Source organism: Scyliorhinus torazame, chromosome 1 (assembly GCF_047496885.1).
Source record: "Scyliorhinus torazame isolate Kashiwa2021f chromosome 1, sScyTor2.1, whole genome shotgun sequence".
NCBI classification, from domain to species: domain Eukaryota; kingdom Metazoa; phylum Chordata; class Chondrichthyes; order Carcharhiniformes; family Scyliorhinidae; genus Scyliorhinus; species Scyliorhinus torazame.
The window spans coordinates 170,836,567-170,908,655 of NC_092707.1; the positions used below are offsets into that span (position 1 = coordinate 170,836,567).

The following is a 72,089-nucleotide window of genomic DNA, read 5'->3' on the forward strand; positions in this document are numbered from 1 at the left end:
GAGCAATTTCAGCAGCAGCATTTGGGCGATTTCTTTTTATTATTGTTGTAAGTGCACCAGCGTAATATCAACAGCAGCATCTGATTAATTCACTCCCGCCATTTTGACCACACTATCTGACGGCATTATCACCTCCACCCTACCTTCCTCGGGGCTCGAGCCTTCATTCGTCACCATTGATGAAGAAACACCCATCTCTGTCCTTTTGTTCAACAGTTTTTGCTGGGCTCAGCGTGTCTTTAAAATTGAGTGTCACCGGAACCAATCTTCGGCGAATTGAAAACAAAACAGAGAAAGAAGAGCGAGAATCTAGGATATCAACGGGAACAAGTCCAGCGAATTTTTTTTTAAATCCCAAAAGAAAACAGAGAAAGAAGAGCAATAGTTGAAGATGTCAATGGAACTAATCTATGGCGATTTTTTTTAAAAGGGGGAAAGAAGAGCAAGAATTGAGGACATTGACAGGAGCCACCAACTTGCGGCCACCTCCTACATATCGTCAACCGGAATGGTTGAGGAGAAGCTAAATGCCCATTGAAATAATATAGTCTGTCAGTGGTTACCAGAGGCACAGTGGCACAGCAGTTAGCAATGTTGCCTCACAGCGCCAAGGCCCCAGATTTGACTCCGACCTTGGATGACTGTCTATGTGGAGTTTGCACGTTCTCCCCGTGTCTGCGTGTGTTTCCTCCGGGTGCTCCGGTTTCCTATCACAGTCCAAAGATGTGCAGGTTAGGTGGATTGGCCATGTAAATTGCTCCTTAGTGTCCAAAGATGTGTCGGCTAGGTTATGGCGTATCGGGATAGGGTGAGGGAGCGGGCCTGGGTGGAGTGCTCTTTTGGAGGGTCCATACAGACTTGATGCGCTGAATGGCCTCCTTCTGCATTATCGGGATTCTTTGATTCCATGAAGCCTGGATTTTTAACTGAGTGTGAGCATAATACTTGCACAATTAATTTCAAATGACTCAGTGCCAACATTAAGATAATTCTAGGCCTCATTGTTGCAGCCACACACATGGATAATATGAGCTAAGTGAATGATCCACACCTACAGGACTGCATCCCAAAAAGGAATCAGCACTTTATGAGGCAAAGGGCAAAAGGTGGCAGGGACAAGAATTGCTCGCTGCCTCCATGAGCCACAGATACACTGTCACTAAACTATCACATTAGGAAACATCTGGTCCTTAACAAAGTAAATCATCAAGCAAGAAGCCTTCTAACTTACCAAGATTAGCTAAAGATTAATGGTGATCTTTACAGCACCAAGTCTCAATTTACTGACAAATGCACAATATTTGAAAAGAACTGTGATCATAAGTCGATTACCAACCAATGCGATTCACTGCTACAAAACACAAATATTGTCAAAATTATGTTCACAAATATATTTTTGAATTAAAATGATCGATACAATCTAAAGTTCAGTAAATGGGTGGTGAATGTTATATGCTGTGATTCAAAAATTTGGGAGATTTCTTGGCTCAGTGGTAACATTCTTGCCTCAGAAGTTTGTCAGTTCAAGTCCCACGAGTGAACTGAGCCTCTCGTCAAAGCTGATACTTCAATCACAGAATCCCTGCAGTACAGAAAGAGGCCATTTGGCTCATCGAGGCTGTACTGACCCTCTGAAAGAGCACTCTACCTAGGTCCAAGCCCCCACCCTATCCCTGAAACCCTACCGAACCTTTTTGGACTCTCAGCGGCAATTTACCATGGCCAATCCACCTTACCCTCACATCTTTGGACTGTGGGAGGAAAGCGGAGCACCCAGAGGAAACACACACAGACACGGGGGAGAAAGTGCAAACTCCACACAGACAGTCACCCAAGGCCGGAATTGAAATGGGTCCCCGGAGCTGTTAGACAACAGTAATCACCATGTTAGCACTGTGCCGCCCATAATATTTATCTAATATTAATATTTATCCTTCTAACAACATCACTAAAGCAGATTATCTTGTTGTTATCTCATTGTTATTTTTGGGAGTTTGCAGTGTACAAATGAACTGCAATGTAACAGTGGCTACATTTAAAAAGCATTTTGTTGGCTGTAAAGCAACATGCTAATTTCTGAGGCCATGAATGGTGCTATATTGATGCAATGCATTCTTCTTTCAACAGTTTACAATGTCATCAGTATCAGTAGAATTTCTGATTTTTATCCATTTCCTGTCCAGTTCGATATTCTTGAACTTTCTCACAACAATTAAAAATTGCTTCAGGATTTCGCTGGCAGATGTTCCTTATGCTCAGGTTAAAATATGGCTCCCAACATGTTACTACTATTTCTAGACCCCATAAAAATGAAAGTGCCATGATGTTTTTTTTTCAGGGAGTTGTGAGAGAACTAAATCCTATGCAGTTCTGTAGGGTAGAATTAAGAGCCCGGCAGAAACCTCTCCAAGATCAATGCATGGACAGCTTTGATCTCAGAACGCGCTCCTTTTGATTCCAGCTCTCAAAGTGTCTGCCTTGTCTCCTGAGAGTTCTGGAATCAAGCCTTTTCTTTAATCTCCCCATCATTAGTGCTGCTTACACAGGAAGTTGACACTTCCCAAAGACCTCTGGGACTTTTGCTCTCGGGCTGAATTCTAAGGTTTGCACATCCACTGAAATTTCTTAACCATTTTCTCCTTTCTTTTGCTGTTATATAAAAACACCCCGCACCCTGTGTCCTAGACCAATTCCATTTTAACCTAAACATCTTTTATATTTAAATAGTATTTGCTAACCCATGCTTTGTTTTGTTCTCTTGCACTTAACAATTTGTAATATATTAATGGAATCAAATATATTGCTTCTGAGGAAAGAAATAGGAATGAAATGAAAGGCATTTAGATTCTGTACATCAGTAGGAATCTCATATGGCTTTTATTGATGTATTTATTTATTCATGTTTTCTCTTTGTTTTTCAGTCCTACTGCTGTGCGTGGAGTGTAGGAATAAAGCGAATGACAAATTCTGTGGCATTTTTTAAGCGCTGGTTGAAATAAACAGGTTAACAACTTCATTTCAAATAACTGTCTAGGAATTTTACAAAAATGCATTAACAGCTTCGCTAAAATTAGCGCTAAGGCATATTAGTCACCAGGGAGGCTTGTGGACTCCCTGGTCATGCAGGGATATCTGCAAGTTATAACGTGATATTGTGAATAAAAATACATCCAAACTCTTTTTTTAAAGCTATCTTTCAAAATTTGCCACGAATTAAAATTGGAAAAGTGACAGATACAAAAAAGCCAATCAGTTATAAAGACCTTGCATCAAAATTGGAAGATAGTCAAACTGTTAGTAATTGCCAACACTTATCGAGGCACTAAGTGTTATCAATGATCAAGAACCCTCAAAAATCAATCAGCGGTGCTCTGTGGGAATAAAGGATACTCCACAGTACGGAAGTTGTAACAAAGGTTATTGAAAACCAAGGAAAAGCCTTGGGGGACAAAAAGGAACAGTTTCTGTGGGGAAAACTAAGTTGCCTCATCACATTGGAAAGAACTGCACACCGGTTGGTCAACAGATCGGTGAGGATAATACATCTGAGCTCTCGTGGGCCAAGCACTGCAGTTATATTATCTGTACTATCACTCTCAGTCAGGTATGTACAGAATTATAAGTCGCAAGGCCTCCTGTTACATTGATTGACTCCATACCTCACCCCCTCCGACATTGATGGCCCAACCAACTGTCATGCTACTGCACTGTGGAACTCTTCGGTGAAGTCTCTTCACCTCACTAACCTCTCTTGCCACCTTCAAAAGCATCTTTAAAATGGACCTTTTTACCATGCTTTCAGTGACTTACCCCAACCTATTACCTGCTTGGTGTCTGGCTCTTCACCTGTAAAGCATCTTGGGACATTCCAATACTTGGAAAGGGTAACATAAATGTGAGTAGTTGTATCCACTGCAGTAAAATGGCTGCAGAACCTAATATAATTAAATATTATTGGTTGCCTGAAGGTAGTTCAGTAGCTATCACCTGATGATGAAAAGGAATGGTCATTTTTGGAGATGGCCCCAGCTATGTTTCAGTATCTATATCGGGTATGTCTTCTGTCTTTCACTGTGCATGGGTTACATGATATTTTCGTGTGAAATATCAAACTAAGTTAAGATTGAAATTGCCCTGAATCAAGTCTGTCATTACATAAGATTCAAACTGTAAATTTGAATAGAACAATAATTTTTGAATGAAACAACCATGCGTTAGGAATTACGTACATATAAATTAGGAGCAGGAGTAGGCCACTCAGCCCCTCGAGCCTGCTGTGCCATTCAGTAAGATCATGGCCGACCTGAATATAGCCCCAAACCAACATTCCTGCCTGTCCCCGATAACATAGAACATACAGTGCAAAAGGAGGCCATTCGGTGCATCGAGTCTGCACCGTCCCACTTAAGCCCTCACTTCCACCCTATCCCCGTAACCCAATAACCCCTCCTAACCTTTTTGGACACTAAAGGCAATTTAGCATGGCCAATCCACCTAACCTGCACGTCTTTGGAATCTGGGAGGAAACCGGAGCACCCGGAGGAAACCCACGCAGACAATGGGAGAACGTGCAAACTCTGCACAGACAGTGACTCAGCGGGGAATCGAACCTGGGACCCTGGCGCTGTGAAGCCACAGTGCTATCTACTTGTGCTACCGTGCTGCCCATTAACCTTTCACCCCTTTGCAGAAAATGGGAGAGATTTAAAAATCACTGTAACTCCTGCCAACACAAGAGGGGCGATTCTCCAATATGGAGCCCAAGAGTTCGCGCCGTCGTGAACGCCGTTGCGTTTCACAATGGCGCGAACCGGGCCAGGGAACGACCGGGGGGCCAGCACGGCGCTGGAGCGGTTTACGCCACTCCAGCCTCCTTTTGCGGCGCCATGCCAACCCGCACATGCGCAGTTGGGCCGTGCGAACCCGCGCATGCGCAGGGGACTTCTTTAGCGCGCCGGCCCCGACTCAACATGGAGTCGGTGTTTAGGGGCCGGCCGCGCCAGAAAGTAGGCCCGGGTGGGGAGATGACCGCCCGCCGATCGGTGGGCCCCAATCGTGGGCCGACCCCATCGGAGGCCCGCCCCCGGTGAAGGAGCCCCGCTTCCCTCCCCCCCCACAGGCCGCCCCCCCCGACCGTTCGCGCAGAGTTCCCGCTGGCAGTGACCAAGGGTGAACAGCGCTGGCGGGACTCTGTTGAATCGGCGCGGCTGCTCGGCGCATCCAGGCTGGAGAATCGGCGGCCCTGCTGATTCCAGCGGCCCACGGCTAGTGCCGCGCCAAACGCGCCGGCGCAAATGGCGGCGATTCTCCGCACCTCGGAGAATCGCGCGCCGGCGTCAGGGCGTCGTGGCACGGTTGCGGCAATTCTCCAGCCCGGCGCGGGGCTCGGAGAATCACCCCCAAGGTGGCTGCTGCCAACGCTTCCACGTACTTATCGGCCCATGTGCAGAAGTCAATGATGTCATTTGCAGGAGACACCAGTCCATCCTCATAAATGGCAATACATTTTTTTTGGCAGGCTGCAAACTTCTCATAATGAATCTTATTTCATTGCCCATGTTTCCCCAGAATGATTTACACCACAAAAAAATAACGCACCCAGGTGGACCATTCCTCTGAGCTAATTAACTGCCTGATGTGAAACTTCAAGCAATTGCACACTTCCTCAGCCCTGGGGTGAGTGGGAACTCAGGACACTGTTCTCTGTCTCTCCTGCTTTGTCTCTCTCCCCAGCCTTGCTTTTGATATTTGATCTTTTAATAAATTTCCAAAAAGACACCAACAAGATGTGTCATTTTAATTGGGGGTTGAGGATGAGCGGAAGGAGTGGTTCCATTTGCCACTTTCACTTTCCAGCCCTGTCTGTGAAGTTTGGGGTAAACTGTAGATGGAGCACATTGTTAAACATGTTAACTTGATGCTGCTAGGCCTGTAATAATTGCAATTCCAGGGTAGTGATGACTGTGTATATGCCCTGCTGCACATTCCCTACTATAAAGATGGTGGCCATGCATACAACTGTGCATGAGCAGTGTTGGCAGCACATGGATGCATTTAAAACTTGCAATTCAATGAGCCTCAACAGACTCATGTTCAGGCAGAGTATTGTAGTTTACTTGACTCTGATTAGATATCACTGTGAGGCACTAAGATGTGTTAAACTCTTTGCATTAATTTGATCAGTAAATCGCAAAGATGCATTGCAGCATGCGGACAACTGTGTTTGACTAATTTTAAATTCTTGTCATGATATTCAGATAAACATATAATGGTGCAAACACACATACACACTGATGGACAGACCAACGGACCAATCAACACACACAACATCACAGCCAATCACCAGTGAGAGCACACGCACTATAAAACGGGGAACACCACAGTTCCCGCTCATTCCAGCAGGAGACAGCTCAGGGCACAGAGCTCACAGCATGCCACTCAGACATACACCATGTGCTGAGTGCCTCTCTAAGATGGTGTTCGGGCTAGGTCCACAGGTTAACGGGTAAATTACGAACCACAGTCATAAGTTTACAGATGTTGTTATCAAGAGTAATAAAACAGAATTGTACCATCTACAACCGTGTTGGTTCGTTTGTGTAGCGGAACACCCAATACGATCATTCTCTGTCTTAAAGAGTCATTAAATTTGTTCACAGGCTATTATGCATTCTTATTGTGTAAGTGAGCACTCTCAATGTAGAAACATAGGGCACGATTCTCTGGAAAGATTTCGACCTGGTGTAGTGAACGGGAATTGATGCGAGCTTTCCAGTGCTCGGCCCAGCATGGCCGGCAATGCTATTCAATGTTAATTGGTCCACTTAATGAGGCCTCATGGGCTTCTTGCCGTAAATGAAGGCTCGCCAGCTGATTCGTTGGCACTGCACTTGCCAGCAACCCCCCCCTAATAAGGGGCACTTAAGCTGCACTTGCTCAGCTAACCCTAGCCAAGGCTCGGGACGCTAACCTTGGGGAGGGTGCTAGACGCTTTGGAGGCCAGGAGGGATGCCCTATTCCCCTGAGGGTCCAGGAGGATCAATTTCAGGGCAGCCTGGGATGAGGTAGCCGTCCCACCACTGTGAGCCATGCGTGTGGCTAACGATGCCCCCTATGTGTGTCTCCTCAGGAAAAGCTCTCCCACAATCACCAGGAGAATGTCTGACTGGCGGTGGTGTGCCAGACATCAGGATCCTCACCACCTTCAAGGAGCATGCCCTGGATGTGACCAGTGTGACCGAGAACAGAGCATTCACCAACGCGGAGGCTGGCAGACGCCGCAGAGATGAGGAACCACCGAGGTGGACCTGTCAAACGCGAGTTGTTATTGCCTTAATGACTGACCCATTCTCTCATAGTTCCTCCAGCCGACAGCGCCGGCCCATCCCAGGTGGCACCCTCTCCAGTCTCCCATGAGAACACCTCGGAGGAGAGCTCTGAGGATGCCACCATACTAGCTGCCCCACAGCTGTCATCCCCACCCTCCAATAATGCAGATACACGCTCGGTGGGAAATGTTAGTGGTCAGGCTTCTGGGGCACAATCTGGTGAGCACCACACTTCTGCTGATGTACATCAGGTGGAGGCAGGAATCCCCAGATGAGGCAGCAGTCGGAAGTGTTGTGGATCCTAGGACCCAGCTGGGTCCCAGCCTGACGCTGTGCCTCTGGAAGGGGACATCCAGCAACTATTGGAGGTGTTAGGGTGCGGCTGGGACATTCAGATGGAGCGGTCAGTGACACTCCAGCAGATACATAGCCACTTGGAGGAGTCCCAAAAGCTACGGGCGTAGGAGATGTTGCCAGTGATCCGTGGCACAGAGGCCAACACTGCTAGGATGGCGACCAAAGTGGAGAGCCTGGTGCACGACGTCGGTGTCATTAGTGAAGATGTCCAAGACGTGTGCAGTCAGTGACAGCCGTAGCTGAGGGTCTCGGCAGATGTCCATCTCTCTGGGGGTTGTCACCCGGCACCAGGCTGACTTTAATGAGTTTCTGCGGGCCATGCCCCGCTCTCAGGTGGGCTTGGCCGAGGCGCTGCGGAGCTTGTCCCAGTCACAGTTGGGCATTGCCGAGGTGCTGCGGAGCATGTACGATCACTGAGGACCATCACCACACGATGGTGCAGACCTAGGGGAATTGCCAGACCTGGCCGAGCCAGATAACTCAGGGGCAGCCGGGGCTCAAACTAACTGCCCTCTGTCCCAAGGTGAACCCCATGGCCCTGTGGACAACGACCGGGAGAAGGGGGCGGGGGTGCCAACTCGGACCGGTCCCTCAGAATGACCACCAGCTCCCCTGAGTTCCACCCCTCTGATGAGGCCGTGTCTCACAGCCAGCATCCGGAACAAGATGACACGTTTGTGCGTGCCGCTGACAAGTGAGCCGGGGGCCTTTGGCCCCAGAAACCCCAGAGCCCACATTCTTCCGCAATGCGGGCTGACCTCCGAACCCTTGGCCCATCTCTCCAGGCATCTCCCCCGCCCCGTGGCACTCACCCACTTTTCGGCCGTGGACATGTCCCTGGAGCTGTGTCGCACCCCTGGGTGTTCAGATGTTGGTTGCTGCATGTGTGGTATTGCCTCCCGCAGAGTTCAAGCACAGTATCCGGCATCAAGGTGTGATTAGGATAATAGGCAATGAGCTGCACATGCTACATAGCCCGCCTACGCATGGGAATCCACTTGGGTGAAGTGCTCACCTAACCACGATTACCAATTCCCGATTAGTAATAGCCTTCAACCACATGGCCAGAGGCCTCGGCAGTCGGTGAGGGTTATGGCTGGTCAGTGGGGCAGACGGGCAGGTACGGGTACACATGATTCAGGATATGGCAAGGTGGTGCCGCGTGCGGTTGCCCCCCCCCCCCCAGTGTCCCCCCAACCCTACGATGGCAGCCCGCCCCAGCAGAGGATCCCCCACCCCAGCCGAGAGTCCCCCACCCCCCACTGAGCACTAGGGTGGCAAATACTGCACCCCCAGGCTCTGTGCCTATGAGCAAAGATGACAACTCACCTCCGCGGCTCCCCGCAGAAGCCCTTCCGCCAGGTTCACGTTTTTCATGAGGAGTACTAATCGGCGCCAACGTGGCCACTTTCTGGGGAGGCTGCTGAATGACAGGAGGCCATTGGATAAGGCATGGCACTCGTTAATTGTATGGAAATAACGCTTAAGTGGTGATAATTGTTTCTTGCCACACTATGGCAAATCCCAATTTCGCCTACAGGAGCAGACCGGTTACATCACAAACCGTTTGGTGCTTGGCGCCGTTCTCATTTTTGGCCTCTCCCACCTTGGTTTGCTTGAGTGAGAACGCAGCGAGGCCGGTGAATAGCGCCCTTAGTGAGCTTCCATACCATGGCTATGTTCATTGCTGGATGGGCCTGGAGTGGGGGAAGATGGTGTCAACCGGGATGGCACTCTCTATGACATATGGGCACCACGGGGGCTGGGGTGCAACATCAACCCTGGGAAATATGTTTTGGTTTAATTAGTTAAGCTTCCTGTCACATTTTTGTTCAGTTAAAATGCCCCACCAGAGGCTCTCACCCCCTCTTATTTAGAGATTTTTGTTTAATTTATTGATTTTTGTTTTCCTAAAAACGCATAATATGCTTCCGTCACGAATTGTCCAGAAACATTTCTTGTCAGATAGGGCTATCTTTGTGTGGTTGGATATAAACAAGCACTAGGAAGATATAAATGAAAGTTGGACCTTCAATGTGGTTCTTTTGAACATATTTCCATGAAAGCTAGTATAGATCATTTGAAATTCCAATGGTTGCAAGACAGAGCTGATAATTCATGTGATGCACTATTCTGAATCAAAAAAATAAGATGGTATGCTTGGTGTCTTTTGATCTTTAAAAGATAGACCTTTGCAGACATACACTTAAAAAGGTCCATTGATGTTTGTTGACAAGCCAGTTAACCAGTTAATTGTTTATTGTTTCATATGAGCATATTTTAAGTTGATTAGAGTGACAAGGTGTAATCACATGATTGTAATGGTGAACAGGACTGTTGAGCGTCAGATGAAATTAATACTGCAAATGTTCTCAACTCTTCTTCAAAGAATGGTTTTCGCTTATCTTCTACATCTCTGTTTACTGATTTCCAAAATGACCTCACCGAACCACAAATGTCTCAAATGGTATAACTTATAACAAGTTTCCAGTTGGTAATTCATTCAAACAGGTGAGGAAGATGGGATGGCATCCCTCTTTTCCCAATCCTCGTTTAACCGCAACAGTTTTTTTAAAAAAGGGTTTGTGCTTGCTAATTCAACAAGTTTTTAACTATGACTGTTGCGCTCTTTTTTTTAGCATGTCTTCACACACACACATTTTTCCTTTTGAGGAATGGTAGAAGGATTCCTGAGCTGATTAGCAGTCCATTGAACCAGGTTGTGAATGCTCCTTCCGTGGCCAACTAGTCCTGGCGCTGGACTTAAACCCAAAGCTTCTAGTCCGAAGATTGGGACGCTAATACTGTGCCACAAGAACTCGCCCATTGTGCTGAAACTATTAATGACACAAGCAAACAGGTTTCCTTGTGTTTTAAAAAAAGATACAATAGTATTTATTGTACATAACTTGGCCTAAAATATTCCATTTCACATACACACACGCACACTCAAAGTTTACATACGTACAAATAGATTACAGCATGGGAGGATAGATGAAGCACTTTAAAATCCACTAAAGTAAATGGCTTTTAAAAGTTGTTGACTTGGTTAGCTTCTGGCTGAACTGAGTGGTCCTTCTGAATTTGGCTTTGATGTTGTTAAAAGATGTAGATGGACAATTCATATCTTCTTTTGAGAGCTGGCTGCAAGATTGAGCTCCTTTTAACAATGGAGTACTTGCAAAGTCAAAAACAGCAGACAGGGTTCAAAACTTGCAAGTTGCATGGAGAAAGAGAGAGAGGGAGAGTGATAGGCAGAGGGAGACCCACACAGGGATATTGCTTCTTCAGAATCACATTTCCTTGTGCTGGGCTGCAGAGAAAACAAGTGCTTAAACACAAGGGGTTAGTTGGCTTGTCATATGACCCTCTATCTCAAACTTCCCAGATAGTCCAAATATTTGATTTGATTTATTGTCACATGTACCGAAGTACAGTGAAAAGTATTTTTCTGTGGCCAAGGGAACGTACACAGTACATACATAGTAGACAAAAGAATAATCAACAGTGAACATTGACAAATGGTACATCGACAAACAGTGATTGGTTACAGTGCAGAACAAGAAGTCAAACAAAGCAAATACATGAGCAAGAGCAGCCTAGGGCATCGTGAATAGTGTTCTTACAGGGAACAGATCAGTCCGAGGGGGAGTCGTTGAGGAGTCTAGTAGCTGTGCGGAAGAAGCTGTTCCTATGTCTGGATGTGCGGGTCTTCAGACTTCTGTACCTTCTGTCTGATGGGAGGGTCTGGAAGAAGGCAATGCCTGGGTGGGAGGGGTCTCTGATAATGCTGTCTGCCTTCCTGAGGCAGCAGGAGGTGTATACAGAATCAATGTGGGGGTGACAGGTTTGTGTGATGTGTTGGGCTGAGTTCACCACACTCTGTAGTTTCTTGCGATCTTTGACCGAGCAGTTGCCATACCAAGCTATGATGCAGCCGGATAGGATGCTGTCTATCGCACACCTGTAGAAGTTTGTGAGAGTCGATACAGACATGCCAAATTTCTTTAGCTTCCATAGGAAGTAGAGACGTTGTTGGGCTTTACTGACCGTTGCATCAACATGAGTGGACCAGGGCAGACTGATGGTGACCCCCAGGAACCTAAAGCCATCGACCATCTCATCTTCGGAGCCATTGATGCAGACGGGATTGTGTGTCATGCTATGCTTCCTGAAGTCTTTGATCAGTTTCTTGGTCTTTCCAGCATTTAGAGAGAGGTTGTTTTTGGTACACCATGCAACCAAGTGATATCTCCCTCCTATAGTCTGATGTAGTCCTGTAGTATGTTTGTGGTATGGTGGATTCCAGATGCCAGGCTCACATGATTAGATTACGGGCATGATTCAACCAAAATAAAACAGTCTAGTCTTGCCGGACTAGCTATCTAATAGCAATCTGTCTTGTTCCCATGCCCCGGTGGGGAATGCCCCTTGACACCGTACTTTTGCATAATTTCCTGTGCTGAAAAGCTTTGATGAGCGGAGCTCCTCAGTGCAGCAAGAGATCGGGATACCACTTTTAAATGACAACCAGATCTCTTGACACCCCAACCTCCCAATGGACTCTCGACGCAGCCCCCCAAACCCCCCAATGCTCCAACTCACCTGTTGGGGAGTCCTCAGGCCCCCCTGCACCCCACCTCGGCATGGGCACAATGCCAGCTTGGCACCTTGGCACTGGCACCCTGGCAGTACTGCTGCCAGTCTAGCAGTTGCACCTGGGTACCCTGACAGTGCCAGACTGGCACCCAGGTGATACTGTCAGGCTGCCAGGCTAGCAGTGCGAAGATGCCAGGTGGCATCAGCAGTGCCAGGGCGCCACCCTGCCCAGGACCGACCACCCAGCGGCCTCCAATCGCCAGGAAGAACCCCACAGGTACCGTTCCGCCTGGTCCCAATTTGGGGGGACCAGTGGTGAACGGTACCCAGCTGTGGTCTCCTCGGTGGGGCCGATAGGTGCCGGGTGATTGATTGATTTGGTGTCGGCACGGCTAAGTAGGTTCTTAAACTCACATAGCCATACAAGACTGGGTCCCATGGGCAGGATCCCGATCGCGATGTCCCGCGAGATCTGGTTAGATTTCACGAGGCGTAACGGCTGTCAGGAATCCTGGGGAAGGCCTCTCCCAACACAACCGGCTGCGGCCCACCCCAATTCCGTGGTCAGTACATCGCGTTCTACATCTGGGCAAACCCCTTTCATAACCAGAGCCCCATTGTCTAAGTGATTGTGTCTAATGGCTTGTCTCCATCCAGTTGAGTATCCAGGTGAATGTCTTAATGCTTTGCAAAGGAGAGGGCTCCCATTTATGCTCCTTCAAGCTAATTATTCCTGGTGAAGCCTCGCAGGCAGGTATTCTCCATTGCAATGGCTTTTGATTGTAGTAGGTACAGTGATGCAAAGATGCCAGCTTTGACTGACTCAACGAATTGGAATGTGGCCCCGAACATTCCGGCCATTTATGCCGATGGGATCTTCCAGTCTTGCCAATGGTGCACTCCCACCATGGGTTTCCCAGAGGCGAGGGGTGCAATTAATGGGAAGCCCCATTGACATTGCCAGACCAGAAGATCCCACTGCCGGCCAATGCCGAGCTGCCTCTATTGCCACAAAACACATGCTGGGTTGCACCGAGAATCCCACCCATGGTTTTTTAAACATCCATTAGTGGCTGTTAGCCAGTGAATTCATCAAGTCTTTTATATTTTTTATAAAGCATGGCTTCATAGCAGTAGCCAGCGATTATAACACACTTCAAGAAAATTATTGGATAATGAAGAGGGTGTGAAGCCTCAGAAATGATGCAATAGTATCTACCAGAGAACAAGGATTTCAAAGCTACTTTTAACTGATGTTCATTAATTATTGCTTATCTGTGAGCTCTGATCACCCATCTAAGAGAAGCATGTTACAGTAGTGGGCATCTACAGCTCAGAGATGATATTGGCATGCATATGTAAATGTAAATAATTTTTATTGTCACAAGTAGGCTTACATTAACACTGCAATGAAGTTACTGTGAAAAGCCCGGATCTTTCCTATCCTGGTTAATTAATTGGGAGCAGCATTGATGCCAGCTGTAAAAAGAATGAATTTGGATTTCTTGCTGTTCTTATAGGCATGACAGCAGAACCTAAGGTACTTGATGCATGGTCAACAGTCCTAGGTCAGAGGCGTGCCACCCAGAATGTTGGATAGGGGCTCAGAAGAGCAGGTCGTACACTGCAAGTATTGATCCATGCGCGCATCATTATCATTTTAAAGTTAGGGTCCAGTGCAGATTGCTTTAATTGTATTTCATGCTGCATGATCTTGTAATATGGGAGGATCAATCCTTATGCCCATTTGGGCAGGATGAAGTGAAAGAGCAGTAAGAGGAGGATGGATAGGGACAGTATTGAACACCCACCCTCTTGGGTGTTTGAATGTTGCCTTCTGCCTCTGTGGTGTTGAAGCCTCAGGTGTTCAGGCAGAGTGTCCAGGCCTTACGGTCTGGTTGGCATACGAGGCAGTAACTCTCACCTGCGAATGCCACATGCACCCAAGGAATCTTCTTGGGGGCTGTAAAGTTCTCAGATTACTACAGTTCCAATTCCCTATTAGCAATGGCCTTCAGCTGTGCACCCGGATGCCATCAGGGGCATGGTGGTTGGGAGGACAGGTCGGCAGTACCCGGAGCTGCCCCCGTTATAGATACAGATAATCGAGGGGATGGTGTAGCATACCCATAGGCGCTGGAGCACCAACCCTCCAGCCCAGGACATCCCCCTCCCCACCCCCCCCACTGATTGCGGTCCACCGCCCTGACCAAGGTCGTTTCCCCCCAACCCCCGAGCATTGGGCCAGCAACTCAAGTGCCCCCGGGCTGATTGCCCACCTTCAAAGATAGCTACTCACCTCCTTGGATCCCCACAGAAGCTATTCCGCCAGCTCACATTTTTAAAAATATCTACTAATCGGCACCCACCTGACCACTTGATAGGGAGGCGGTTAGATCATAGAAGGCCGTTAGATAGGGGGTCTTTTCCGTTAATGGTATGAAGATTGGTTTGGTGATTATTTGTTCCTGCCATGCCATGGCGGGATCCTGATTTCGCCAACGGGAGTGGACTGGTTGGATTGCAAACCGATCGGCGTCCGGCACGGTTCCTGATTTTGTCATCTCCCGTGATCTAACGGCCATGTTGCGCTCAAGCAAAAGCCCGACAAGGCCGGTAGATTGCGGCCATAGGTTGAGAGCTGAGATGAGGACAAACTGGTTCTTCAGAGGCTGGTGAATTTCTGGAATGCGCTGCCCTATAGTGCGGTGGGGTCTAAATCATTGAATGGTTTCAAGAAAGAGATCGATAGATCTTTGATTAAAAAAACAGGTTAAAGGGATATGGGGAACAGGCAGGGAAGTGGATTTGAGAGCAGGAAAAGATCAGTCATGATCTGATTGAATGGGGGAGCAGGCCCGAAGGGCTAAATTGCCTATTTCTGCTCCTGATTCCTATGTTTCTATGAACAGGACCCTGGGAAGCTCGGAGGGCCAGAGAGACCTTGGTGTGCATGTATATTGATTCTTTAAGGTAGCAGGACAGGTGGATAAAGTGGTTAAGAAGGCATACTTCCTTTATTAGGCAAGGCATTGAATTTAAGAGCAAGGATGTTATGCTGGAACTGTATAAAATGTTGGTCTGGCCACAGCTGTGATATTTTCTGCAGTTCTGGAATCTACATTAAAGGAGGGATGCGATAGCGCTGGAAAGGTAGCAGATGAGGTTTTCCAGGATGTTGCCTGGGCTGGAGAATTTTAGTTGTGAAGAGTGATTGGATAGACTGGGCAGCTACAAAATGGAGGAATCTCTCATCTGTGATTTTGCAGCCAAAGCACGGATCGTGTGACAGCAGTGTACGTACCGGGCACGTGACCTACTCTCTATCGCCACTTCTGGTGGGAAGACCTGCCATTTTTAAAAATAAATTTGGTCCTGGGACAGCGCAGTGATGTCAAGAGGTGGCAGCCTGCTCCGCTGGGCACCGGGCCTGTGCACTGTCAGATCTGTCTGAGGGGGCATGCATGCGGATATTTTCTTTTTTTTTTAAACAGCACATGGAGTCCCATGAGCTTTATTTGTGAAGGCTATATACCATTATAGTGGCATTATTGCAGAAGTTTCAAATATTCACACAGATTTCACATACTGATCCTTCAATTCCACTTGCCTTGCCCCAGAGGAGAACCACGCATCATTTATTTTCTGTGATTTTCGCTGGTGCATTCTTCGTGGATCTCAGTTTGAAGGACAAACAAATTGCTGCAATCCCTCTATATGTAGCTGTCATCTACTTCCTCCTCCCTGTGATGGTGTAGGCATTGAAGTACTTATGGAAGCCAGTGAACTGGTGCTGACTGCCAGCATCGTGACCCGCCATTCTCACCCCTCAGCACGGTAGCATTGTGGCTGGCACAATTGCTTCACAGCTCCAGGGTCCCAGGTTCGATTCCGGCTTGGGTCACTGTCTGTGCGGAGTCTGCACATCCTCCCGTGTGTGCGTGGGTTTCCTCCGGGTGCTCCGGTTTCCTCCCACAGTCCAAAGATGTGCAGGTTTGGTGGATTGGCCATGCTAAATTGTCCTTAGTGTCCAAAATTGCCCTTAGTGTTGGGTGGGGTTACTGGGTTATGGGGATAGGGTGGCGGTGTTGACCTTGGGTAGGGTGCTCTTTCCAAGAGCCGGTGCAGACTCGATGGGCCGAATGGCCTCCTTCTGCACTGTAAATTCTATGATCTATGAACTTCATTCAGCCGCTCTCCGTGTCCCTTGCAGGCCCCGGGCTCCAAACAGTCCCACAGCCACAGGTACCGCCCTCGTCACCTCCTGTTGGTCTGCGAAATCCAGATGTGACATTGATACACCATCAATAACACACGACGAGTGATGAACGTAACTGAGGCTTTAATACACAAAACAGCAACTGGGTCCGGAGGTGGAGACTTGCCACTTTTATACAGAAGCCCGGGGGGAGAAGCCACAGGCGGAGCCAGCCTGGCAAGCCCAGGCATGTACAATACATGTAATGCAATAACGTGGTTTACCACAGACGTTAGGAAAGCTGACCATTGAATAACCTGGGTGCCAATCAGATGAAGGCAAAATGCTGCGGGTGCTGGCAGTCGCGGACAGCATTCTCAGCCCAAAGGCCAGTCCTGGCCTTTTGGCGCTTCTCCCGCGACCGGGAGGGACACAACCGATTGTTCCTCAACCCTCCCGATACCTGCCCGCGACCCACCCACAGGCCACGACGCTGAGTTTGAAAACCCTGAAATAGAGACTTGAAGAAAGGAGCTAACAACATACGTTCCACATTCTCCTCGAGGCCCCGATTGTTTAGCTTGTTTTCTCCTGCTTTTTGCATTCCAGAATGTGCCCCTAAGATTCTGAGGGAATTTGGGTGTTACGGTGCTTTTGTCAAAGTAAATCACCAATCATAACTGTAAATCGTATTTGGGAAAATGTTGCCGCCCACCACCCCCCCTAAATGTTCATATAATCTCCAGGTTTATTTTGTTTTAAGTTTTTGTTCAGTAAGAAGTCTTTGCCATTTTATATCAGGTCAACTTCAAAACAAAATTTGCGTGAAATCTACAGTACAGATCTACAGCATTTAGAAACTAATGACTAGCTGAAATGTTTCATTATAGTTCATTTCCCAGAATGTTTTTCTTTAATAACGATATTTTGCCTCGTGTGGAATCAAAATCCATTTGTATACATATATATTTATATATTGCATTTACTCTTGAAATCCTGTTGTATTTTTGCAGAAGAATTGTGGCATTGGTCACTGAAAATCTACTGATCGGATTGTAATAACACTTAAATTAGATAATACTAATTTGATCTGTTGAAGATTAACTCTGTCTTTTGATAATTGACAGTACATTGGCCATACTCCAGTCCTGTGGCATACATCCAGCCTCAGAACCCGAAAATGTACTTTATGGACCTTTGATACTTCTTCCCTCTTCAACTCCCTGAGGATCTGCAATGTTCCCCACCAGATGCTGGCACCTTTATCCTTCCTTACATTGCTCATCTTCTTTTTATTATTTTGCTTTTCCCCCCATATTTGTCATTTCACTTTTAACCAGTTTGACAATGGTGTCCTTCCCCAGTATGGCACGGTGGCACAATGGTTTGCACTACTGTCTCACAGCACCAGGGGCCCGGGTTCAATTCCGACCTCGGGTGACTATCTGTGTGGAGTTTGCACTTCCTCCCCGTGTCTGCGTGGGTTTCCTCCGGGTGCTCCGGTTTCCTCCCACAGTCCAAAGATGTGCAGGCTAGATAGATTGGCCATGAAAAATTTGTCCCTTAGCATCCAAAAGGTTAGGAGGGGCGATGGGATAGGGTGGGCTGTGGGCTGTGGAATGCTATTTCCAAGGGTAAGTGCAGATTTGATCGGCCAATTGGCCTCCTTCTGTACTGTAGGGATCCCCCCCCTACCCCGGCATGTTTTCGGCACAGAGGCGGCTGCCTGGAAAATCCCACCCAAAGCTCTTGTTAAGTGTCTCCTATCTTAACCTCTCCTTTCAGCAAGATTTGTTTTGCAATTCTCCTTTCACTGAAATATTTGGAGAATACATTACTCCAATAGGTTATGGCCGAGTTGTGATGTTCTAACAGCCCAGAGTGAAGAAGCTCAGGACTTCTGTTATCCTTCGTTCATTTACTCACTCGGGTGCAGATCACCATGACTCACTACTGGCGAGGGGTGTTTGACAGGAACATTCCAACATATGTGTCTCCGTTGTTAGTCTAATTAAACCCTAAGAACCAACTACAAACACTGTTGATCATTTATTCCTTCTATAATGAGTACCAGCATGACCATGCTGGAGTACTTGGATGGTCGGCTTTAGGAGCCTGCTCCTCATGATAGAGTATAAGGAATGGGAGTAAGAACAGCTTGCCGGTGACAGAAGAGGAACAGGAAGCAGACAAGTGGACCATCTAACATCATTCTTTGATTTCAGGCCATTAAAAATCAGACCTCACCAGGTTGCATTGAGAAGATGGATCTGAATACTGAACGTGAGCACTTAGATCTTTGATATCATTAGTGTCTGTAAATGACTGGTGAGTTCTGGTAGTGACTATGTTTAGAGCCCATTCTTCATTTATGTGCAGTTGTGTGCGACTATTTTTACAAAACTGCAGTCGACTATGCAAATGTGGTCCAGGGACCAGCTGCTGCAGTACTTCCAGTGACTGGGACTCCAAACCCAGTACAAGTATTTCACATGAATACCCAGATTACTGCTATTGATTCCATAAGATCATAAGAAATGGGAGCAGAGTTAGGCCTATTCAGCCCATTGAACCTTACCCACTATTTTATAAGATCATGGTTGATCTGATCTTGGCCTGAAATCCACTTTCTTGCCTGTTCTCCTACAATCCTCGATTGGCGGGGTGTTTCTCGATGGCCACGGTGGCGAGATCATGGCCCGTACGTAAAGGCACTGAGTGCTGAAATGAGCTCCCACAAGCATCTCATCATTACTGGCTGTCTCGCTATCTTATTCACCAGACTCGCGCATCAGCATCTTGCCGTTAACAAGGGGGATCTTCTTTTAAACGCTCCCTCACCTCTCAATCCCAGTCAACACACAAGTATGGGAGCGTGCAGACCTGCTCCTTACTCTGGGGATGCTGACCTGGTCAGGCTTCTCAATTCTGTCGATGAGAGATGGGGCATCCTGTACTCCTGATGGGGTCGGTGGACCTGCAGTTGTGCCCCCAATACTGCCTCGGAGGCAATGGCAGGGACTGTCAGTGCAGGCAGCATGACAAGGAGGACGCTGTCCAATGTCTGAAAAAGACCAATGATCTCTAGAGAGCTGCAAGAATAAGTTGCCACCTCTCTCCTGATATCAATTCCGCCTGCCAGCCCTCAAATTCCCAACCCCCCCCCCCCCACACACAAATCACTGGCTGACACATTGCACCCTCCCCACGTCTGATCTGCATGTTTGTTCCTCAGCACCCCCTCTCAGCCACCAACACAACCCCTTTATGTCCAGGTGCGGTACCTACACATGCCACCTGCTATAGATCCCCCCTGACCCATCAAGTGAGTGGCTCACAAAGCCCCTACTTTGTCACAGCAGGGGAAGATAACCCATAAGTGGGAAAGGGCCAAGTCAGGGGACAGAGTCCCAGAGATCTAAGTCCTTACCCCCTATAAGGAATGGGCCCTGGAAATCATGGGGATGTCCAAGGAGAGAGAAGTCCCTGACAGCGAGGTTGGTCTGCGCTGTATAGGCGAGGATCCATTGCCCAATTACCCAGATGGCCTGTCTCAAGTGAGTTGTTCATGTCAGTCAAAATGATCCTTCCCTCTCACTGACCACACGCCAATTGTCTCACAGGATCCCCATCTGATGGAGCCGGATCATCCGAAGTTGTTTGCCCCAATCCCCCAACCCCCCAAGATATTACATCAGAGAACTACAAGGAGTCCACCATCGAGGCGTCATAACTATCACCCCCACCTTCCACCAGTGCAGAGATACACACCTCGGTGTGTGGAAGGCTACTGGGGCACAATCTGATGAGCACCACACAGTTGCTGATGCACATCAGGCGGCGGCAGGGACATCCAAGGGAGTCAGAAGTCGGAGGTCTGCTGGATCCCGGTACTCAACTGAGTCCCAGTTAGATGCTGAGCCTCTGGACAAGATTATCCCAGAGCTGATGCAGATGCTTGGCTGTGATATTCAGGAGGGGATTTCAGCCACATTCCAGCGAGTTCATTGCCAGTTTGAGTAGTCCCAAAGGCTATGGGTGCAGGAGATGATGCCGACAATGCGTGCAACCAAGACCAACACTGCTAGGGTGGCTTCCGCAGTGGAAAACCTGGAATATAAGGTCAGTGACTTAAGTGGTGGTATCCAAGGCATGGCTCGGTCTATGACGACCATGGTTGAGGGCCTTGATGTCATGTTCCAGTCGATGAGAGACATTTCCCAGGCACATGTATATACATCGGGCACAGGGCACAGTCACTAAAGACCATCACTGAGGGCGTCAATACCATGATGCAGACAAAGGGGAGCCACCAAGACTGGCAGAGCTAAATAACAGAGAGGTATCTGGAGCCTCACTCCTGCTCTCCCTCCGTCCCATGGCCCACGGGCACCATCAGGGAGCAGGAGGTGGCAGTGGCCAACCCAGGGCCTGCCTCCAAGAAGACGACAGCTGTCTCCAGTTCTTCCAAATCCCCCCTTCCTGACACTGGCACATCAGAAGGGCAACGGGTAGAACAGGGTGGCATGGCGACGCCAGTGACATTGCTATGTCGGCCAGGGCCCTCGGCTCCAGGCCCTCCAGAGGATGTCTGCCAGGGCATCAAAGGCCACAGGGCGTGGAAAGCAGCAGGCTGCCTCCACCTCTGATGTAAATCCAGAAGGCACACCTGATGCGACCATCAATTCACACGAAACCAGGAGTAGAAGTAAACTGTGGCTTTAATCAACTAGAACAGTGCCTGCCTGCGGCTGATCTGTTAGTGGGAGCCGCCTACAGGTTGACTGCTCTTAAACCTCCCCTCAAGGGGTGGAGCCAGGGGCGGAGCCCACACAGGCCCCAACATGCTACATCATAGGTAATACCTTACAATGGTCCATAGGTGGAGCCCACATGGGCAACAGCGTAATACAGATATGTACATGGTGAATTGTTACAGCAATACATTCCCCACAACACCTAGACATAAAGGTAGACCACGGAAGACCATAAGATTGAGGAGCATTGATTGGGCATGGGAGATCACTATCTGTAGCTAGGAAATGACTGGAAATGTCAAATATTCACAATTAAAACATGTCACACCTGATACATGTGATGCCTCTGTCATGTTAACATTCATGGCAGGCCCCCCTGCACCCTCATCCCCTGTTGACCTCCGCACCCCCCAGCCTCCCCTACCCCCCTCCGCCACCACGGGCACAGTGGTCCAAGTTCAAAAGCTCCCGATGCAGGCCCGTTCAGAGGAAGGGTGTGAGTCCGCTGTCAGCAGAAAGACAGGATTCAGACTTTGGAATAACGTATTACATAGATTACGTAGAACATAGTGGAGAAGGAGGCCATTCGCCCATTGAGTCTGCACCGACCCACTTAAGCCCTCACTTCCACCCTATACCCATAACCCAATAACCCCTCCGGAACGTTTTGGATACTAAGGCCAATTTGGCATGGCCAAACCACCTAACCTGCAAAACCCACGCAGACACGGGGAGAACGTGCAGACTCCTCACAGACAGTGACACAGCGGGGAATCGAACCTGGGAGCCTGGCGCTGTGAAGCCACAGTGCTATCCACTGTGCTACCGTGCTGCCCACCTGAGGATAAACTGAGGAGAACCAGAGCTTTCCTCACAGCGAGTGATCATCACTCTCCTGCCTTGTATATTGATATGTTGACAGTGTCGACAGAGGCCCATCACCCTGGAGTGATGTTACTCAGACCCTGGGAGGGTGGGACAGGGTGGTCGGGGCTGTGGGGAGAGGGGGGGTTGTTGGGAAAAGTGTTGGGAGGGGCACAAATTGAATATTGAGGGAGTGGAGCCCTTTCCTGTTAATGAAGGGCACTCCCTGATTCCCCATTGCGTGCAAGGCAACATGTGTACCATTAATTACTCCCTGGACCTGGGCATCTCAGCAATGGTGGAGAATCCTGCAGTCCTGGCATCTTGGTGGGCTTGGTCCAGCTCAAATTTGATATATGGCGCAATCTACCTGTGCATCCTGTCGGAATCGGGACCCGATGCGGCTGGTAGATCCCGGAAGAGGCCTCTTCTGGGATTACCCAGCTCGTCATGCCTCGAGAGATCTAACGGGATCTCGCGATCTGGATCCCACCTGCAATGGCTAGGATCCGTATTTGGCAAATCTCACCAAATCTACACATGGTGTTGAGATCAAAACCCTTCACCTCAGGGGCCCCATTAGTACTGGTCTCCATACATGGGGACCAGTTTACCGGCACTTGGGGGGGGGGGGGCATTACTCAGGGGATTTGGGACCCCTGGGTGGCTGGGCTCTGGGCAGGGTGGTACGCTGGTACCCCTGATGCCACACGGGCATTGCCAGCCTGGCATCCTGACAATGCCACTTGAGTACTACGGCAATGGGAACCTTGCCCAGGTGGTACTGCCAGGCTGGTAGGGGCACTATCGGGTAGGCAGTGCCAAGGCACCCAGTGGCATTTTTCCACGCTGCAAACCGGGCTTGGCCTTATTAGGGGAGGTGATGGAGGGCTCGATGACCCCCTTATAGGTAAGTCGAGACACTGGAAGCGGTCCGGGGTCATGTTGGGTGGGTCTCGAGATCGGTGACGCCCCGATCTCTTCCTGCACTGACGAGACTAACTGAGGTCTTGGCATGGCCTTCCCAGCTGAGCCCCCGAAATAAAACAGAGTGCTGTTCGATAACGGGGTCTTTCGCGGCGCTGCTAGCACCGGGAGACACTCAACACAGAACTCTGTTTCATTTCTGTTAAATCATGCCCATAGTCTGCTGCCCAGGCTTACGGGGAATCTGTGACCTCATGGATGTACTTAAAGTGTTGGGTACTCTGCTACACAGACAAACCAACACGGTTGCGAATGGTACAACGCAGTTTTATTTCAAACATCTATTTACAGTGGTAAACTGTTTACTGAGGTACGATCATGACCCTTGATTCTGTGGACCTATTCCTAATTCTATTGTGTAGTGGCACTCAGCACCTGGTGGATGTCTGAGTGGCTTGTAATGAGCTCTGTGCCCTGAGCCGTTTCCTGCTCAAGTGCCCAGGAAGTGTCGTGTTCCCTGTTTTGTACTGTGTATGCTCTTGCCTGTGATTGGCTGTCATGTTGTGTGTGTTGATTGGTCCGTTGATCTGTACATCAGTATGTATGTATGTGCTATGATGTTTACCGGAATATCATGACAGTACTTATGTGCTGCAGTTTGTGATATGTCCCCGCTTGTGCCCTGGAATGAACTGGTTCACAGAATTCACAGTGCAGAAGGAGGCCATTCGACCCAGCGAGTCTGCACCGGCCCTTGGAAAGAGCACCTTACCTAAGCCCACACCTCCACCCTGTCTCCACACTTCCACCCTATCCCCTTAACCCCACCTTTTTTGGACACTAAGGGTAATTTAGCATAGCCAATCCACCTAGCCCTGCACATCTTTGGACTGTGGGAGGAAACCGGAGCACCCGGAGGAAACCCACATAGACCCGGAGAGAACGTGCAGACTCCGCATAGACAGTGACCCAAGCTGGGAATCGAACCTGGGACTGGCGCTGTGAAGCCATTGTGCTAACCACTATGTTACCGTTGCATAGAAGTTCAGTACTGCGGTGACCTTCAACACGACCAGGAGCTGGTGACCTCCTCCTGCATGGAGTGCCAAGTCCATGAGGATGTGGTACAGGTGCCGTACTGTCTCTTTGTTGAGATGCCGCCTACTGCGGCAGGTGCTGTTCATCATCTCCTGAAAAGACCAACGGCGCCTGTACATCTTGGACCATTGCTGGCATCCCCTTTTGAGCTCCGCCATGGCTTGATGGGCGGTCAGGTCTTCAGGGTGTGCAGTGTACTCCTGCACATGAGGTGCTGCCTCCATCTAGCGTCGATACTGCTGCCTTCTCCAGCATCCAGCCGCCTAGGCTGCCATCAGCAAAGGACATCCTCTAGGGGATTGACACCGCCATCCATTTTGGTTTCTGTAAGGAATTGGAGAAGAAGATAGACCGACAATCAGTTAGGGCTTCCACACTGGGACCCTCAAATCCGCGAAGCCCCTCCCACCCTTATGTATCCCGCCTCCTCTCAGAATGCCATCCAACGAGCCAGTTGCGCTGGAAAACCTCGCTCTGCACACTCTGCCCAGGCCACTGCAGGAGCCCCTAGACCCTAGACCCCTGCCAGGAACATTAGGGAAACCGCGCTCAGGTGCCCTCCCCTGATCCACACAGTCACCTTTTGGTCGTGAGGTTATCACCAGTGCAGAAGCCCAGCTCTCGAGTGTTTTATTGTTGGCTGCTGCCTCCATGGTGCTGACGCTTCTAGAGTTCAGGCAAAGTGTTCAGGCTTCAAAGTTTGATTGAAGTACGATGCAATAATCAATGTCTGAGACATGGCACGTGTAGCCACGAGAAGCCACTTGAGAATATTTTGTTTATTAAACAGTCAACAGTACCTTCATATAAAAAGACAACGACTCAACAGCCCAGACATCACACTAACCATGAAGCAACAAGGAAAAGGCACCGTGCCACACCTTTTACTACAAAATATCAGCAGAAACACAAAGCTGCAACAGTGCATTTATACAAGAAAAACTAAACATACTTGGAACATTAAACAGTCAATAACTCAATGAAATATCTCGCCTCAAGCTACAGAAGTAAAAGTGGCGGCAGCATACAACCACACCGCGTCCAGGCATGAAACTTTAAACAGTCAACAATACAATAAAGTCACCAAAAATCAACAAAAGCATTTTTTCAATCCCCTCACCAAATGGCCCATTTAGAACAGTTCACCGCTCCCTCCCACTCCCTCAGCCCCCAGCAGTAGACCCTCAAAGGTGGGAATAATCACATCAGAAAGTCACACTGACACAGGGCATGCCAGACGAGAGAGAGAGCATCCCTTCCCCTCTCTAGCGCTGGTAACAGGACATCATGCATCCTCCCGTTCCTCGTTCCAGGCCACAGAAGCAAAAGAGGCGGTAGCCTGCAGGTATCAAACTTAAAACAGTCAGCAGTATAATAAAGTAATCAGCAATCCGCAGAAACGGTTCTTCAACACCCTTACCAAGCATCCCGTTCAGAGGTGGCACCAGCTGCTGAGGCAGCGTACCGACGCAACCTCCGGGCTGCGCAGTCGAGCCGGGCCACCGCCCTTCCTCTACTGCAGCATCGGTGTCTGATCTTCCATCACCAGCCTGTCCAAGGACCGGGTCACAGGTACACGGGGGGCATTAACAGGTGATCCACAGATCCAGAACAGAATACACAGTCAACGCACAAAATAGGTTTACAAACATCCACGGACTGCACAAACTAGCCCTCCTGCATCTTCAACCCGGTGGTAGGCCCGCCAAAATCCTCCCCTCGCCGCACTCCAGGTAAAAAATACCAAAGGCAATTAATTACCTTCCCTTCATCCAGAAAGCAGCAAGTAAGCCCAAGGTGAAGAGGCTGCAGCAAGCAAGCAGAAAAAGCAGCAGAAAACAGCAAATAGCAAACAAACTCTCAGCTACAGCAGCCTGCAGACATTTGCAAGTCACCAGCAGCAGCAAGAAGCAAACACAGCCTGCAGTCGGGAGGTGCTCTCACAACTAACAAGGCCAATTCCTTATTAGCAATAGCCTTCAGCTATGAAGCCAGAGGCTGCTCACAATCAAAGGGAGTTATAATGACCTTCAGCATAAAAGGGCTCTTTCCTGGAAGTGTTTGCCAGTACAGACAAGCAATAGCAGTTGTAGTTGCCCCTGTTATGGGTATCCACAATATTTAAAGATGGTTTGAAGGCCTCACTCAAAAGTCCCTCACTCAACCCCCCCACCCCCGTCCCAGGGACGACCTCTGACCTGAAATGCTTCAGCCCAACAACCAAGCCCAACCCTCCTGAGGGGTTCCAATCCAAGAGAAAATGCTGGAAAATCTCAGCAAGTCTGACAGGGAGATAAAAGAGCAACGTTTCGAGTCCAGGTGACCATTTGTCAAAGCTCAGGAGGGCCCCCCCCCACCTGACCACTGGGGTGGCAGCTCGTGACCTTGAGCTGCATGCCTGAAAATGGAAATGGCTCCTCACCTCCTCAGTGCCCCTCAGCAGCCATTGCGCCAGCTTCACATTTTTAAAAAGGAATGCTAAATTTTGCGTGTGTGATTTCTCACTGGGGAGCCAGTTAATTCCTGGGAGGCTGTTACATTCGACTTCAATCTCGCAAATGAAATTAATGCAAATTAGGGTTAACGATATGCTCGCCATACTTGAGCGAGATCGGTAATTTGCCATCGGGAGTGAGCCGGTTAGATAGCAAACTAAATCACGCCTGCCGCAAATCTCGATTTTGGCCTTTCCTGCTAAGTAACCAGTGCAGATCTCGGTGCTCTTATCGTGCCCCTTGTCAATCAAATATCTGCCCAACTCAAATATATTCAATGACCCGCCCTCCATTGCTTGCTGTGGAAGAGAATTCCAAAGATTACCAACCTTATGAGAAAATAAATTCCTCTTCATCTCCGTCTATAAATGAGAAACCGCATATTTTTAAATTGTTCCCACTAGTTCTAGATTCTCCCATGAGAAGAAACATCCTCTTCACATGTACCCTGTCAAATCCGCTCAGACCTTACATGTTTCAATGAGATCGCAAGATCATTGGCCTCAATATCTAGCTGACTGCTTGAACACGCTGGGATCCTGTGGCAATATTATAGAGATCTTCACTATCCTTACCGTTACCATAGAATCATAGGATCCCTACATCCCTCACCACACTCTCTGGCTGTGTTTCACTCCGGATGTAGTCCTGCACAAAGCTCACTCGCTACACACGAAAAATGTTTCTCCTCATTAATTTTTGCTTTTTTAATTGACCTCCAACAACCACAACCACCTTTCTTTGTGGTAGGTATGACTCCAACCACTGGAGAGTTTGCTCCCGATTTCCATTGGCTAGTTTGACTGGGGCTCCTTGATGCTACACTCGGTCAACTACTGCCTTGATGTCAAGGGCAGTCACTCTCAGCTTAGCTGGGAAAATTACTGGGATCCATCCTAACAAAATGGATGCCCACATTGAAATCCACCTCCCCTCCTCTCAATGCCTCTTTGCAATTGGGGGGTGAAAGGGTTCTTAATAACACTTAAAAACAAGTGGAAAAGCAATGTCTCTATGATTTGCCCCCTGGGTTCATCGTAACAGAGTCTGGAGGCTAATCTTTAATTCCAGGACAATGCCGGGCAGGTAGCTTGCTGTGCCCCAGCTGTCAGCTCTGGCTCCTGTGTCGGGGCTGAGTGGCTGCTGGATGTCTGGTCCTCCTGTTCAATGGATGCTCTGAGTGACGGGGCTGACGCTGTGGAGCTGCTGATGTGTCTGCCACTGGCCAGGCTGGCGACGTGATGTATTTCCGCTGTCTGCAGCTGATCAAAGCTGCGGAGAGACCTGAGCAGAGAAGCTGCCGCACACACGTCTTCCTGCACGGTAGGTCAGTCTGGATCAAGCCGGGACCGGTGACTGCGTTGGAGATGCCAGATGTGGGCTGAGTGCGGGGCTTGTTGGTTTTGTGTGGACGGGGAGGGTTTAATCTGTAGCAGGGAACCATTTATTAATGTGACGAAATCCCGGGCTCTCTGATTTGGAAATCACAGATGGAAGATATTTGCAACATGTGCGGAGATGGGGGCACCGGAATTGGGGATTTTGTTAAAATAAAAAGCAGCAGGAGGAAGAATTTAAAGTCCTCAGCGTTAAAAAAAAAATACATCAACTGCCTTTTGAGGCGGTGCTGAGCCCTGTGTGTGTTTGATGACAGGACTATATTCCAGGTATTTTACATCTATCACAGTCATTGGGCAGCTGATAGCCTACCTGGGGGGGGGGGGGGGGGCGGTTACAGGGGGTGTCACAGGGAGGGGGCGGTTAGAGGGGGTGGCACAGGGAGGGGGTGGCACAGGGAGGGGGGTGGTTAGAGGGGGTGGCACAGGGAGGGGGGGCGGTTAGAGGGGGTGGCATAGCGAGGGGGGGTGTCACAGGGAGGGGGGGTGTCAGGGAGTGGGGGTCACAGGGAGGGGGGTGTCAGGGATGGGGGCTGGTTGGAGGAGTGGATGTCACAGGGAGGGAGGGGGTTGGTTGGAGGAGGGGGGTGTCACAGGGAGGGGGGACTGGTTGGAAGAGTGGGTGTCACAGGGAGGGAGGGGGTTGGTTGGAGGAGGGGGTTGTCACAGGGAGGGCGGGGGTTAGACAGGGGTGTCACGGAGGGGGGGTCATAGAGGGGGTGGTTAGAGTGGGGTCACGGAGGGGGTGGTTAGAGGGTGTGTCACGGAGGGGTTGGTTGGAGGAGGAGGGGGTGTCAGGGAGGGAGGAGCTAGTTGGAGGAGGGGGGTGTCACAGAGGAAGGAGCTGGTTGGAGGAGGGGGGTGTCAAGGAGGGAGGGGCTGGTTGGAGGAGGGGGGTGTCAGGGAGGGGGTAGTTAGAGAGGGTGTTACAGGGAGAGAGGGGTTGGTTGGAGGAGGGGGGTGTCACAGAGGAAGGGGCTGGTTGGAGGAGGGGGGTGTCAAGGAGGGAGGGGCTGGTTGGAGGAGGGGGGTGTCAGGGAGGGGGTAGTTAGAGAGGGTGTTACAGGGAGGGAGGGGCTGGTTGGAGGAGGGGGTGTCACAGGGAGGGGCTGGTTGGAGGAGGGGGTGGCAGGGAGGGAGGAGCTGGTTGAGGAGGGGGTGTCACAGGGAGGGGGTGGTTAGATGGTGTCACGGAGGGACGGGTTGGTTGGAGGAGGGGGGTGGTTATAGGGGGTGTCACAGGGAAGTAGGAGTTGGTTGGAGGAGGGGGTGGCACAGGGAAGTAGGAGTTGGTTGGAGGAGGGGGTGGCACAGGGAAGTAGGAGTTGGTTGGAGTAAGGGGTGTCACTGGGAGGGGCTGGTTGGACTAGGGGGTGTCACAGGGAGGGGCTGGTTGGAGGAGTGGGGTGTCACAGGGAGGGGTGGTTGGAGGGGCTGGGGGGTTGAAGGAGTAGGTGGCACAGTGAGGAGGGGGGTGTTGAAAGTGGTGTCACGGATGGGCAGGGGCTGAAGAGGGTGTCACGAAGGAGGGGGAGGTTTGGATGGGGTGTCACGAGGGAGGGTGTGAAGAGGGAGGTAGGGTGTCATGGTGGGGGGGGCAGAGGAACAGAGTTACAGTGGGAGGACGATGAATTGTAACAATGGAGGGTTATGGTTTGTGGGTGAGGGAAGGAGAGAGTTTTACAGTGAGCAGGATAGACAAGTGTAATTGGAGGTGGAATGTGGTTGTAAAAACAATGAGGCTGTAAGACTAAGAGAAGTGAGGGAATGGGAATTCAATGGGAAATGGTCAGTGGATGTGGGGGTGGATGGAAGGTGCCATTTTACACAGACCAGATATCGCTTTTTTGAGCCGATCTAGCCATTGACTGGTGCCAGATTTCTTCATACTTGGTATTTTGACCCTTCGCCAACTTGGCTTAGTAAAGCACTGGCAAGGGCCTGTGGTCATTCCTTCAAGGCTGTCGGATGTGACGGGGACCTGAGAAAACAGCATTATATCTCTTTCCTTTCCCCATTCACCTTGTCCCTAAAATTCAAACGTGATGGTGTTATCCACCACCACGCAGCATTCCAATATCTGGTTTTGGTACCTTGTGACCCTGGGCACTTTGGCGATGTTGCAGGAAATAATGATAGAGAACGGAATGATGAGAGAACATGAGAATAGCAGTGGGTTATTCAATCACCTTGAGCCTGCTACACAGTGCAGTTGGATCATGGCTTCTCCGTATCTTCACTCTTTCTACCTGCCTTGACTTCATATCCCTTGATTTTTTAAAAATAATCTTCATTGTCAAAAAAGGATGCAGAGGCACATCACTATGAAGCAACCCATGTGGCAACATGCTGGTGTACATGACATGTGATATGAAATTAAATTAAAATGAAAATTGCTTATTGTCACAAGTAGGCTTCAAATGAAGTTACTGTGAAAAGCCCCGAGTACATTCCGGCACCTGTTCGGGAGGGAGAATTATGAATGTCCAATTCACCTAACAAGCATGTCTTTCGGGACTTGTGGGAGGAAACCGGAGCACCCGGAGGAAACCCACGCAGACACGGGGAGAACGTGCAGACCCTGCACAGACAGTGACCCAAGGCAGGAATCAAACACGTTAATGTAAGCCTACAGTGTTAATGTAAGCCTACTTGTGGCACTAATAACGATTAGAGATCATTATAGAGATAAGGGTGTACCCAGAGCTCTGTACACTTGTGTCAACTTATTCCACTTTGTAGTCCGGTCCTCTTAAAGTCAAAACCAACACTTCATGAGCCTTACCGATTTTGAACCATACACTAGCTGTTAATGATTTTCTGTACTTAAAGACCCCTAAATATCTCAATCTTAGTTCCTAGCTTCTGGCCATTTATAAAATGACTCGAATTCCGAAGAGTCATATTAGACTCAAAATGTTCTGTTATTCACTCCACGGTTGTTACTAGACCTGCTGAGCTTTTCTAGTCCCTTTCTGTTTTTGTTACAAAATAACTAGACCCATCTTTCTTGGTTCCGTAGTGAATTACCTCGCGCTTCCCCATACTGAACACGTTTGCCCCAGTTTTCTCCATTCAGTTCATCTAATCAATGTCCCTTTGTAATTTTTGGCATTTATCTACATTATTTATGGGGCTACCTAATTTAGTGTCGTCAACAAACTTAAGACATTCCTTCATCCAAATTTAGTATAATGGAGTATGTTAGACTAAGTCCCATAAAGGGTTAACTGTAATAGTCTGTGATATCATGGAAGGAAGTGACAAACTTGTGATCTGAGAGGGTCTAGGAGAAAGCAGCATGGGAAGAAGCTAGTGTAAGGAAGTGTTTTCATAACTATAAATATATCATAAAGTTTAGTATTTTCAGCTAGCAGTGTTTGGGAGTTATTGAAACTTATGCAGCCCAAAATGATGTTAGAAAAATCTCTACCTCTATCGGACAGTTTCAAGAAAATTGCAGGCCTAAATCGGGCAGAAATATGGCCAGTGGTTGCTCAATTTCAAGCTGCATTCAGTCTTGCAGTGTGCCAGGCTGAGCAGGTCAGTACACTTTTGTACACAAGGGGTGACTTTGCAGATGGCATTTTAGTAACCCTGGGGATCGATACTGGTATGTCATAAATGCCAGAAGTCATTGATGTATTGAAGACATATTTCAATCTCTGCAATAATACCTTTGTGGAACATGCAACGTTTAATAAATGTGTCCTGAGACATTGAGAACAGCATTGATACATTTATCAAAGATTTGTAATGGCTGAATCATGATCAGATAACTTGCAGTTCCAGGAAGACCTGATGCTGGTGAAGGCGATTGAAATAAATAGATAAGCTGAGATCAGGAGGCAGAACTGACTGGTAGTTAGAGGACAAGAGAAACAGACTGAATCCCAAAGTAACAGATGAAGTTGTATTTGTCAGACCGGAGAAAAGGAAAACTGAGAGAAGGCGATACATGTGACATGAAAAGCAATTAATGGCAGTGGACTAGCTGATGTGGAAGAGAAAGTCACTGGACTTGTCCTGCCAAAGAATACCATTTGTAGAAAAAAATGGACCATTTCTAGGCAGTATGTTGCCATAGAAAAAATAGGCAGAATACTCCAAAGGAAAAAGCTTTAAAAAGAAAGAGTAGATGCTGTCAATAGGAATACCCTTCTTGGGACAGATTAAACAAGCGGTGGGCAGCACGGTGGCACAGTGGTTAGCACTGCTGCCTCACTGCACCGAGGTCCGAGGTTCAATCCTGGCTCTGGGTCACTGTCCGTGTGGAGTTCACACATTCTCCCTGTGTTTGCGTGGGTTTCGTCCCCACAATCCAAAGTTGTGCAGGGTAGGCGGATTGGCCACGCTAAATTGCCCTTGGAGAAAATGAATTGGGTAATAAATGCATAAATCCTGGCAAACGATCGTAGGTCACACTTTTAAATTGGATATGGAGCAGTAGTTTCAGTTCTTTCAGACACTGAACTATTGCTAAACAAGAGATCTCTTCAACCGTCCTACAAAAAGCTACATGGACCAGGAGGGACAGAGCTGAAGGTTCTGGAAGAATTAAAAGCTACTCCAAAGCACAAAGTGCTTTACAAAAATTCTGGTCAGAGTAGGGTTGTGTCAAATCTCCATGGAGGCTGACCATTGGGTTTGGACCCAAGAGCCAGGTCAAGGGAATGGAGCACCTGGTCTGATACAACTATGGCAGAATATCTGGCAGTTTTAACTGTGGGGAGAAGAGCTCTGTCCAAAACAAAATAGTTGATGCGTGAGTAAGCATGGTGGATATGAGGGAAGTAGGAAATGTCCCTTGTGTTCGTGTGGAGGAAATGCCAATGGTCCACACAACCCATTTGAGTCAAAAGTTGAAAAGAGCCTTGGAAACACCGGAGAAGGTGGACTTGGAGTGATCCTGCTTTGATTCTGTAACACCGTTTAGATCCTCTCCTGAAAAAAGGATGGTGGGTGTCTAGATTAGGACGGGAAGATAAAATATGATAAATTTCATATTGGCCCAGTTAGGGGCATAGATGCTCACCAAAACTACAGGGGTTTAAAAAAAATATTCCACTAACCATTGTATAATGTCCACGTGAGTCTGAGATTACATTTAAGGGGGAGAACTGCATTCTTTTGTTAATCAAAATTGCTGTCCCCCTAGCTCTGCCATCAAACCTGGAGTGAAACAACTAGCCAACCAATGTTTTTATTAATCTGGTGTGATCTCTAACATGAAGATACATTTCATGAAGGAATGCAACATCCGTGTACATTCCCTCGGCCGCAGAAAAATACTTTTCACTGTAGTTCGGTACATGTGACAAATATCAATCAATAAATGTCAATCAAAGGCTCTTGATGTGAAAACACTTTAGAATGCTTCACTGTGTCATTCAACTCCCTAACATTCCAAGTGACTAATCTGATTGCGAACCCTGCACCACCCTGACCGCCTAAGCTAGTCATACATATAGGAATACTTTATAAAAGAATCAGTAACTTGAATGGAAAATAAAGTAAAGCCAAAAGGATCCATTGCATAATGATTACTGTCAATGCAGGAAATCCCTACCACCCCACACCATCCCCAGAACAATCATTTCACTCCCTAGCCAATAGAACAAAAACAGTGTGATATAAACCTTTCACTAAATAAAACTATGAATCAAATCTTAAGCTCGCCATTCTAAACAAGCTGAGCAGCAGGTATTCCATCTTGTCTGCATCAGTTCACAAACTGACCTTGTTAATGGTGCATACCCCAATATATGAATTACGTTAGATAATACGCCATAGGAAAGTTGCTTGTTCTAACCATGTTGTAGAGTTCGAGTGGAAAAAAACTGTCGAACAGCCCTTCGTTTTGAGCATGATAAATGGCCTATACAGGTGTTCAAAACACATGATATCCAAATACAAAACCACAAACTTAGTAAGCCTGTCAAGAATTAAGTATGTGCCGCAGAAGGAAAGAATCTGTCTCATCTGGTGCAACAAAGTAGTAATATTCTCCGTTAAATATGATGTGGAGATGGGCAGGGTGAATCAGCCCTAAGCCAATTCCGTCCCACAGCATGGACTTGATGTTGTTCAATGCTGCACGCCTCCTTGCCAGGTCTGCACTCATGACTTGGTAGATTTTGATTGAGTGGCCCTGGAAGTAACATTGCGGTTCTCTCATGATGGAAGCGGACCACAATGGCTCACGGGGGGTCACCAGGGCAAGGTTTTGGCTGGAGGGTATGATGAGCTTGGTCTAGCTCTGGGGGTTTAAGGAATGTATCTTTGCCCACCACCTTTTTGAATAATTCTGACAAGCTGTGTTGGGGCGCGATCTTCAGTCACTTCTGCTATATCAACAATGTGTAGGTTTTGTCATCCTGATCGGGTTTTCCAGGTCACCAATTTGCCCTGCAATGACACATTCTCCTTAATCGCTGCTCCAGTCAGCCTGGTCTCCAGTGCATTGATCCTGTCCCTATGGGTCCCTGTAGTCTGAGAAGGGCTGGCTCGATGTCAGTAAGGGTGCTGGTGTGAGTCGACAACTGAACGAATGGTGTCAAGAGGTGACCGAGTAGGTTTGTTGAGCGCAGTGACTAGAATTTTGTTTGTTAGAAGTGTGGGGGAGCCGGTTGCCAGCTTAGCTGTAGCCATCTCGGCAGGGACACTTTTGTCATTTAATATTTTCTGGCCTGCATGTTTTGAATTCTTCGGCATATTTTTTTAAAACTTGTTCCTTGAGTGTTTAACTTGTTTTTTGCAACGGCAAATAATATACTGGCACATTAAGAAAGAACTCAAAGAAGGATTGTTGGGAGTGTTGCCAATTTAATGGAATACTATAATAATGTTGCACTTTAGAGTCGCCAATATAAAACTGAGGCTCTTTTTATGATATGATGTTATGTCCCAACAGCATCGCCAATACTGTGGGTGTTTTATTTCTCTTACTGAACCACAAGGCTTTCCCGTATATCGGTCAAATGACCACACAACCAGTTAGTCAGTTCAAGTTCAAAGATGGTTTATTTACACACAAGGGTTACTTCGACATGCAAGCACAATGTACTACAAGTTAAGCTACACCTATAAACTACAATAACCTGTACTTAACTTCAGGCGACCAGCACTGTGCAAGTGGATAAGGCCTTTATCTTGATCACATGGCTGGTTTGAAGAAGTGGCTCTGTCTCTGCTGGGCTCAGCCATCAGGTAGCGATCGTTGGTCTTGAACCTGGCTCGCTGGTCATTATGCTGCAGTTAGGCTGGCACAGGCCGGATTCAAAGGAGGCTGGCACAGGCCAGGTCCAAAAGAAGGCTGGCACAGGCCGGGTCCAAAAGAAGGCTGGCACAGACTGGGTGGAAAAGAGGCTGAACACATGGCTGTGTACCTTTTTATCCTTCTGAGTTTCGCACTCTTTGGGGCGGTCCTTTATCTTGGACCCTATAGTTCGACAGGGCTTTGATCACTGCCTTCGATTTTGGCCAATAAAGGGGCGGGTGCCTTGGTGGCTGGGCGGGTCCTTAGCAGTTGGACTCTCTGAGTAAATGGGGTGGTGCCGATCAGTCTGTGGCTGTATCGGTTTCTTGAGTGCAGTCCTATTGTTCTGGGGAAATGGGCCATTAGAATACAAACGAGCGGGGGTTTCGATCAGGTCTAGCTATCTGAGTTGCAAATACACAGAAGCTCTGTATCTGTCTGAGTCCTGGGTTGGCCACAATTCCCATGGTCCTTTGCAGGTGGCCATCTCAGATGGCTATAGGAGAAACACCACGTGTGCTTCCCCTACATCGCACAGTCTGACATCCTCAAAACGTCAAATCTTTTTGAGGGCTTGCATTGAGTTGTTTTCCACATGGATGTGGTGAATCATGGGTCCACCCAGCCTGAGCCTGACATGAGACTGAGAGCAATGCTGAGGCAGGAAAGTGCAAGTTTTCATAGCCAATAATCATAGGGCGGGATTCTCCAAGCTTGTCCGTTGAGGGGCCCATTGCGAGTGAGAGCAAGAGAAAAGGTTAATTCACTGAAGTCCAGAGTCACAAAATAACTTCTAACTCCAAGTAACACCACGCAGTTACAAAGGTATATAGGACTGGTGAAGCAAGTGGCAAAGTTTCTTCTTCACAGAGCTCATTGAGCCACTACGTCAGTTGTCCTGCCAAGACAATGAATGGTGTTGGGGAAAAAGTACATCAGAAATCATTTGGAAAAAATGAAGGAGAGGTTGATGTCATCAGATATTAGTGCACACAATAATAGCAGTGTATGCATCCTCTACAGGACTGGGCACAGTACATTTTCAGATACAAAAGAGATGGTAAATACCGATCAGTCTATTATGTATCACATTTATTAACAGATACAGAGAAGAGCTACACAGTAATCGAAAAGGAAGTTATGTGGGCATGTGAGAAATTTACTTACCACATCTTGGGTCTTCACATTGTGATAGAATGTCACATAATTGAATTAAAAAGTCCTTGTAGTGGTCCCCTCAAAGAGTTCAAAGGTTTAAATTAAGATTGATGTTTGAAACTCCTCTGGTATATGTTCAAGGGAAAAATAGATCACATATTGAAACAAAGAATCCAGAAATTGCAATATTGCAATTTAAAGGAAGTTGAGGAGTTTGCTATAATGACTGTCCAAAAAGATTAAACAAAATCAGATGTGGAATGTAAGCAGATTAGCGAAGGGCCTACATTTCAATGTTCTGCTTCACCTTAAAGGAAAAGCATAACTGACAATATTAAGATGGTGACAACAGTGCTTGAGACTGTCACTGTCCAATATTTCAGCACTTTCCAGAGGCAATTTCTTACTTGGAGTGAAGGTTAGGTTAGAATAATGAAGCCTTGTAATGTCACAACACTTTTATCTTTGATTATTTTACATTGCGTGTTAGGATTTTCCTTCAAGCAATATTAGTTCTGGTCTATTTTGCATTTGTTTAATTGGCCACACCGAGAATGGTTTGACATGGAAAATTGGTGAGTAAAACAATCTTCTTCCTCCTTTTTAAGATGAACAGTCTAGTAGATGTCAGATGGTACCTGGCCCTACAGAACATTGTTCATGTATGACCCTTCACAGGAACAGACTTGATGGTCATGTCTTCCTACCTCTTTATTGTGATGAAGACTTCCCATTGATGTTGCAGTTATGTTATAGTCATATTGCAATAAGGGCATATTTGTCCAGCGTTCCTGCTCTTGTTCAATACCCCATGGTCCATGTTGGAAACACACGTGTACTTTTCAGCCCTAGTCTGCAGGTGGCCATATAGTCTGCAGACACATCTCCTCCTCATAATTCACACAAATGGATTGGGCTCCCGTACAAGGTTACTGAATGGTGCGTGATGTGCCTGAGACAGCAATCCTGCAGTTAGTTAGTTATCTACAGGAAGAAGGGCTGGGATGGAGAATCAGCATTATCTGTTATAGTGGTAATACCACAAGTCTCTCAAGTATCTCATTCTAACAGTAACTGTCACCACCAGTATGAGCACAAATTGGAAAATTCTTTTGCTTATCACTCCCAAATTCCAGGCAGTAAGCTCACCATTCATTCATTCACAAGTCACATCATAGGAATGTAACTGGCAATTGTAGAGATCCTGAAGTATATGATATTTCATCTTTGTCTCTTTACTTGGTCCTGACATTATTTTTTAGCTTCATATGCTAAAGCTAATGGGTAATAATGCAACCATATCTCCACCCCCTGAGCCTGTGTTTGATTTATTTTCTTGTGCTGAAATCTGTTAAAAATATTTATTGAAAAACGGTCTTAAATATTGATAATCACGACCACAAGCCAATTGTGGTTCTATTGGTGAAATAGAAGCTATCCCATGAGATGATACGAGTGAGGCATAATTTACATCCAACATTTCTTGCTCTGTCTAGGTATAATACAACTTACTGACTGTTTAAACTTCAGTGGCAGAAAAATAAATCCAATTTGAAATCTGGGGTGAGGTTTTTGTTTAGTAGCATACGTCATATATTAAATATTAAAAACATATGGATGGGAACAAATGTTTATTTTAAATGGCAGCAATTGATGAAACAATACTGATGTTGGTGTAAAATTGGAAATGTCTTCCGTTCCCCAGTAGTTATCTCATGCCTCATCTTGATGAACACAAACATTTGATGCCTGGAAACATTTTTAGTAAACAAGCATGTGATATTTGAACAAACAAAAGCAGCTTTATCTGGTGGGGCAACACAGCCACATTGAAGGTTTGTTATACTATGCACTACACAGTCTTAGGACCAGAACTGACCATACTAATGCTCCCCTGGTTTGACAGATTAAGAACTAGTAGCTTCTACACTGACATGAGATGGCATTATATCTTCCATGACATCGAATCATGAAATCAATAATCAATTTGTCACCTTTATGATAAGTCGGCCACACTTTGGGTGGAATTTAATCTTTTTTTCTTTAACTTGACATCTTGTGCGGGAAAAGGAGTATGCCATAGTTGGCTGCATTCTTGGCTTTTCGCACCATGTTTTTAAAAAATAAATTTACAGTACCCAATTCATTTTTTCCAATTAAGAGGAAATTTAAGCGTGGCCAATCCACCGAGCCTGCACATCTTTGGGTTGTGCCGGCGAAACCCACGCAAACATGGGGAGAAAGAATGTGCAAACTCCACACGGACAGTGACCCAGAGCCGGGATCGAACCTTGGACCTCGGCACCGTGAGGCTGCAGGGCTAACCCACTGCGCCACCGTGCTGCCCATGTTTTTTGTTTTTAATCAAAATCCCGGCGGTGGTTTGGTTTGAGAGCCTGTCCACCAGCAACCTCTGCTTTCAAGAGAAGAATTCCTGATCTAATAAAAAAGGAACCCCTCCCATACACACGCGCCCCCTTGCCCCATCCAAGGACAATGGAAGCCTGCCCTGGGCAGTACCAGGGAACAGTCCCAGGGTACTGCCTGGGCATTACCCTCTCCCCCTTTGGGGGCTGTAATTAGCTGCGCGCCCTGTCCCAGTTTGGCCAAAGCTGTTCTGAACCCCGCCGAAGTGACGTCACACTGTGCGACGACGATACAATGACGAACCGGCTAATGATATGGCAACAGGGCTCCTAACCTTTCACGGCGGGAATCCCGTTACATCACTGGTGGGGCCAGGGACGTCCCATCGACGTAAAAGCCGTTTTGGGGACCCCCATTGGGTTCTCCGCCCCAACCGGCTTTCCTGTCTGCGATAACGGGGGGGCGGGAGGCAGAGAATCCCAGCCTAATCTTTTCGGTCCCAATTAAGAAGTTTATACCTGGTGTGCCAGTAACTTCAAATCTATGAGCGTGATTTTCAAGCCTGTTCGTCGTGGGCACACACTCCTTTATGACCACTAAATCTCGCGAGAGGGCCATAACGGGATTTGTGCCGGGGAGATATGTTTCAGATCTTCCCTGCAACCCCCTCCCCCTGCTGATGACCTGGTGAGCAAGAACCTGATTCCCATGTATCCTGTAAAAGGGCAGCACAGTAGCATAGTGGGAGCAGCATAGTAGCACAGTGGTTAGCACAATTGCTTCACCGCTCCAGGGTTCCAGGTTCGATTCCCGGCTTGGGTCACTGTCTACGGAGTCTGCACATTCTCCCCGTGTCTGCGTGGGTTTCCTCCGGGTTTTCTCCCACAGTCCAAAGACGTGCAGGTTAAGTCAATTGGCCATGCTAAATTGCCCATCGTGTCCAAAAAAGGTTAGGTGGGGTTACGGGGACAGGGTGGAGGTGTGGGCATAGGTAGGGTGCTCTTTCTAAGGGCCGGCACAGACTCGATGGACCAAATGGCCTCCTTCTGCACTGTAAATTCAATGATAATCTATAAATCTTCAGCCTTGTCTTTTGGACTTTAAGTATTCTGCCCAATGTACTGATGATTAATAATCATTTAAATATTTAAATCTGAAAAGCACAGTGAGCCGTTTGCCACATTTGTTGCAACATTGTGGTGTTCCAATGCATTGTACTACAGAGAAACAAGATGTGCATTTGTACTTCAGCCTTTCCACCCACATTGACCAATGCTTCCCCGCAGGAAACGGAGAATAGGTGAGATTTTCCAAAGAAATTACCAAGCGTCATTTTCTAACTGAATGTTTCTTCTTGCGTTGAAAGGCATAACTAGAAGCCATCAATGTAAGGTAGTCACCAAGAAATCTAATATTCAGAAGAAACTGGTTTGCTCAAAGATAATGTGGAAGGTGTTTGAAGTGAATAGCATAGATGCATCCATGGGGAAGTTAGACAACTTAAGTAGGGTGCTCTTTCCAAGGGCTGGTGAAGACTTGATGGGCTGAATGGCCTTCTTCTGCACTGTGGGATTCTCTTCTGCACTGTGGGATTCTATGATATGGGGGGGGGGAGAAGAAGGGGAGGAATGGGAATACATTTTCACAATGATGAATTTGATGGGAAAGATGGAAGGAGACGAGAGTGGAGCATAAACATCACTGGTTAGGTCAGCTGACATGTATGTGTGCTGTAAATCAAATCCTATCCGAGGCAGCTTTCTGTCCTACGCAATGGTACAGCACCTATTGTCAGCTTACTTCCAAGTTCAGCAATGGGAAAAATCCCCCAAACTGGAAATGCAGTCAGTAACCCATGTCATGATATTTAGATCAGCATATCATGGTGCAATCACACACACACTGATGGACATGCAGTAGGACCAACCAACACACACACAACATCGCAGCCAATCACCAGTGAGAGCACACGCACTATAAAAAGAGGGGACACTACAGTTCCCGCTCATTCCAGCAGCAGCCAGCCAAGAGCACCGAGGTCAGAGCCTGCCACTCATGCATTCACCATGTGCTGAGTGCCTCACCCAGATAGTGATAGGACAGGGTCCACAGATTAGCTGGTAATGCACGTACCCAAGTTAGCAGTGTGCTGTTACAGTTGAGTAGTTAATAAAATTGAGTTACACCATCTCCAGCCGTGTTGGATCGTTTGTACATCAGAACACCCAACACGAAAACCCACAAATGGTGAATGGCTCTACAGTGCTTGGAAAAAAGAGAGGAAATACATTCAAAATTTAGGAAGTCAATGTTAAATAAACCCCTACTCTGAATGAGGGTTAATGCAAGTGACAAAACTGTATTTTATTGAGATTTCCAATGCTCACCGTGGTTTGAAACTTGGGCTTCAAATGCCAAAGATTTCACTATTGGGTAAAATTGAACCCCACCTTTGCACCACCTTTTGGATCATTTAAAATGAAAGTGTCCCCGGAGAAATGGAAATGTGCTACCAAGAAACTCCATTCTACTTTCCCTGAATATGAATGAAGGAACTGAAATGGCGGTACTGTTCCATGTTTGAATTTCAGCAATTAAATAGATAATGGGTGATCTATGCATGGAAATCCCATTCGGGCAGCACGGTGGCGCAGTGGTTAGCACCGCTGCCTCATGGCGCCGAGAACCCAGGTTTGATCCCGGCCCCGGGTCACTGTCCGTGTGGAGTTTGCACATTCTCCCCGTGTCTGCGTAGGTCTCGCCCCCGCCACTCTAGCGTAGGTGGATAGGCCACACTAAATTGCCCCTTAATTGGAAAAAAATAATTGGGTACTCTAAATTTTAAAAATCCCATTCGAATGAAAGAACCACAGGTATAGAGCTGTCTAAGGATTCCTTCACTGAGATTATTATTTTTATCAAATAACATGACTGAGCAGAAAGAAATCCTCAACATTTGTTTGTGTTACTCGAGTTCAAAAAAGGATGCAGAGGCACATCACTATGAAGCAACCCACGTGGCAACATGCTGGTGTACATGACATGTGATATGAAATGAAATGAAAATGAAAATCACTTATTGTCACAAGTAGGCTTCAGTGAAGTTACTGTGAAAAGCCCCTAGTCGCCACATTCCGGCGCCTGTTCGGGGAGGCTGTTACGGGAATTGAACCGTGCTGCTGGCCTGCCTTGGTCTGCTTTCAAAGCCAGCGATTTAGCCCAGTGTGCTAAACAGCCCCGCTACAGCGCCTTTACAGCCTGTCGCGTTGCAAGTAAATTACTGATGTAAACAAATGGCGAAGATTTTCAGGCAGTTATTACCTGCAGTCATTTTACTGAGCTGCGAGTCACTTTTCTGCTTAGGTTTCTTTTTTTTTAAGTGTTCACATTTAAAAATAGTCTGAACGATGTTTTGAGGTGAAGTTGCCCAGTCATTTGGTCTCCTTTCCCCGCCCCTGCCCCCAAGCCTTGCTCAATATTGATTTCAGGAGAAAGTAAAATGGAAATGTGGTTAATCAAGCCAGATAAATTTGCTTTGTATCACTTGTTTCACCATGTTGTGATCCTGTTTATTTTTCCTAGAAGAGTAGTGTTCGACTCTGAATTTCGCAAAGTGTCACAATTAATTCTGTTGGCACATCTGAAAAGACCCGGGGCCATGTTTTACTTTTGTGCATTAATATTTATAAGATGTTTATGAAAGCAGTTTGTACCATGACTTTGAGGAGTGTTTTCCATTCGAAAATTAGCAAGTGGGGTCAGAAAACCAAGTTTTTTTTTTTTTAACCATTTTTGTAATGCTCTCTCAAAGGGCATTAAGAAACTTTTAACAGATTTAATTCGGGCAGGGGGGGGGAAAAAAACTGGAAAGTTTTTAAGAGTATTCAACTCCAAATCATCAGGTCTAGTATAGCTGAAAGGAGCTTTCTGGCACAGAGCCTGGTGCAGTGACCATATCTTTTATGGTGCAGGTTATAGAGGTTGGCAGGGACACGGGTCACAGGGAGTGCACCATTCATAACACAAACTACCCCAGGCAGTGATGTATGGCAAGAAAATTAGCTGCCTTAGCAACACCAACTTTCCTTGATTTCCATATCAATCCATGTTACTTTACAATATTGTTGCCTTACCTTGTCACTCTTTCTTGAGCTATGGAACTTCCTTCCAGGATCTGTCAGTAGGTAACACAGAGGCCACATTGTCTGTGTTGTATCACCAAACATGCTACCTCTTGAGCATGTTTAAGGGCCCTTCCCCTGATTCAAACAAATCACGTCGTACCTTTCCATGATAACATAGATCATAGAATTTACAGTGCAGAAGGAGGCCATTCGGCCCATCGAGTCTGCACCGGCTCTTGGATAGAACACCCTACCCAAGCCCACACCTCCATCTCCTAACACCGTAACCCACCCAACCTTCCTGGACACTAAAGGCAATTTAGCACGGCCAATCCACCTAACCTGCACATCTTTGGACTGTGGTGAGGAAACTAGAGCACCTGGAGGAAACCAACGCAGACATGGGGAAAAGGTGCAAACTCCACAGACAGTGACCCAAGCTGGGAATGGAACCTGGGACCCTGGAGCTGTGAAGCAACTGTGCTAGCCACCATGCCACCCGCATCTACAGAGATCTGCAATGAACGCAACTTCACATGACGTTGTCTATTGTAAAATTTCAAACATCAACCTACTGATTCACTGTTTGTGTAAGACTATTAAAATGCAATTAACCCATTTTTTGTTTCAGAAGTCGAAAATGTCACAATTACCACAAGTAATTGACAGACATTTTTATCTAAACCACAACGCAGCTGGTTCATTAAGACAAATTTATACAAATTGAAGACTGATAAAGTATTTGATTCTTGGCTACTTAAAGCTTGGCAGTACAGTGAAGCCATTACCTGGCACCATTGGGCAATGATCCTTCACTATGGATGACAATTTCATTTTTACAAGAATGCAAACATAAAAATATTGATTTGGATGAGGGTGGCACAGTGGCACAGTAGATAGCACTGCTGCCTCAGGGACCCGGGTTCAATTCCAACCTTGGCTGACTGCCTGTGTGGAGTTTGTACATTCTCCCCGTGTCTTCATTGGGCCCCAAGTAAAATAAGCACTGTCACATGGCACATCAGCAGGTTGCAAGCTTGTCATGTTGTACTCGATGGATCTTATTTAACATTTTGTTATTGTATTTTCCTTTGTTCGAGGTAGAAAATACATCCGTGGATGGATCAGTGACAGCTTGTTCTGTGCTACCCTCTGAGCTAAAAGCATTGGCTTGAATTAACTGAAAGACAGGTCATATCTTCAGGCAATAATTTGGTCGTCATTGTGTTCAGGTATGTGCTGGCAATGCTTATACAAGGAATTAAATGACATTTCTATCAAGGTATTTCATCACACCTAAAATAATGGGAATTCTATTTCACAATAAATTCTCCAACTGACTGAACTGTTTATTTTTTTAAAGTCTTAATCATTACACTCTTTTTCCACGGCTTTTTGCTTGCTTGGTTTTCATTTCATGGGTGGTGTTTATTAGGAGCTGAAGTCTGCATCATTTTTCCCTGCCTAATTTGGATTCAAGTGGGCGCGATTCAACTAAATGGGAACCAAGTCCCATAGCGAGCATGTTTCCCAGCCCTATAAAACGGCACTCACGTTAAATAAGGGGCCTCAGCGGGGAATGCGTGGCCGAGCCTGCACATAACCCCATTTTCTTCACTGAAGAGCTCCGGTCAACGGAACTCCTCAGAATAGCGAGACATTGGAATGCCATATTTAAATAGTGGCGCGATCGCCGAGGCCCCCAACTCCCCCTCCCCAGCATCCCCCCCCCCCTCCCCAACACCTGCGCAGGTCACACCTGGCCCGATCACACAATACCAGCTTGGCAGTGCATACCTGGCAGTGGCACCTAGTTAACACTGCCAGGTGGCACCAATGCCACAGTATCACCCAGCCCAAAAGGCATGCACCTGGGGGCCTCCGATCATCTGGGAGACGCCCACTAGTGCAGTTCCGTCTGGTCCCCATTTGTGGAGATCAGTACTGAACCATTCTCACCCGCGGTCTCTCGAGGCGAAGGGGATAAATCCCAATGCCTCGGGTACCTCGGGAAGATGCATATTAAAGTGAGATTAGCTGTCTCACTCTAATATGTAGATTTGCTTAAAAAGTGATCCTGCCCACAATGGGTGGGATTTACATCCCAGCGTCTTGTAAGATCGCGCTACATCTCTTGAGGCGTTGCGAGCCGGGTAGATCCCAGGTGCGGGGTCTCGTGGCTTCCCGCAACATCTCATGAGATCACGTTAGATCTGCTAGCCAGGTAGATCCCGGGAGCGGAGTCTCCTGGCTTCAATCAGCCATTCTGTGCTGTGCTTTTTGGGCGCAGCATGGTCATTAGATCACGCTCAGTCTAACAAATAATTACATATGCGAATCATCAGATTTTGTCACCTACTTTGGAAGAAAGGAATGTATTAATTCATTTTGCATAGAGACTAAACTACAATCGAAGAAAAAGAATGAGCTTGCATATAATGCCCTGAATTATTTCCAAGCCAATGAAGTCCAGTAAGTGTCGTGCCAATTACAATGTAGGGAAACACAGCACCTATACTTGACACAAACAGTAAATAACCCTGGAAATTTGTGGAGCTTATTGTGGTTAAATTCCATGCTTTCTTTAGACTACTGAAAGGAATTCAGGACCGGCATGTTCCTGCAAGGAAGAAGGATAAATACGGCAATTTTCAGGAACCTTGGATAACAAGAGATATTGTAGGCCTTGTCAAAAAGAAAAAGGAGGCATTTGTCAGGGCTAAAAGGCTGGGAACAGACGAAGCCCATGTGGAATATAAGGAAAGTAGGAAGGAACTTAAGCAAGGAGTCAGGAGGGCTAGAAGGGGTCACGAAAAGTCATTGGCAAATAGGGTTAATGAAAATCCCAAGGCTTTTTACACGTACATAAAAAGCAAGAGGGTAGCCAGGGAAAGGGTTGGCCCACTGAAGGATAGGCAAGGGAATCTATGTGTGGAGCCAGAGGAAATGGGTGAGGTACTAAATGAATACTTTGCATCAGTATTCACCAAAGAGAAGGAATTGGTAGATGTTGAGTCTGGAGAAGAGTGTTTGGATAGCCTGGGTGTCATTGACAGCCAAAAAGACGAAGTGTTGGGCATCTTAAAAATATTAAGGTAGATAAGTCCCCAGGGCCTGATGGGATCTACCCCAGAATACTGAAGGAGGCTGGAGAGGAAATTGCTGAGGCCTTGACAGAAATCTTTGGATCCTCACTGTCTTCAGGTGATGTCCCGGAGGATTGGAGAATAGCCAATGTTGTTCCTCTGTTTAAAAAGGGTAGCAAGGATAATCCAGGGAACTACAGGCCGGTGAGCCTTACTTCAGTGGTAGGGAAATTACTGGAGAGAATTCTTCGAGACAGGATCTACTCCCATTTGGAAGCAAATGGACATATTAGTGAGAGGCAGCATGGTTTTGTGAAGGGGAGGTCGTGCCTCGCTGACTTGATAGAGTTTTTCGAGGAGGTCACAAAGCTGATTGATGCAGGTAGGGCAGTGGATGTTGTCTATATGGACTTCAGTAAGGCCTTTGACAAGGTCCCTCATGGTAGACTAGTACAAAAGGTGAAGTCACACGGGATCAGGGGTGAGCTGGCAAGGTGGATACAGAACTGGCTAGGTCATAGAAGGCAGAGAGTAGCAATGGAAGGATGTTTTCCAATTGGAGGGCTGTGACCAGTAGTGTTCCGCAGGGATCAGTGCTGGGACCTTTGCTGTTTGTAGTGTATATAAATGATTTGGAGGAAAATGTAACTGGTCTGATTAGTAAATTTGCAGACGACACAAAGGTTAGTGGAATTGCGGATAGCGATGAGGACTGTCAGAGGATACAGCAGGATTTAGATTGTTTGGAGACTTGGACGGAGAGATGGCAGATGGAGTTTAATCTGGACAAATGTGCGGTAATGCATTTTGGAAGGTCTAATGCAGGTAGGGAATATACAGTGAATGGTAGAACCCTCAAGAGTATTGAAAGTCAGAGAGATCTAGGTGTACAGGTCCACAGGTCACTGAAAGGGGCAACACAGGTGGAGAAGGTAGTCAAGAAGGCATACGGCTAGTCAAGAAGGCATACGGCATGCTTGCCTTCATTGGCCGGGGCATTGAGTATAAGAATTGGCAAGTCATGTTGCAGCTGTATAGAACCTTAGTTCGGCCACACTTGGAGTATTGTATTCAATTTTGGTCGCCACACTACCAGAAGGATGTGGAGGCTTTAGAGAGGGTGCAGAAGAGATTTACCAGAATGTTGCCTGGTGTGGAGGGCATTAGCTATGAGGAGCGGTTGAATAAACTCTGTTTGTTCTCACTGGAATGACGGAGGTTGAGGGGCGACCTGATAGAGGTCTACAAAATTATGAGGGGCATAGACAGAGTGGATAGTCAGAGGCTTTTCCCCAGGGTAGAGGGGTCAATTACTAGGGGGCATAGGTTTAAGGTGAGAGGGCAAGGTTTAGAGTAGATGTACGAGGCAAGTTTTTTTAAAAACAGAGGGTAGTGGGTGCCTGGAACTTGCTACCAGAGGAGGTAGTGGAAGCAGGGACGATAATGATATTTAAGGGGCATCTTGACAAATACATGAATAGGATGGGAATAGAGGGATACGTACCCAGGAAGTGTAGAAAATTGTCGTTTAGTCGGGCAGCATGGTTGGCACGGGCTTGGAGGGCCGAACGGCCTGTTCCTGTGCTGTACATTTCTTTGTTCTTTGTACTGTCTTGTGCTGTTTTTTATATCTGAGAGATGGGCAAGGTCCTTGTGTAATGTCTCATCCCAAATTAATTCTAGGTTCACTTACAAATAAGTGACCCATACAAAAGAGATCTTGGCAAACTACTTGTGTGAGAAAAGTGAATCAGTCCAAAAAGCTTCCATTTTGCAGCTTGCAGAGAGAATAACAATTCCTTTGAATAAATCAACCATATCCCACCACCACCCCCGGCCCCTTGGTACATGGTCGCAGTCTTCCAAGTTAGGAATTTGCATCTAGAATATGTGAACCACATGCGCCGTGCCCATGATGCTTGTACCCAGAAAACCTGTAGTCAGAACTGGGATATTTATCTTGTGGCATTTCTTTCATGTAATATTATTTATTTTGAAGTAACCAAACGAGGGAAAAGTGGGCAGTCTTTGTGTGAAGGGATATTAGCTGGTATCTGTTGGTTTATTTTTCATAATCGGCAGCTTCTTGACACCTTTATACAAATTGCATTCCAATTTGACAAAATAATACCACATTGATAAACAAGAACTGCCCCAACGTCAAAGTAGCTTCACCAAAAACATTTCCCTTTCTCCTATCTGCCTTCCATTTTGTACCTGGCAATACTTCCATTTTAGACCCAAACTATTTGGAGCCATATAAAACAAAAAGGCACAAGTTCCTATTTTTGCCCCAAGACATAACATGATTGGAGCAGAAGTGGTGCCAGCAAACTCATTCTAAAAGGAAAAGATTATTTTACAAGATTAATGTACGTGGAATAAGTTGCAAATAAACTGGCTAGATTCAATATTACCATGGCAATAGTCAGAAGGCACTAGGCGAACCAAGGAAGTTTTATGACAGTTTGTTATAGCTTCTAATATGTTGGATAGCTTTTCCAGTAACTCTCGGAAATTTGCTGATGACAAATTTCCTTCAAACTGCAGCTAAGTGACCAGCCCAGGCAATGGGTGGAATTTCCTAAAAAATGGCCAAGCTGTCATTTACGATGCAAAAATACCCATTGGCACAAGCGGTGCAATCTTCAGGCACTTGGGGGAAATGTTTTCTTCCCATGTAAAAGGGCGTCGCCGTGCCGGAGGTATGAAGAGTCTGATTTCCCCGTCCCAGGGATCATTTGAGTACTTCAATCAAGGGGGCACTGCCTTTAAATGGCTCCATAGGACGGCACGGTGCGGCAGTGGTTAGCACTACTGCCTCACGGCGCCGAGGACCCGCGCTCGATCCCAGACCTGGGTCACTGTCCGTGTGGAGTTTGCACATTCTCCTCGTGCTGGCGTGGGTTTCCCTCCTCATCAGAGGAAGTGACCCGTTTCTCCTGATCCTTCTTGAGCACGTCATGCTGCAGCTGTGCCAAGCTACAGAAGGCACAGCATGCCTTGACATGCGGGAGACCCTCTGGGGACTGTACTGAAGGACCCCACTGGACTAGTCAAGGCAGCAGAAGCACATCTTCAGTACACCATTGCATCGCCCTATAACTGACCAGGTGGCACTGGCATCAGCGGGTACCCCTTGGCCCCATGAGCCATCGTGGCAGTCTGGGCTGACCCTCGAAGATCCCGGGATACTGCGAATACCCAGGACAAAGCCGCCATGCATGACTCTGGGAATCATGCACAGATGTGCATGAAGTTCATGCAAAGATGAGCTGGGAGTTGAACATTTAATGGAGTAGAACCCCTTCCGGTTGATAAAGGGGACTCTCTGATGCCACAGTCCTCTTAATGCCACGTGTTCAATTGATGGTCCCCTTGACCTGTGGCAGGCCAGCGATGGATGCAAATCCCGCATTTCTCTCATCCTGATATAATCTGAAGCCCGGACATAGAGTATCTGACAGCTCGCAGATGCATTTGTGAGCGATGATGACTGATATTCCACAGATGTCACTGGTTGAACTCTGGAATCAACCGTTACATAAAGGTTATCCGGCAGCTCCATGAAGGACACTCAGGTCCTTTGGTTCCTTCTAGTCCCCCTTTGGACTGATGGGTAGCCGGCCCTTGAGCCTGCCCATCCATGTCCTCACTGGGTTTGGTATCTCTTAACCGCTGGAGTCTATCTTCTTCCAGCACTGTGATATGCATAACAGTTCCACTGGCACCATCTTGAAAAATATCGGCATTCTGGGAGATTTGAGAGAAAAATCCATTAAACCTCACACCCTTCCAACATCCCTTGTTGCCCTAGTCTTGGAAGCTGTCAAATCTACACCATCGCCGGCAGCCAGTGCTCACTCAGGTGTCTGGTGTCCATCTGACATCGCTTGACCGGCCATGGTCACTGCCCTCGCCCCTACAGAGTCACCTGTGGGCTCGCGTCTGGCTGTTCTTTCCTGTGCTATGAACAGCGCAGGGCTCTCCGGCAGGCTGCTTCCGTCGCCGCTCTTCCCTCGTATACAAGATCAACTGGATGCCTTTGTGAACTTGAGGGTTATTGAATCCTCCAGGACAATCAAGTGGTATCAGCTGCAAGGCTCAACACATTCTCAACTGATGCCCTGCACCCAACCTTTATTCCTTGACACGTGCGGCTCCCAACCCTCTCGTTAACTTTGAGACAATGGGCAGCTGACATTGATGAGGCTTAAATGATGATGACCTATTAATTAGAGAACATGGCCTTCCGGAATGTTAAGAGGACACAACTACTCTCTTGAGGCAGAGAATATCACCGTCCTGCCTTTTCCCTTGGGGTCTCATCTGGGGCTGGCCTCCTTCAGTTCCGACACTTTCTCCGCCTCTTCCCCTCCCCCCACTCTCTCAGTCGGGCTGGACTCCCAGGCCATTGGCAAGTTATGCATGTGCGCTCATTCTCACTACCACACAGATTGAACATTCACTCACAGCAGTGAAAAACCTTCCTGTCAAACCATTCCGAGCAATCTGCAGCTGGGAAAACAGAGAGCCTTTTAATTCATTCTGGGCCGTTAAGGACCTTTAAGACAGACACACAACAGGCTTCAGGACAACACATGCCAACCATGACTCCCATCCCGGGGCCAACCTCCGAACTGGCCTCCTCAGCCCCATGCTCCACCCCGACTCTGCAGCTGGCCAGAGGGTACCTTCCCCTTGTGCACCTTGGTTCAAGGTGGAGACAGTGGAACTTGCCTCCTTCCACCCTCTTGGAGTCCATGGTGCTTGGTACCCATTTTTAAAAAGCAGTTGTAATTCGCGCCCACATGACATCACGCTGGTGGGCGGGATGATTCTGAGCACCTCACTTTAAGCAAATATCAACGATAACCCACTACCATCGGACCGGCCAAGAACCTGACTTTAACTCCGCTAGTGAGATTATAATAGATTCAAATCAGATTCTCGCCCTTTCCGGAGGTGAACCTAATTATGTCAGTGGGGAGGGCCCCGGAACGTTGTGTTCAAAGTTCTCGCCAGGCAAACCCCGTTTTTGGCCTCTCGAGCATTGACGGCCGTTATAGGATATACGCCCATGACGAATGGGCCCAAAACAGTCGTGGCCAATATTAATGGCATTAGATCCGATCGAGTCAATTGGATAGGCAGGTTTAGAATTATAAATGGAACTTATTGCAGATGATGCTGATTGCAGAAAGTTTGAAAATTATGTAAAGCAAATTACATTGTTGGCAAGGTAGGACCATTTTAATATCATTAAAGACCATTCTTAGTAAAAAATAAAGTCATTCTGAGGTGTTTGATGCAAATCAAGCACAGGGATGAGTTTTGACCATATGCTTAAAATGACAATAGAGCTGTTTTTTAAAATCTAGAACAATTCAGGAAATTCTTTTGTTCAAAAAAGGTTGTAAAGATAAGCCCAACCGCTACAGGCTAGTCAGTTCAACATCAATGGTTGCTTCACAGCACCAGGGTCCCGGGTTCTATTCCTGGCTTGGGTCACTATCCGGGTGGAGTCCGTATGTTCTCCCCGTGTCTGCGTGGGATTCCTCCGGGTGCTCCGGTTTCCTCCCACAAGTCCCAAAAGATGTGCTTGTTAGGTGAATTGGGCATTATGAATTCTCCCTGTGTACCCAAACACTTCATTGCAGTGTTAATGTAAGTCTACTTGTGACACTAATAATTATTATTATAAACTTCGAGAGTCAATAATCTAGGACTACATTCAATAGTCTCCCGGACAAATGTGGGTTAATTAAGGAAAGCCAGCACAGATTTGTTGATATTTAGCTAACTTGCTGGAGTTTTTTGAGGTAACTGAGAAGGTTGATTAGGGTAATGCCGTTATGTCGTCTACATGGACTTCCAAAAGCCATTTAATACAGTGCCACACTGAGAGCTGTAATATCCCGCACGGGACTTATGGGGTGGGAATGCTTATCTTCCCTGTGCTCCTTGCGGAGTGCGAGGTCCGCCACAACGGCAGATATCTCAATAACCCAATGTAAGGCACTGCCCAGAGAGGAACCCGGTACAGATCTACCGGGTAGTGTATATATCCTGGACGGGATTCTCTCAGCCCAGGGCCGGGCCGGACAATCCCCGCGACCGGCACGAATCGCATACGCCGCCCCGACACCGGCACGCGATTCTCCGCAGAGCGGAGAATTGGCGCCGGCGTGGTTGGCGCGCCGCTGGTCGGGGGCCACTCTCATTTTAATACATTTCCGTCTTTTTATGTTTTTATTTTTTTAATAAATTTAGAGTATCCAAATTTTTGTTTCAATTAAGGTGCAATTTATCATGGGCAATTGACCTACCCTGCGTTGTGAGCATGGGACCCACACAGACACTGGGAGAATGTGCAAACTCCACACACAGTGTGAGGCTTTAATACATTTCTATGTATTCAACAGTACCCCCGCCCCTCCCCCACTAAGTATTCATACTTCGCCCACATCATGTCAACGAGGTTTACGACTATTTGGGCGAGGTGTGAGGCAGTCGAGGGGTTCGCTCAGTGGGCACAGGGATAAGTCTAGTGGGGATTGGGGGGGGGAAAGGACATGCCTGGGCCCCTGACCTAGATTGGCACGCAGGGGCAGTGCCGAGGGGCAGTGCCGGGTGGACCCTAGTGTGAGCCCCGGTGAAGTGGCTGAGGGGGTGGCGGCAGGGCTGCGTATATGTGTGGTGTGCGGGGGGTGGTTGGAGAGCAGATACTGAGGGGCGGCAATGAATGTTGGGGCGGAGTGGATTTGTTTTGCTGGCAATGTATGTTGGGGTGAGTGGAGAGCCCCCGAGACCTCCGTGAAGTGGGCTGCGGGTTGTTAGACTGCAGCGCTAGTCATGGCGCTCCGATCTGTTTAGAGCAGGTTCCCGGCTCTGAGGCGCTGCCCCACCAGAGTGATGGTGTTGTCCACTCTCAAGGTGGTCATAACTTCTAGCAGACACTAGTTCAGCCTCAGCTGGAGTACTGCATCCAGTTCTGGGTGCCGCACTTTAGGAAGGATGTAAAGGCATTGGCGAGGGTGCAGAAAAGATTCACAAGAACGGTTCCAGGGATGAGCAACATCAATTATGAGGATGAAAAGTTAGGACCTGGAGAAAAGAAGGCTGAGAGGAGATTTGGTAGAGGTATGCAAAATCATGAGGGGTTTGGGCAGAGTAGATGTGGAGAAACTGCTCCCACTTATGAAAGGATTGAAGAAACAAAAGGGATTTAAAATAATTTGCAAATGGGATATCAGAAAAACCTTTTTCATGCAGCGAATACCTAACATCTTGCACTGCCTGAGATTGGGCATTAATGTCTTTGAGAAGGCTCAATGGGTTAATTACTTTGAAGGCTGTTTCTTCCATGTTAGTTATAACCCTGGAAAAAAATTCTCCTGATCACCCAAGGCTTGAAAGGATTTTACATGTATTCTTTAAGCCTCGTGGTAATAATTGAAGTGAAGATCAACACAAGTAAGGAAAAGCAGCCTATTTTTCTTGGTTTATTTCTTCCCCCCCCCCCCCCCCCCCCCCAAAGGAACTTTCTGTATTTCTTCCTCCTCCCATCGTTTCTTGGATCAATCCAAATTGCTGGAAATCTATTTCATATGTTGATTGTAGTTTACATAAAGAAAAAATACCTGACAGCAATCTTAAATTTCATTTTGAACCTCTGTCCTGAAGTCAAGAGTTGGTTTCAAGCAGTTTTCTGGATCTACCTCTCCAACTTAATATCCGTATAAGATCACCTCTTAGACACCATTAGTCACAACTGAAAAGCTTCCATTTCCTTCAGATCTCTAATAATTCAGATCAATAGTTGATCATCTTCGAGCAGCCTCCAGCGCATGAATTTGAATGACCACAATTGGTTTGACCAGAACATTTATACAGTTTTGGTCATATCTTCTTTATTCATACATCACACTGTTTGCATTGTTGCTCATTGATTCATAATGATTGAATATTAAATAGTCTAAAATTCTTACACTTTTGCAAGTCGACTCTTTCCAATTTCAACATTTTGCATGCAGTTTTGTTTTTTTTGCCCTTTTTTTTGATGTGTGATACTTTAAGTTTCTTCATATTAATTAGCACTATTCCACCCACTTTCATAGTTCTTTTAATTCCTCAGCTACCTCCTCATATCAACTGTGCCTCTCAAGTTTGGTCAAATTCACAATCAATCTCAATGTGCCTGGATCTTGAACCAAGTTTAGCTGGTTTAGCACACTGGGCTAAATCGCTGGCTTTTAAAGCAGACCAAGGCAGGCCAGCAGCACGGTTCGATTCCCGTAACAGCCTCCCCGAACAAGCGCCGGAATGTGGCGACTAGGGGCTTTTCACTAACGTCATTTGAAGCCTACTTGTGACAATAAGCGATTTTCATTTCATTTCATTTCAAGTGTCAACAATGGAAGAAAGTCATGCTCAAACTGGTCAGGCCGCAATGTGTCTAGTAACGGTATCAAGATTGAACCTTGGTGCAATCCACTCAGCACTGTTTCCCCCCCCCCCCCCCTTCCTCTAAATGTCACCTGCTGCTTATGCTTTTGCTAATCCAATAATAATAATCTTTTACTGTCACAAGTATGAAGTTACTGTGAAAAGCCCCTAGTCGCCACATTCTGGCGCCTATTCAGGTAAGCTGGTACAGGAATTAAACCCGCGCTGCTGGCCTTGTTCTGCATTACAAATAGCTGTCTAGCCCACTGAGCTAAACTAGCCCTAAATTCATTCCCAAAACGCGCAGTCAATTTCAGTTATATTAAGGGTTAAGCTAAATAGTAGTCTTTTGTGCTGTATTTTGTAAAAATGCCTTGTGTGAGTTCCAAGATAGCATCATAGAGCTTCCTACAGTCTGTCAAAAAATTGTTGTTATCCCCAACAGGACACTGGCTCACTCTTCAACGTCACAAAACAAAAAGTAAAGGCTTTAGCGTGGACCCATCTGAATTATACCGTAAGAATTGCAATTTTGGATTGGAACATTCATTTCACAAGTTTGTTCACGGGGGATTAGGAGTTATGGGGAGAAGACTGGAGAATGGGATTGAGAAACATATCAGTTATGATTGAATAGCAGAACAGACTCGATGGGCCGAATGGCCTCATTCTGCTCCTGTGTCTTATGGTTATATGGTCTAAATAGTATATGCCATGGACACTGAGTTCTGATAACCATCAGCATCTATCAAGCTGACTGAACTCACAAGTAAATATATAACCCCCCCCCCACCTCTAACATCACGATTCCCTACATTGCAACAGTAACTACTATTCACTCATTTTTGTAAATTGGATGCCCCAAGGTCATAAATACGCTATATAAATGAAAGTCTTTCATTATTTCCTCTTGTTAATCAACAGTCATTAACATTTCATTGGCCTGGTGTGTTGCAAAGTATTAGTAAATATTGCAGTAAGTTTGTTATGTAATAATGTTTCTATTTTTTTCTGTAACTACCGTTTTTCACTTTTTTTTTAAAAAGCTATCAGAATGTGTGCAGTTGAGCAGTTCAAGGCCCATGAAATGTCTTCAAAACCTCTGTTTTGCAATGGAATACTTGACCCTCAAGTTAGAAATCAAGCTATCAGTGTGACAGAAGTCAAACAGGACAGGAACTTTAATATTATGGAAGATATATACGACAAGAATGAAAACCTTGGTCAGCTTCACTCGGGTGGGACCACGTTCAGGAATAGCCTCAACCTAAAAGGTGAACCAGATTTACAAGTGGAGAACGAAGTGGGCAAATGTTTTCCTGCAAAAGGATCCTCCAGTTTGGAATTGGGGAGGAGACCACTCTCTGTCGAGAATGTTCGCGTTCCACCAGAAGGAGCTGAGATGGGCCATACCAGCAAGCCTGGCACAGTTAAGGATTGTGAAGAGTTTGCTGTTTCTCCTTCAGATGACAATGGCTATTCCAGCAGCTGTCTGAGTATTGAAAGCCCAGACAGTGTCGAAGGAAGCATCTGGGAGGCAACCGAAACTATAAGCAGCGATAATCTTGACCTGTGGCAGCAAGCTGCAGCAACCGAGATCAACCATGTTCCAGGAAGTCCACCAGCGGCAGACTCCTTACTCCCTTCAATACTCGAGGCAGTCCAGAGTCTCCATGAGAAGCAAAGATTCAAAGAGCAAGAGAAGGAAAAGCATCAAACCCAGGTGATCATGTACCGGCGGTTGGCCTTGCTGCGTTGGATCCGCAATCTCCAGCAGAAGGTAATGGACCATCAAAGCCGGCTACAAGAGAGTTATGACACCATCTTGAACAACCGCAAAGAGCTGCTCAAATTCATAAAACAAGGCATCATCTAGCAATAAATAGCAGACAACCAACCAATCTGTCAAAACACAACTCTTTGGGCAAGACCAAAAAGATTTGGAAAGGAGCAAATTAAATCTCTTTGTATATCAGAAAATACCACATATCTTTCATTGTACGCAAACCAAACACTGAACTGATTGAACAGTAAGCCGGGCTGTGATGGCAGTGTGCTTCAAAGCACGGGTATTATTAATTCAGCTTCAAAAACTGGATATTTAAATGGGACGTGTAATGATGTATTTGTTTTTGACAGAGGAATGGATTGGTTTTTTCTGCTTTCTGGCAGCTTTTCGAACTGCTGGTTCTCGCATTCCAAATGTTTTTTTTTTCGAAGAAGTGATCAAACAGGAATTAAACAAAGTAAATTATGTTAACACAGTGAAAGGATTAATTTTGTGACCCGCCGTACCTAGTCAAACAGTCAGTGTTATGGCCATCACTTGATCTGTATTGTCACGAGAGATTTTCTATCACCATGATTGCAATTGTTTCTTTCCAGTATGATCAGGGAAGATTATCTCCAGCCAAGAAAGTTTAAATATCATGCCACAACATTTACGCAGTTACTATATTGTAGTAAATTACTTTACATTTGTAAATTTGCACATTAAACCAAATCTAGAGGTATTCATTTCCTTTTAAAGGCGGCAGAATACTTCTAACTTTTCAAGTTGTGTCACTAATAAACTACAGTGATAACACTTTGCAGAAATGCTAGTAAGGAACCAATTTTTTGTTGTCTGCTAGAGAAAAACAGGAACGGAATCAAAGATGTTGACTGGTGTCTGATGGCAGTATGTGAGAAACTGCTGCAAATCCTGACTCCAGACAACTTTTGTTGCCGTTTAATAAATTCTTGGTTTTGATACAATTTAGATTTCCTGAACCAAATGTACATTCAACATCTTTTGTGTTTGAAGCATAAAGACGCTTTACTTGTTGAATTTTAAAAAAAACATAAAGACTGCCATTAAATGGAATTGGAGAAATGTAAAATATTCCTTTGTTCATATTCTCTGCTTAAACTGCGACAATATTTTATTTTTGTTCTTTTGCAGAACTTCTACTGGAGTTCTTTAAGATTTATTAGGTCCATTGCAAACACAGCATTGTATGAGTTTAAGGTATCTTGTTTCTACAAAAGAGTTGCATTCAGTGCAACAAATTCTTAATTTCTAACAAAAATGTTAATACCATATTAAAAATTAACATATGAAAGTATTGCAGTGTCTTCTGAGATCATTATGCAAAGGGGATATTTGTAAATTGACTTTGCTGTAAATCAGAAACGGTGTTGGCCAGCTCCCTACTGGGCCATTAACCTGAATATATTACAGTATGGATCTTTATAGGGGAGCTCTGTGCTGAAAAACTGCCTCTCTCAATTGGTTGAATATTACATTCCTGAAATTGCATAAACCTTCTTGTGAACAGAATAGCAATTGCACAGGTGAGGAAAGTTGCTCTGGCCCTTTGCAAACTTGGAGCATGACAAAATATGTCCTTTTTTGACTTGTTTAACGCCTTCATACAAGTCATATAGACATGATTTCTTTATGACTAACACCATGGGCAGGATTCTCTGTCCCACCACACCCATTTTCTGGTGCGGCGCACCCCTGCCCGCAGCAGGATTCCCCGTTCTGGCAGCCGGCGGGGTTTCCCATTGTGGGCACCCCCATGCCGTCGGAAAATCCACGGGTGTGAGTGCACTGCCGGCGAAACGGAGGATCTCGCCAGTGGAGGATCCAGCCCGATGTTCATCATCAAACAGGAGCAAAAACTATTACTCTGTGTTGCAGATTTGTTTTAATCTTCGATCTTTGTGTGCAAATGTTTTCCTATCTCTATGATTGTGTGATTAGTTTAAATTTCAGATGTGCAATTAGCAACATACTAAAGCAAAATGATCCATTTTTATGTATTCAATATATATGTATGTGTGTGTATGTGTATATATATTTTATATATATATGCAGCCAAATTCAATGCTGCAGTCAAATTCAATGCTAAGCTCCAACAAATGTGAAGTTATACTCAGTTTGTCAAAGTATTTAAAATAAATGAGTTATTTATGAACATTGGTCTCTTGCTTTTTAATGAAGCCTCAACATATTTGGGAGCCATGTGGGACAGATTTAGTGCAATCACTAAAATTCTTTTGATACGTTTGCATCATGAATTCAACACTGTGCTGTAATTCTGATGCCCCTGGAGGGACGAGAGGTAGTGGTCACTGTGGATGCAGAGAAGGCCTTCGATCGGGTGGAGTGGGACTATCTGTGGGAGGTCCTGGAGCGGTTTGGGTTTGGGCAGGGGTTTGTAGACTGGGTCTGGTTGTTGTACCAGGCTCCGGTGGCGAGTGTGGACAAACCTGGTCAGTTCAGGATATTTCAGACTACACGTTGGCGATGGCACCAAGAGCGTCAAGGGGCTGGTGGGGGATAGTCCCTGGGGGGTTGGAACATAGGGCCTTGTTATAAGCGGATGATCTACTTCTGTATATTTCAGACCCACTGGAGGGGGGAATTGGAGGGATTATGGGGATATTGGAGCAATTTGGCTGGTTTTCGGGGTATAAATTGAAGATGGGCAAGAGTGAGGTCTTTGCGATCCAGGCAAGGGGGCAGGAGAAGAGATTGGGGGAGATACCGTTCAAAGTGGTGGGAGGGACCTTTCGGTATTTGGGTATCCAGGTGGCGCCGGAGTGGGAGCAAGCTAAATCTGGATCGGAGGTGGGATGCACTCTTTTTGTCACTGGTGGGGAGTGTCCAAACAACGAAGATGATGGTGCTCCCGAGGTTTCTATTTATTTTGCAGAATCTCCTAATTTTTATTCCCAAGTTTTTTTTAAAGTTAACGCAGTGATTTCGGGGTTTGTGTGGGGGTTAAAACCCCAAAGGTTAAAAAGGTGTTGTTGGAGCAGGGGCGAGGGGGGGAGGCGTTGTTGGGCCTTCCGAACTTTATTAATTATTACAGGGCAGCAAACATAGCAATGGTCAGGAAGTGGGTTGTGGGATTGTGGGGGAGGGGTCGATATGGGAGTGGGTGGAGGTGGCCTCATGTAGGGGCACGAGTTTAGGGACACTGTTAACGGCACCTCTGCCGTTCGTGCCGGCCCGGTACTCCACAAGCCCGGTGTTTGTGGCAGCCCTGAGGGTGTGGGGACAGTGGCTCATGGGGTAGGAGGGGATGTCGGTGTGGGCACCAATATGCGGCAACCAACAGTTTGCGTCGGGGAACTGGTTAGGGGGTTCCGGAGGTGGCAGCAGGAGGGGATCAACCGATTCAGGGATCTTTTTATTGATGAGGGTTTCCCGATCTTGAAGGAGCTGGAGGAGGAGTTCGAGCTGCCAGGTTGGAATTGGTTCTGGTATCTGCAAGTGAGGGACTTTGTGCGGAGGCAGATTTCGACCTGCCCGCATTTTCCGCCCCAGGGGCTACAAGGTCAGGTGGTGTCGATAGCAGAAGTGGGGAAGGAGCAGGTCTCTGAGATTTATAAGGAGCTGATGGAGTGGGAGGGAGCCCCAAAAGGGGAGGTGAAGCGAAAGTGGAAAGAAGATCTGGGTGGGGAGTTAGAGGCTGGATTATGGGAGGAGGCCCAAAGGTGAGAGAATGCATCCTCGTCATGTGTCAGGCTCAACCGGATCCAATTCAAGGTGGTCCACGTGGCGCACATGACTGTTGCCCGGATGAGTAGGTTTTTTGAAGGGGTGGAGAATAGGTGTCGACTATGTGCGGGTGGGCCCGCAAATCATGGCCACATGTTGTGGGCATGTCCACGGCTGAGCATATTCTGTCAGGGGTTCACTGACGTCAGAAGTACTAAAGGTAAGGGTGGTTTTGAGTCCAGAGGTGGCGATTTCGGAAGATCCGGGAGCCCAGTGGGTGAGAGAGGCCAATGTTCTGGCCTTTACCTCCCTGATGGCCCGTGACGGATCTTACTAGGATGGAGGGACTCTGAACCCCCAAAGTATGGGTTAGCGGCACGACGGAATTTCTCAGACTTCAGAAAATTAAGTTCGCCCTCAGGGGATCATTGCACGGGTTTGCCTGCAGGTGGCATCTGTTCATTGATTTCCTCGAGAAAAATTAAACTGTCAGCAGGGGAGAGGGGTGGGGAAGCATGGAAGGTTGAGGTTAGGAAGGGTTGAGGCAAGTGGGGTTGAGAAAGGAGGTCCTGTTTGTGCAAGCCATGTTGGCTGGGGTTTGTTTGTTGGGGTGGTGGGGGGCGTGGTTATTTTGTGTTTTAAATAACTTGCCGTTAAAATTGGTAAAATTATAAATGCCTGAATTAAATATTTTCAAAAAAAGACTGATGCAGACGATGATTACATTAATACCGAAGAAGGGGAAGGACGCCTTAGAATGTGGATTGTACATGCCCTTATCGCTGTTAAACACGAACGTAAAAGTGCTGGTCAAGCTGGTGGCAGGGAGGATGGAAGGATGTGTTCTGGGGATGGTTGCGGAGGCCCACACAGGTTTTGTAAAAGCCAGGAAAATCTCCAGGTAGATAAGGCGATCATGGCTCACGTGATCATGACTCCGTTGAGAGGTCGGGTATTGGAGGTAGTATTGTCTATGGACGCGGAGAAGGCATTTGACAGAGTGGAGTGGTGGTCCTATTCAGGATCCTGGGAAGGTTCGGCTTCAGGCCGAAGTTTGTGGCGTGGATGCCTCTGTTGTATGTGGCCCCGGGGGCGGGCATACGGACCAATGAGATGAACTCTCAAAGTTTTGGTTTGCACAGGGGAACGAGGCAGGGTACTGTTGCTGTTCACTCTAGCAATGGAGCCCCTGCAATCACCCTTAGGGGATCAGCAGAGTGGCAAGGGATTAGGAGCGGGGATCTCCGGGTATGGCTAGATGCAGATGACCTGTTACTGTAAGTGTCGGACCCGCTGGAGCATGGGGAAAATTACGGGCCTATTAGAGAGATTTGGGTCTTTCTCGGGCTATAAACTGAACGTGGGGAAAAGTGAGATGTTCCCAGTGAACAAATTGGGTCAGAGAGCCAGCTTAGGAGGGGCTAGCATTCAAGGTAGCCAGAGACAGGTTCAGAATTTTGGGGATCCAGGTAACTTGAGAGTGGGCGACGTTCCATAAATGGGACCTAACAAAGCTGGTGGAGGAGATGTGGGAGGATTTTAAGAGCTGGGAAACGCTGTACTTGACTCTGGAAGGGAAGGTCCAAGTGGTGAAGTTGAATGTCCTGCCAAGGTTCCTATTTGTATTCCAGGCTCTCCCGACATTTGTACCAAAGGCCTTTTTCCAGAAGATGGATACTTCAGAGCTTGTGTGGGCAGGGAAGGTGCCAAGGGTAAAGAGGGGGTTGGCGTTGGCAAACTTGTTCCATTATTACTGGGCGGCAAACGTGGAGAAGGTGAGGCAGTGGTAAGAGGCAGAGGGGATGAATGAGGGTGGAGGAAGAATCCTGTGGGGGTCTAGTTTGAGGGCTATGGTGACGGGCGGCATTGCCACTGGTGCCAAAGAGATACATGGAGTGCAAAGTTGTACAGTCCACTGTGAATATGTGGAAACAGCTGAGGAGGCACTTTAGGATAGAGGGAATGTCGGTGTTAACGCCGTTGTGTAAAACCACGGATTTGAGCCGGGAGGGGACGGACGGACGGTATGTATAGGAAGTGGAGAGAAGTGTGGCTGGTGAGGCAAGAGATTTGTACCTGGAAGAGAGGTTTGCAAGCATAGAGGAGTTGAAGGAGTAGTCTTGGACTCATACCATCTTTGGGAATATTTAAGCAATATTTCTGCCGTGATTAATTCACACATAAGATGTATTTAAAACTGGTACAAACTAAGCTGTAAATTAAAGCTCTAAAGAAGAGTCCTATAAACTCGAAGCATTAACTCTGTTCCTCAAAGGGCAGCATGGTGGCACAGTGGTTAGCACTGCTGCCTCATAGCGCCGAGATCCCAGGTTCGATCCCGGCTCTGGGTCACTGGCCGTGTGGAGTTTGCACATTCTCCCCATGTTTGCGTGGGTTTCGCCCCCACAACCCAAAGATGTGCAGGGTAGGTGGATTGGCTACATAAATTGCCCCTTAATTGGAAAAAAATGAATTTTTAACTCCGTTCCTCACTCCGGAAATGTTACACGATCTGCTGAGTCTTGCCAGCATTTTCTGATTTGATTAACCTGTAAATTAACTTGAAAGACAATTTAAAATTGCTTACACACTTTGGTTTTACATCTGCGTGGTCGGGAAAAGGAGTGAGTTTATAGTTGGTGAAATCTATTGAGGATGTACAGTGCCAGTTCAGGCCTTATTCTTTTTACCTCACCCATTCTTACGAAGCTTTCATGCTTCCCCTCTGCAGAGTGGGATAGGATATCAAAGAGAATTCTGATGCTGATTTAAAACAAGGTATCATCATCATCATCCAGCCACCCAAAGGTATAGAATCCCTACGGTGCAGAAGGAGGCCATTCGGCACGTCAAGTCTGCACCAACCCTCCGAGACAGCACTCTACCTAGGCCCCTGCCCTATCCCCATAACCCTACCTAACATTTGGACACTAAGGGACAATTTAGAATGGCCAATCCACCTAACCGGCACATCTTTTGACTGTGGGAAGAAACCGGTGCACCTGGAGGAAACCCATGCAGACACTGGGGGCAGGATTTACTGGCTGTTCACACCAGCGGAATTTTCTGGTCCCACGCCGGCGCATGGGTTTCTCGGTGATGAGGGGTGCAGTCAATGAGAACTCCACACAGGTATACCTCTAGTTTTGGTCTGGTCTTGGCAATTATTTCTAATTTTTTCGGCCATTGTAAAGCAGTCCAGACAAGAAGCTTGTCTGTTAGGAGTGCCAAGCAATAATTATTTATTGAAGTTTGTATTTGTTCTCAGTTCTATACTGGTTGATAATGCAGCACACTAGAACATGCTAGCCTTGCTATTATTCATTACTTATTAATTTGCTAAAGCCATTGGTTATCTTGGTGCCCTCAGTTACAGCCATTTTATTAGAGAGATTTAACATAGTTATTACCTGTTGAAACAGACACCAAAGGTGATGACATTTTCAAAAACTGGGTCATCTTATCCTATCTAAGTTTGAATTGTTTCAATGACTGATCCAGTAACATTAGAGCAAGTTGATCAAATTCCAACTCTGGCCAAATTTAGTCTGCAAACATAAACTATTAAGTATCCTAGAGAAGGCATTAGATGCTAACCACTTGTAAAAGGCAATTTTTATGTGCTTCACATTGGTCATTAACCTGTAAATACCGATCAGTGGTTTAGAGCTAGGAATGCAAACAGCCATTAGCGTTAGTATACTAATCTATGTCATTAAACCAGAAGTGCCTTCAGATGTCTTTGGACAAAGCTCTGGAATTCACTTGCTTTAAGCCTCTCCTTAACAGCATGAAATAGGAGTAAAAGTAGGCTTGCTCTGTCATTCAATATGATCATGGCTGATCTTCCACACCAATTTTACTTCCCACATTATCCCCATATCCCTCAATTTCCTCAGTATACAGAAATCTATCTATTTCTGACTAGAATTGCATTGCATTTGTTTATTGTCACGTGTACCGAGGTACAATGAAAAGTATTTTTCTGCGAGCAGCTCAACAAATCATTAAGTACATGAGAAGAAAAGGGAATAAAAGAAAATACATAATAGGGCAACACAACATATACAATGTAACTACATAAGCACTGGCATCGGATGAATCATACAGGGTGTAGTGTTAATGAAGTCAGTCCATAAGAGGGTCATTTAGGAGTCTGGTGACAGTGGGGAAGAAGCTGTTTTTGAGCCTGTTCGTGCGTGTTCTCAGACTTCTGTATCTCCTGCCCGATGGAAGAAGTTGGAAGAGTTGGAATATGTTTAATTGGCTGAATATCCACAGCTCTCAGGTAGAGGACACTAAATAACCATAATCCTTTGAAGGAATGTCTCCTCATTTCATACTGAAATGGTCAATCCCTAAATTACTCAAACTGTAAACCCTTCTCGGTGTGTCCTCTCCTCTGGGGGGAAAGATCTTCCCAATAGCTACCTTAGCAGACCACTTAAGAATTTTACAGCTTCCAATATGTTCATTCTCATTCTTCTAAGACTAGAGAATGTAGGCCTAGTCTCTTCTCAAAGGAGAATCCCTTCATCCCAGGAATCAGTGCAGTGAACCTTCACTGTGCTCCTTCTCAGGCAAGTATATCCTTCCTTGACTAAAGTGACCAAAGCTGTGTACATTACTCCAAATGTTGTCTCACCATAGCCCTACATAATTGCAGTAAGACTGCTCAAGTATTTTATTCCAATCCCAACATACCATTTGCTTTCCCAATTCCTTGCTTTCCCAATTCCTTGCTGTACCTGCATGTTATATTTCTGTAATTCATGTACAAGGATAATAAGACACTTTGAATACCACCATTTTTCCAGTCTCATAATTCTTGTCGTTCCTTCCTTTGTTCTTGTTTAGTTACTTAGCCTGTCCATATCACTTTGCTGTCTCTTTGTGTCCTCCTCACAGCTTACCTTCCCATCAAACTTTGAGACATCGTGCTCATTCCCTTCATCCACGTCATTGATTTACCTTTGGTTTTAGTGGCATGTCTGCTGTCATTCCTGTTGAAATGGCTTGGGAGTCTCTTACCATAATAAAGGCATGATATCGATGGAAGTTGTTACTGAAGAAATTAAACCATAGAATAAACAATTTAAAATGTTATGAAGGGGATGTTAATTAAACTTCTGCTTCCCTTTGATTCCTTCAATATGTAAACTTTAGAATTGCAGGTTGTGACAGATTCTTTCAACTTCCAGACACACCAGCATTCTGAATTAAAAACACGAGATGCTCAGAACTTATGCTTTCACCGTGGAGAAATCAACCACTTGCACTCATTAATGTACCAAAGAGACCAGCAATGAAAAGCAGAAGCAAGTGGGACAATGGCTGTCCATGGATACATTGCAGGTGTCTCATTCTCTAACTACATGGGCTACATTCAACAAAAGCAAAAGTCATGAGGAATCTTATGACAAACAAACAGCACATCTGCTACCACAATGAAAACATTGTAAACATTACAAAGATTAAATATTTATAACGCACTTACAGTCAACTACCACTTTCTTGGAACATGGCCCCTCGTGAGTCAGACATGTAATGAGATAAATAATGAATGATTTAGCTATTTTATTTACTGTTCACAAACTATTAATCAAAAACTGAACATACGCACAATACATAGCAGGATGGTATTGGCAAAGAGGAAAAAGATGGTTAACATTTTTGGCCTGATGCTTTGTGAAAAGAAAAAATGAAAGATAAGCAATTATTTTAGTGGGGTTGGGAATAAAAAAGAACCTGCTGACGTTAAACTCATACATAAAATGTTATGGCTGCAAACGTCTTATGAGAAAAAGGTTTGATTATATTAAAAAATTGAAAGGCAGTTAAAGTAACTTCATTGTGCAGTGAACACTATTGGAAAGACATAGCTGCACCAGTTAATACTCAATTAGCACCAGTTATCCAATAATTCTTATGCTTTGAGACATAGAATATTTACAGTACAAAGGAGTCCATTCAACCTGTCACGTCTGTGCTGGCTCTCTCTCAGAGCTATTCAGCTAGACCTGCTCCCTTTCCTTTCCCTGTCGTGGGTTAGCCCTGCTGCCTCACGGCGCCAAAGTCCCAGGTTCGATCCCGACTCTGGGTCACTGTCTGTGTGGAGTTTGCACATTCTCGCCGTGTTTGCGTGGGTTTCGCCCCCACAACCTAAAAATGTGCAGGCTAGGTGGATTGGCCGTGCTAAATTGCCCCTTAATTGGAAAAAATGAATGGGGTACTCTAATTTTAATTTTTTTAAAAAATAATTATCCAATTCTCTTTTGAGAGCCACAATTCAACCTGCCTTCACTGCACTCTCAGGCAGTGCATTCCAGATTCTAACTAGAATCAAAGAATTCATACAGCATAAAAGGAGGCCATTCAGTCCAACACGTATGCACTGGCTCCATTAAAGAGAAGTTTACTTAGAGACCTTCTCCCACCCTCTTCCTATAACCCTCACATTGTTCCTTTTTCAAATAACAATCTAATACCCTTTTGAGTGCCTCAGTTGGACTTGCCTCCGTGACACTCTCTCAGGTCATGCATCTCAGACCTTAACCATCCGCTACATGAAAAAGATTTTTCTCATATCACTTTTGCTACTTTTGCAAATTACTTTAAACCTGTGCCCTCTCATTCTCAATCCTTTCACGAGTGGGAACAGTTTCTCCTGTTCCTTACTTCCTGAATAAAAACGCTTTTCCTCATGACACCCTAGTTTTGCCAATCGCTTTAAACAAGTGGCCTTTGGTTTTCAATCCTTTCGCTGACAGGAACTGTGTGGATCGAGAGTTGTGTTTAGATCAGAATTGTTTGTTACTTGCAAACAAAAATTACCAATTTTCTAAAGATGTATAGCAATTAAAGCCCAGTTAAATTGTTCAGTCTGCAACACAACCTATTTTCAAAAGACTGCAAATATCCTTAATTAACATGTAAATTACACCAAAAGAAACTGGTTGTGAAAATGGCCCTCTCATACTGCATGTAACCTCACAATGCAATAACTCAAATTGCTGCCCTCCTAAGTGGTGCATTCAGAAGAAGAAGAATTTATTGGATGATTAATTGACGCCATGGGAAGTGGAAAGTGTGACACCCCTTTCATTTGAAAGAATTCCATTGTGTATGGCCTCATGCTATTGTGACGGAGCCTACAGGGTTCACTTCAGGCTTTCAAAGCCATATGCATCATCAACGACAATTCATTATTATTGTAAACATAAAACATGTTCACCGAACAACAACCAGTATTTAACATTATAAAACATCTCGAGGCAATTCACTGGCGTTTTATAAAACAAGATATGACACGAAGCAACAGAGAATGATGAAAAGGTTACAGCACAGAAGGAGTCCATTTGGTCCTTCAAGTCTAGCTCTCCGAAAGAGCAATTTAGTTGGTCCCAATGTCCTGCCCTTTCCATGTAGACCTGCATTTTTTCTCTCCATGTGGTTATCCAATTCGTTTTTTGAAAGCAACAATGGTGTAATAAAAAACTAATTGTGTAAAAGAAGGGCGCAATGTAACCAAATTGGAACAGAGGCTGTGATGAGCGCATTTAGCCGGGTGATTCCCAACACTCACAGCGCCAAGAAATACCACGCTATCTTTCAGGACTCTGTTTCAATTTGGGGCCTCACCAGGTAATTCTCTGCCGAAGCCGCACTTTGTCCAATTTCCTGCACTGAGGAGCGCTGCTCACTGGAACTCCTCATGCAGGAAGCGATCGGGACACCATTTTTAAATGGGTCCCAATTTCCCGAACCCCCAACGCAACCTCCGAACCCCACCAAATCCCCAGCTCACCTATAAGGGATTCGCAGGCCCTCCTGCACCTCACATCACACACACGGGACACCCTCAGGCCCGATCCTCAGTATGGTCAAAAATGCCAACCTGGAACCCTGGCAGTGCCCCTGCCAGCCTCGCAGTGCCAACTGGATGCCAGCCTGATACTGCCTCCGTTCTCTGGGAGACCCCCAAAGTGCCATCCCGTCTGGCCCACGTTTATGGGAACTAGCACTGAATGGCACTCGCCCGAGGTCTCCGAGGCGAGGGGGTTTGATCCCAATGCCTCGGGTAGATCAGGAGACTGCATATTAGAGTATGGCTAGCTGTCTGACTCTAATGTGCAGATTTGCAAAATAGTGATCCCCCCGGCATTGGGCAGAATTCAGATCACGAGATTGCGTTCGGTCTCGTGACGCACGATGAGCCGGGTAGGTCCTGGAAGAAGGATCTCCTGGCAACTACCGGCTGCACTGCCTTTCGTCAGGTAGATCACGACCAAAGTCTTTCCACCTGCTGCCTCTGGTCCTTTTACCAATCACCATAAATTTGTGTCCTCTGGTTGTCATTGCTTCCACAAATGGGAATAATTCCTCTATCTACTCTGTCTAGACCAGTCATTTTCAAACCCGGAGTCGCGACCCATGGGTAGGTCACAGGTGGGTGTCGGAAGGGTTGCGGGGCTATACGTCGCAGTGTTCCCAATCCGGGGGGGGGGGGAGGGGCATGTGCGCAGCGTTCACGATCGTGGGAAGAGCCCAACAGCCTGATCAGCTTTTAAAACCGGCTTTCAGAGTGCCGGCTGTTCTGCGCATACATGCCCCCTCAGCAGTACGCAGGCCAGGAACCCAATGACGCAGAAATCGCCTTCTCCTGACAGCAGTCCGCTGACCCAGGAGCAGATTTTTTTTTTAAATCGCTGGAGTCTTCCTGCCTTGAGCAGCAGCAGAGCGCAAGCCCTGTACGCTGTCTTCCTGCCTTGAGCAGCAGCATGGACTACTCTCCAAAATCAGTTGCATTCTTGGACACACTCGTCTCCATCAAGGACAGTCACCTCAGCACTTCGCTTTACCGCAAACCCACGGATAACCTCATGATGTTCCACTTCTCCAGCTTCCACCCTAAACACATTAAAGAAGCCATCCCCTATGGACAAGCGCTCCGTATACACAGGATCTGCTCAGACGAGGAGGAGCGTAACAGACATCTACAGACATTGAAAGATGCCCTCGTACGAACGGGATATGGCACTCGACTCATCGATCGACAGTTCCAACGCGCCACAGCGAAAAACCGGACCGACCTCCTCAGAAGACAAACATGGGACACTACCGACAGAATACCCTTCGTCGTCCAGTACTTTCCCGGAGCGGAGAAACTACGTCATCTTCTTCACAGCCTTCAACACGTCATTGATGACGATGAACATCTTGCCAAGGTCATCCCCACACCCCCACTACTTGCCTTCAAACAACCGCGCAACCTCAAACGAACCATTGTTTGCAGCAAACTACCCAGTCTTCAGAACAGTGACCACGACACCACACAACCCTGTCATGGCAATCTCTGCAAGACGTGCCAAATCATCGACATGGATACCACTATTACACGTGAGAACACCACCCACCAGGTACGCGGCACATACTCGTGCGACTCGGCCAACGTTGTCTACCTCATACGCTGCAGGAAAGGATGTCCCGAAGCGTGGTACATTGGCGAGACCATGCAGACGCTGCGACAACGAATGAACGGACATCGCGCAACAATCACCAGGCAGGAATGTTCCCTTCCAGTCGGGGAACACTTCAGCAGTCAAGGGCATTCAGCCTCTGATCTCCGGGTAAGCGTTCTCCAAGGCGGCCTTCAGGACCCGCGACAACGCAGAATCGCCGAGCAGAAACTTATAGCCAAGTTCCGCACACATGAGTGCGGCCTCAACCGGGACCTGGGATTCATGTCGCATTACATTCATCCCCCACCATCTGGCCTGCGAAATCCTACCAACTGTCCTGGCTTGGTACAATTCACACCTCTTTAACCTGGGGTTACCCCATCTCTGGATCTGTAAAGATTTAATCACCTGCTAATGCTCGCATTCCTAGCATTGTTTGGTATCTTTGAATTTGTCTATATATGTGTTTCTGGAACAGACCTCTTCATTCACCTGAGGAAGGAGCAGCGCTCCGAAAGCTAGTGACATCGAAACAAACCTGTTGGACTTTAACCTGGTGTTGTAAGACTTCGTACTGTGCTCACCTCCATTAATAACATCTCCTGAGTTCTTCTTCCCTTTATCTTTTTTCACAGTTTTCCATGTAGTTCACCCCACCTTCCCACGTGCTAACCTGCTGTTTTGCTTCCTATTAATCATTCCTGAGGTTTTACCCTCCCCTTCTGCTTGCTAATTTAAAAAAATAAATTTTGAGTACCCAATTGTTCTTTTTTCCAATTAAGGGGCAATTTAGCGTGGCCAATCCACCTGCACTGCACATCTTTGGGTTGTGGGGGCGAAACCCATGCAAACATGGGGAGAATGTGTAAACTCCACACGGACAGTGACCCAGGGCCGGGATTCGATACTGGGTCCTCAGCGCTGCAGTTCCAGTGCTAACCACTGCTCCACGTGTCGCCCCACTTGTTAGTTTAAAGTCCTCTGAACACTGTCCCAGATCGGTTCAGATAAAGACCGTCCCAACGGTACAGATCCCTCATGTTCCAATTATGATACCAATGCCCCATGAAATGGAACCCCTCTTTCCAGATGACCCTTTGTCAAAGCTAAAGACAGAGACAGTGGGAAATATTTATACTGTGGAGTGAGAATGAAAGATGAGTCATAGACACAGAACCCAGGGAAACGGGGTGCTAATGGCCACAGAAACCAAGGGCAAAGAGTGCTAATGGCAGTCCCCAGAGAGAACAAAATGTGTGAAAGGCCAATCTGCAGAGAAACTAACATCGGATGTAGATGTGAGGGGAGTGGGGGGGGTAGCAAAGGGGAGAAAGAAAAAGTGGATACGTTGGGGGTGGGTAAATATATATAAAGAAAGAGAAGAGAGAGAGAAATGGTAAAAGACAGGTAAAATGAAATGGGATGAAAACAAATGGGTCGAGGTGGGGTAGAGCTAATCATCTCTTACGGGCAGCACGGTAGCATTGTGGATAGCACAATTGCTTCACAGCTCCAGGGTCCCAGGTTCGATTCCGGCTTGGGTCACTGTCTGTGCGGAGTCTGCACATCCTCCCCGTGTGTGCGTGGGTTTCCTCCGGGTGCTCCGGTTTCCTCCCACAGTCCAAAGATGTGCAGGTTAGGTGGATTTGCCATGATAAATTGCCCTTAGTGTCCAAAATTGTCCTTAGTGTTGGGTGGTGTTACTGGGTTATGGGGATAGGGTGGAGGTGTTGACCTTGGGTAGGGTGCTCTTTCCAAGAGCCGGTGCAGATTCGATGGGCCGAATGGCCTCCTTCTGCACTGTAAATTCTATGATCTGAAGTTGTTGAATTCGATGTTGAGACCGGAAAGCTGTCGCGTGCCTAACTGGAAGTTGAGATGTTGTTCCTCCAGTTTGCGTTGAGCTTCACTGGAACATTGCAGCAGGCCAAGGACAGACATGTGGGCATGGGAGCAGGGCCTTGTGTTAAAATGGCAAGCAACAGGAAGGTCAGGGTCCTGAATGCGCACAGGCCGAAGGTGCTCAGCAAAACTATCACCTCGTCTGCGTTTGGTCTCTCCGATATAGAGGAGACCACATTGGAAGCAGCGAATGCAATCGACCAAATTGGAAGAGGTGCAAGTGAAACATAGCTTAACCTGGAATGAGTGTTTGGGCCTGGGATGTTAAGCATGAAAGAGGTAAAGGGGCAGGTGTTACACCTTCTGTGATTGCATGGGAAGGTCCCATGGGTGATGGGAGAGGTGTTGGGTGTGGTGGAGGAGTGGACAAGATTAGCTCAGAGGGAATGGACTCTGCGGAATGCTGACAGATGGATTGTAGGGAAGATGTGTTTGGTGGTGGCATCACGCTGGAGTTGGCGAAAATGGCGGAGGATTATTCTTTGCATACGGAGTCTGGTGGGGTGAAATGTGAGAACGAGGGGACTCTATCCTTGTTCTGGGAGGGAGGGGAGGGGGCGAGGGTAGTGGTGTGGGAGATGGCCTGCACACTGTTGAGGGCCCTGTCAACAACTGTAGGTGGGAAATCATGGTTGAGAAGAAGGAACACATTTTCGAAGCACCATTTTGGAAAGTGGCATCATCGGACAAATGCGATGGAGGCAAAGGAGCTGAGAGAAACTGTTGGAGTCCTTACAGGATGTAGGGCGCGGAGAGCTTTAATTTAGA

At 46.7% G+C, this 72,089-nt stretch overlaps 1 protein-coding gene and 1 long non-coding RNA gene across 5 annotated transcripts; one reads left to right on the forward strand and one right to left on the reverse strand.

Moving 5' to 3' along the window:
• Positions 1-23,341: 23,341 nt before the first annotated feature.
• On the reverse strand, positions 23,342-27,555 carry LOC140416728 (uncharacterized). The gene is made up of 2 exons (XR_011944781.1): positions 24,709-27,555; positions 23,342-24,452 (listed from the first exon to the last, which is right to left on the reverse strand). It is a non-coding gene; the product is annotated as an uncharacterized lncRNA (long non-coding RNA).
• A 270-nt stretch (positions 27,556-27,825) lies between these two features.
• Positions 27,826-58,426, forward strand: LOC140416682 (UPF0500 protein C1orf216 homolog). Of its 4 annotated transcripts, none has more exons than XM_072501144.1 (4): positions 27,829-27,946; positions 44,032-44,159; positions 54,907-54,978; positions 55,508-58,426. In XM_072501144.1, the coding sequence occupies exon 4, from the start codon at positions 55,516-55,518 to the stop codon at positions 56,335-56,337; it is 822 nt and encodes a 273-aa protein (XP_072357245.1). In that variant the 5' UTR covers positions 27,829-27,946; positions 44,032-44,159; positions 54,907-54,978; positions 55,508-55,515; the 3' UTR covers positions 56,338-58,426. The 4 variants fall into 4 exon arrangements, with proteins under 4 accessions (XP_072357247.1, XP_072357245.1, XP_072357246.1 ...); XM_072501145.1 differs by having other exon boundaries at positions 27,836-27,946; positions 44,028-44,159; XM_072501146.1 differs by lacking the exon at positions 54,907-54,978 and having other exon boundaries at positions 27,826-27,946.
• Positions 58,427-72,089: the final 13,663 nt, after the last annotated feature.

Bases quoted from the DNA above. Each gene is read 5' to 3' on its own strand.
- LOC140416682 (XM_072501146.1), top strand. From the start codon at position 55,516: ATGTGTGCAGTTGAGCAGTTCAAGGCCCATGAAATGTCTTCAAAACCT.